Here is a 71,046-nt window from a genome sequence, read left to right as displayed (position 1 = left end):
AGATCTCTTGAAGAGCAGTGAAAAGAAAAGAAAGAAAGAATCTTTTCTTCTAACATCCACTATCAGAGAAGCATTTCACAAGTTGCAGGCAGTCTTCTTCAGAGAGTCTATCATTCAGCACTATAATTCAGAATATAGAATACATCTGGAGATAGATACTTCAGAACATACTGCAGGTACAATATTACTACAGCTGTTTAAAAATGGATGGCATCCAGTTGCCTACTGATTTTTCAAGTTTAACCAGATTCAACAAGCCTATGGCATACCAGATAAGAAGATGTTGGCCATTGTCTGAGTGTTTGTTTATTAGTGGCAGTACTTAGAAGAAACAAAGTACTCTGTAGAGATTATTACAGATTATGCAAATCTTCATTCATTTATGAAGTTCATAAACAAGATGGCACAACAACAACATATAAGATGGATAAAGATTTTCAGGATGTATGACTTTGAGATCCTCTACCACTCTGAAAAGTATAACCCAGCTAATATATTATCACAAAGACCAGATTATATCAAACTAGAAGAAGACATTAATCTGCTGATGTATACACTCAAATAATATTATGTGAATGATGTTCCAGAGTGGAACTCATTTGAAAGAACTTTCTTTGATAAAAAAGGTATTCAAGTATATACTGCTTGCACTATTCAAAGCAGTGGGGTAGAGATGGCACAGAGAAGACCTGGTGGCACCAAGACAGTTGAGTTAGTCTGGAGAGCACCAGCCAGAGATGCTGGGAAGACTTAATAAAGAAATTGCAGGAGATCTTGAATTCCCTGTGTGTGTGTGAACACAGTAACAAAAGATGAAAAGATTTATAATAAACCAACTGCAAGCATGTTGAACCTGCTGCTAGAAGTATAGAGAGATAATCTCTCTGTACAAGCAAGATTCACCAAAACAGAATCTTAGCAGTCAGAGTGGAAAATAGACAAACAAGATCTTTTAATAAAGAGCAGCAGGATCTACATCTCTAATAATTCAGCTCTAAGACAGGAACTACTATAAGTTTACTACAACAACTCATTCACAGATCACTTTGGCATGGCAAAGATGTTTGTCTTGCTTCAGTGAAAATACAATTAGTAATTAATAAGACAAGATATCCAGATGTACATACACAAATGTCAAACCTGCTAACAAGAGAAGACTTCAATGCACAAACCATATGGGTTGCTTGCATCATTGCCAACATTTAGTGGTCTCTGATGTTCAATATCCATGAACTTTATAACAGATCTCTCTCTGAGTGAAGAGAAGAGAAATTCATATAATGCAGTCCTGATTGTTGTAAATTAATTTATGAAGCTTGCACATTTTCTTGTGTGTAGAAAGAAGATTAATACACTAGAGATAGCAAATCTTCTATTCAGAAGAGCCTCTAAAGACTTCAGATTTTTAAATGATATTATTTTAGACTGGGGATCTGTTTTCACAAGTGAATACTGATCAGAGGTATGTTTTCACATGAAAGTTAGATAAAAACTTAGCATGGCATTCCACCCACAAACAGACAGCCAAACAGAAACACTGAACAAGATTTTGAAGAGATATCTTTGTGTCTATTGTAGCCATAGACAAGATAATTGGGAGAAGTAACTTGTGTATACAAAATTTGCATACAACAAATCAGAACACTCTGTAATGCACATGTTTCTGTTCAAAGTAATGTATAACTTTGAATCTAGAGGACCAGACAAGATCCAGAAGTTGGTTAACAATAATGATGATGCACAGACAGTATCTGATAGAAGACTGAGGATAATCTCTGTATTAAGAGATAGTCTGGTAGAATGTTTGATGAAAGCAAAAGAGAATCAAGCACAGTTCTATAACTAAAGATGTCAAGATAAAGTGTATGCATCTGGTGATAAAGTAATATTGTGATCAAGAAATCTACAAACAATATGTTCTTGCAAGAAGTTAGACAACAAGTACTATAGATCTTTCTCAGTAATAGAGGCTATAGAAAATAACATATATTAACTGAAGCTCTCTTCAAGCTATCAGATTCATAATGTTTTTCATGTCTCATTATTGGAACCATACCACACAAGAACAGGTAAGGCACTAATACATTCTCCTGCAGTACTGATAGATGATCATCATGAGTGGGAAGTAGATAAAATCTTGGACAACAAAGCACACTACCACAAGAGATGTTATCTAGTGAAGTGAAAAGAATTCTCTATTGAGAAATTAATGTGGAAATCTGAGAAAAATCTCAAAAATGCACAAGAAACCCTTAAGAACTATCTAAAGAAAAAATAAAATTACAAGAAGATGAATAAATCTATATACAGAAAGAAAGATAAACATGATACAAAACAAACATAAAGATCACAACACACCTATAAAATCAAGAATTTAACAGTGAGAAGATGTACCACAAGAGTGCCCAAGACACAGCTACAACAGTGGTGAACCAGCTATAGACAAGCAAGGTTCAGAAGTTACAGATACATTTGATATAATAATAAATGGGACCACAACAGAAGACACAGTTACAGAGAAAGATATTACAGATAAAAAAGTATGAAGAGAATAAAGCATTTCTACAATACTTTAAAAACCAGAAGAAACAACATCAGTTAGATAATCAATAAAAGACAAGAGATTGGCCTAAGCAGAAGTTAGTCTGAGAATAAGTAAGATAGTACAGAAGATCTACAAGATCAGTTTCTGTACTGTCTTGAAGAGCTTTGATTTCACTTATCAAACAAGTTGTAAGATAATTAAGCAAGACTCAGATGTTTGCAACTTCATTTTCAATCTGAGAGAGAATAGTATGAACTGGACTTGACAAACAAGAGAACTTAGATGAGCTATCTTTGGTAGATTCTGTCTCAGACACAAGATCCATGGTCTTAGCTACATGGCATAAGGCAGAATGACAATATTTCATAAAAGATTCTTTGACAGTAGAAGTAATCTGGCAGCAGCAATATTTAGTGACTCCTGAGTCAAGTTCACAAAATTCACACATGAGTATACTCATGCACTTGACATTGTACAGATAATACAGATTGGCTGTGTCAAAACTATAGTATTCTTCTTAAAGTTGCAAGAGCTGATGAACTAGTTCAATGGTGGATTCTGAAATATACAGATATATCAGAACAACAAGAAGAACAGACAAAGACACACTTATATTATAACAGATACAGATTTGATATTCTAAACAATGAACAAGATTTCTTCTTGATATTCTATAGACAAGACTTGTCTTTATCCAGATGGTCTGTAAACATCAAGTAAATACAGACAGAGTACAGAAAAGTATCTTTTTTATTATACACAATAAAGTCTTTCAACAACAATATTGTGACAAGTTATAAAATAAATAAGGAATGATGCCTGAGCTTAAACAAAGCAGAAGAAAAGAAGAAAGAAGAGGGTCAGAAACTCTCTATTTATATCTACACCACAAGATACTAAAGTTGCTAGTTCTATGACTTGTTGATAGACAATGTAACAATAGACAACAGATAATATAGCAACCAGACAAGCAAACAAACAAAGAAATGAGTACATGATGAAATGCTGGATGTTTATAATAAAATAATTACCATTTTACAATGAAGAATGTCTACTGTAACCAGCAGTGATACACATGCAAGATGTCTATATAGACAAGCAGTAGTAATGCAGAAGCTTGCACATCCAAGAATCTATAATGCTCTACCAATAATAGAGAAGCTATAATGATGTATGAAAAACCACTTCAGTGGCCCTATATCTCAGAGTTCAAGGCCTCTGGGGGGAGAAATAGTGTTATAAATGTAGATCTAGACCAACCAAGCATCAGATAACATCAGGGGTTCAGGAGTATTTACATAACCCCAACTGTAAATGTATAAGGATCACATGATTCACATGGATTGTGGGAACCTCAGCATTCAGTCTTCTAGTTAGAGGACCTCTATATTCTACACATGACTTTCTCCCATCAGTTGTGGGCATTGTACCAACTTAGCTCTTTCATACCCCTAGTTCTGGGAAAACCTATGTGACCTATGACTGGTTCTCCTAACAGCCACACAGATCTTCTCTTTTATTGAATATTGCTTTGGTCCCATCTTCATGATTGTATGTGATAAGTTGAATTGAAGGCACTGCATGATGGGATTATAAAGTGTATCAACTACTTGTATAAAATGGTTACTATACACATTGCTTACATTCTACAGACATGTTGCTATAGGCAAGCTCAACACATTGTTGCTATAATGGCTACAGAATAATAAAAATATGGAGTGCATTAATCAAGTACTTGTATAGAATAATTACTATATACATTGTTTACATTCTACAGATACATTACTATAGACAAGCTCAATATATTGTTGCTATACTGCTGCAGAATAATAATATAAGATCAGTCTATCTTCTCTTCTCTTTCTCTTTCTCTTCTTCTTCTTTCTCTTCAGGGCTAATATTGATAATTTTCTTTCTCTTCCCCTAGTCTCTCTTTTTATTTACTGCTCTTTGACATCTCTCTGTATAATAAACTGTACTGCAACAATGAGTCACATTAAGAGATGAGTGCTTGCAGAATTCTGCTCTGGTGCATATTGTTTACTGACAAGATATTAGTTTTTCCCATGTGCATTCATTTTGCACAGCTGGAAAGAAGCAGCACAAGACTGCATTGAAAGAATGAGCCCTGAAGAAGAGCAATTAGCACAAAGCTAATAAAGATATTGATCTGGCTAACTTTAATCAGGAGAATCTCTGCCTCTGCTCTCTGATTCATAATTGGAAGTCTGGTACTTGTATGTCAAAAAGTAACAATTTTTGATAATGATCTTGATGCTAATTGATGAAATAAATGCCATTAAAGAAATTCACTACTTCCAGAGCTCTACAGAGCTAATTCTCTCAGTGGCTCTGTTTTAGTGATTGGTTCAGGAAATTACTTTGTCCTGTCATCAAGAACATAAATATCACTGGCAATATACTGTTATTGAATTACTTCAGAAGACTGCTGAAGCAATCTTGTGCACTCTGTTTAAGTGTAAATTATTATTGGCAATGGCATCAATAATTATACTGAGTAATATAGGCTCTGTTATAGCAATAGTGCACTGTAAGCACATTACAGTTAATGCTGATGACATGAAGCTTGTTCTTGGCATCAGTGCTATGACCAGATCAAACTATTTTTACCTGATTAATGTATCTGATCATCCCATCTCTACTGTTCCTGCTTCTGCTGCCACCATCCACTGTCTGCATTCTGTCTCTGCCCTGCCAACTACTCCTGCCACTGCTTCACTACTACTGCTATCACTCACCACTATCTCTCTGTTTCCTACTGGTGCTGACAGGGTCTCTGCCTGTCAAATGGCAGATATTAGAGGCCCTGTCTGATTCACAAAGCTGGTTCTGGAGGAGCAGAAGAAGAAGAAAAAGAAGAAGAAGAAGAAGAAGAAGAGAGATAAGAAGAAGAAGAGAGAGAAGAAGAAAGAGAAAGAGAATAATGATAATGACAAGAATAACAATAATAGTAAGAATGATAATAATAATGAGAATGATAAACTTGTCATTTAGACAGTTTCTGGTTATTTGCTGGCTTTGATTATTACTTAGTTTTAATACTTTGTTTTTTTTCTTTAACAATAAAATTAATTTTTCTAAAAGTTCTATCTTTATCAAAAAAGTAATAAAATTTAGTAATAGTCCACACAAAATTTGACCAGTTTAACTCTTGACACAATAAGCCCAGAAAACCTGATCCTATCTCAGTCCCACTATAAATCTGGCTGGGATGGGAAATGGGAGCCTATCTTCTCTGCCAGGATGGGACATGGGACATAATTTTCTATTTGAGAATGGAACTGGGAAATAACTTATGAGATAGTGATGGGAATGGGACCTCAAGCTCTTGAGTAAGATGGGACATGGAACTGAGATTTCATGTTTGAGATCCTAGCTGTTTCTAAATTTGAGACCAGGACCAGCTTCAATGGGAAATGAGATCCTGTCCTGGTCCTGAATACCAGCTTAATTAAAAGAAATAATCTTTAAAAGAGATATGAATTCTGAAAACTTGAAACTGATGACCAGTTTAAATTCTGACTAAGCTAGAGCCAATTCTATATACAAATCCACCAGTGGCTACATTATTATCATAAATAAAGCTTTAATATTGTGAAGATCACAGTGCCAGATATCTATCTTAAAATTAATGACTGAAGCAGAGTATTTGGCAGCTAGCAAAGCTGCTTGTGAACTGGTTTGGATTAACAACTTGTTAATAGATGCTGAGGTAATTAGTGAAGGCTCAGTAAAGCTAAGAAACTTGAAACTAAGTATTAATAAGAAGAGAGCAGTTGACTTAGTCATAGCTGAAACTATAATATGAAGAGCATGCCATATTGAGATTTGGTATTATATATTAAGAGACTGGGTTCAAAAGAATAAAATCTCAATTAAGTATATTAGAACTGATGTGAATAAAGCTGACAGACTTATAAAGACTCTTGCAATAGATTTCTACACTCAATTTGTGAGTGTGATAGGGGTGACAGATTGATACAGAAAAATATGAAGATTTATCAGTAAAGCTAGCAAAAATATGATACTATGGTAAAACATAGCTAAGCCTAAAGAAAAAATAAATCTGGATTCTGTAATTAATTTTTATTGTGAATTTGAGAAATTTGGAAGCTTTGAATCTTTGTGGCTCTTGCTCACTGCTGGAGCTCATTGCATGGGGGTTGTTAGGTAATCAAACTAGCACCTCACTCACGTGACCCACATAGATTAGCTGAGATTCCCCTTAGGTAGCTTAGTGAATGACAAGCATATGAGTTTTCCATCATTTCTTGTAAATCAATCTTATACACTTGCTCTTCAGCACAAAGAGCTATAATCTGATGAAGAACTTATATACTTGTCATTCACTAAGCTACCTAAAGGGAAATCTCAGCTAATCTATGTGGGTCACATGAGTAAGGTGCTAGTTAGATTACCTAACATCCCCTATATGCAACAAGCTCTAGCAGCAAGCAAGAGCCACAAAAATTCAAAGCTTCCAAATTTCTCAAATCTGTGATAAAAAAATTAATTACAGAATCCAGATTTATTTCTTTTTTAGACTTAGCTCTGTTTGCTGTGATACTGTATTTTTGCTGGCTTTACTGATAAATCTCTATATTTTTCTATATCAACCCATCACCTCTATCATGCTTACAAATTGAGTGTAGAGATCTATTACAAGAGCATTTATAAGCTCATCAACTTTATTTACATCAGTTTCAACATGCTTAATTAAGATTTCATCTTTTTGAATCCAGTCTCTTAGCATATGGTGCCAAATCTCAATATAATGTGCTTTTTGTGTTATTGCTTCAGCTTTGGCTAAGTCAACTGCTCTCTTGTTGTCAACACTAAATTTTGAGCTTCTTAGCTTTGCTGAGCCTTCACTAATCACCCCAGTGTCTATCAACAGATTGTTGATTCAAACTAGTTTACAAGCAGCTTTGCTAGATGCCAAATACTCTGCTTTAGTTGTAGATTTCAAGACAGATATCTGGTGCTATGATCTTCATGATATTAGAGCTTCATTCATGGTAATAATGTAGCTGCTGATGGATTTGTATGCAGGGTTGGCTCCAGCCCAGTCAGAATCTGAACTGGCTGCTAGTTTCAAGTCTTCAGAGTTCATATCTCTTTTGACAACTATTTCTTTCAATTTTGTGCTCTTGAGATAGTATAGAATCTGCTTGAACACCATCCAGCTTTCTCTATTGAATCTGCTGTTGAATCTTGCTAGATAATTGACTGCAAATGCAATATCCAGTCTTGTACATGTAACTAGAAACTGTAGAGAGCTCAGATATTTTCTGTATTTTATACATGTAGCCTGCTTGTCAACTCCATCTTTAAAAGTCTGATCTGGTGTGAATTTGATGCTTATTTCTTTCTTTATTAGTGTTTTGGAAGATTTACAGTTTTTCATTCCATATTCAGTCAGTAGATTCTCAATATACTATTTCTGATTCACAGAAAGGTCTTCATTTGACTGCTTTTGAATCTGCATGCCTAGATAATAATCTTGTTTCATAATCTTCTTAATCTCAAAGTGTTCCTGAAGCTTCTTGATGAGCCATTTTATCTCAGCTTCATTGGGCCCTATTATACAGCAGTTATTAACATGTAGAGTTAGATAGATTTGCTTTCTCCTGTGGTACAGTAACCTAACATCATATGGAGAGATCTGGAATTCTAGAGATTTCAGATAGTCAGTAGCTGCTTGATATCAAAGTCTAGCAGCTTGCTTCAATTTATAGAGTTTCTGATATAAGAGCTCTACTAGGTTACCCCACCTGTGCTTGAATCCAGTAGGTAGTTGAATATATACACATTTATTCTCTGAAAGAGTTCCATTTAGAAAGACTGTCACAAAGTCAAAGACTTTGATCTTTCAGTTCTTGACTGTTGAGATAGTAAAGAAGACTCTTATTGTAGATTCACTAACAACTGCTGTATAGATCTTCTTGTAGTGAACATCTTCTTGCTGTTCAAATCCACATATAATTCAACAGACTTTGAATTATACTGTGCCACCTGTATTGTTGAGCTTTCTATCAAATACTCATTTGCCAGAGAGAATCTGTATTTGGGGTTTCTTCTCAACTAGAATTCAGATGTTTTTCTCTTGTAATTTAGAGACTTCAACATCTAGAGTCTTTTTTTAATAAAGCCACTCTTCAGAGTATTTGGCTTTGGTGATGAATTTTAGTATATCTGTACACATACTGAGCACTGAAAGCTGAGCTCTATTTATCTCTTCTTTCTCTATAGTATTCAAGAGAATTTCTTGCTCTTCACCCAGGTATGTGGGCTCTAAAGTCTCTAATTCACTATCCACAACCTTCTTTATGATTTCTGGCTTCTTCTTCACAAGATAAGCTAGTAGCTTGTGTTGCCAGTTATTCAATAAATCTATATAAACATACTTCTCCAGGAGTTCAACATATTCAGCTTCAGTTAGCAAATTCATATAGATTTAATCCAATTTCTTGTCAAATATAACATCTTGTGAGATTATTATACTGTTCATTTCTGGGTTCTAAAGTCTGTAGATATGCATGTCACAATATTCTACAAATTTAATCTTCTTGAACCTAGGTTGGAGCTTCAAGAGTTCATTCAAAATCTTTATATAGATATCACATCCCCATCTATACACTCATCTGCAATAGGGTTGGTGACTTATTCAAACTTCAAAAAGTGTCAACAGCTTTATATTCTTGCATTCATATAAAAGCACTGAGGTAGGCAATAGATTCACTATTATAAAGACTGTGGCAAGAGCTTCACTTTATAACTTATTAAATAGTTCTAAGTCTATAAGTACATTTCTTGTACACTCACAAAGAAGTCATATTTCTTATTCACTTATTCTATCTTCTTGAGATATATATGAGCATGTAATTTTCTGTTGTATACTCTTGCTTCTGTAAAATTCAGCTAGTTGTTGGCTCATTAATTCAGAAGCTCTATTAGACAATGTAGTGCCAATCTTTTGTTCAGTAGACACTTTAATTATGTTGATTCAGTTCTTCAGAGTTTCTGGGGCTTTTACTCACTTCTTCAGGAGGTAGATCCACCTGTATCATATAGCATTATCTATTATAAGTAGAAAATACTTCACTCTACTGTAGCTTGAAGAATCAGAGTCTGTAGATAAAGTACAGCTGCCACCTGTAATATCAATAAAAATTTTAGCTTCAGACTTTGTAGAGTGTGTTCTAGATTCAAATAGATTGCAAGCTTGCTTAGCTTTAGCACAGATTTTACAGAACTCTAGCTTCTTTACTTTCTTTATTCACATTGTCATTTTCAGATCTCTAGCTAAAATAGCTATATCATGAGTGTTGAGATGCCTCCAGCATTTGTGCTAATTAGCCATCATATTCTTCTTGATTTCTGGCATCTTTGCTAGATGATTTGGTGCCAAAACCACATCATCTTTATTCTCTAGAGTTGCTGTTATATAGCAGGGCTCTAGAAGTTTTATAGATACTGGAAACATATATGCCAGTAAATTACATATTCTAGGCAATTATAGAACTAGAATGTTATCTTTATTAAGCATGGCTTTGAAGCTCTGTGTTTTATCTGCTAATTCTAGTAGAAAGATGTTGTAAGAATTCACTGTAAACCCCTTACACAGATGAACAGCACCCACAAAAGCCAGAGGGCTTGGCTTGTGAGCTGCTAGAAGTTGCATGCGTTCTTACAAGGCACTAAGTCACATGCTCACAAGCACACATAAAAGGCTGTCACTGCGCGAACCCCTTGCTGGGAGTCAGTGGCAATCTTGTTTACAAGTTGTACATAGTTGCCAGAATAGAGACCTTTTATCTTGTGTACTCTTTTTCCATGTATATTCCTCCTAGAGATTCATTGTCACGCTGATCTACATGTACAATCCTCACAGATGTGTTTTCTGTCAACATAAAGCTGTTCCACTGTAAAGCCATCTCATATAAGCTTTCCAAAGCTTATAAGGTTAACCTGAAGATCAGGCATAATTCTAACCCCCTCAATACTCAATCTCTGTTGTTAGTTTGGATACTGGCCATGTCAAATTCTCTGATAACTGATTTTGAACTGTTTACTATAAGCAGTTGTATTGTATAGCTCTTTAGATCCATTTGAACTAGATCTGTGTGTGAGGTTGTGTAGAATCTGGCTCCAGAGTCAAGAATCTATTTGTCTGTGAATTTGCATATTTTTTTTATGGAAAAGACTGCTTCATGAACTGAATAAATCTTATTTATTGCAACTGTGGTTGCTTTCTTGATTTTGCCTTTAGAGTCTTTCTTAGACTTGTTAAACTTCAAATTTGTATTCTTGTTAGATTTGCAAAATTTAGATAAGTGGCCAGGTTTGCCACAGATATAGCAGTTTCAGTTTTACAGTAAGTTCTTCTCTGGATTAAATTTGAAGTTTGTATTCTTGTAAGACTTTTGGGAATTGAAGCTTATTGCATTTGTATTTAACTTTGTAGATTCATCTTTCTTCTGATCTTTCTTGAGAATTTAGTAAAGAATATTCTTCAGTAGATCTTTCAAATCTTTCCTCAGTAGATTTGTTCTACTTTGGCATGCTATATTAAATTAGTTCTGTATAAACTCTCTCTATCAGAATATAATATTCATCTTCAAGATATTATATAGAGTGTGGTCTGGTTATTTGAACTCTAATCTCTTAAATTCTCTACAGATTACTAGAAATCTCTTTATATAAATTTTTTCTGAGTCAGCAGACTGTAGTGTTATTCTTACTAACTCTGTAAGTAGGCTTTTCTGCTATATTTCAGATCTCTCTTGAAAGACTGTTCTTACAGCTTTTCAGAGTTTGTAAACACTAAGACTATCTAATTTTCTAAAGTGCTTTCTGGCTTGTGCAGATATTGTACTGTTAATTAGATTATATAGATAATTATTCTACACATTTCAGTATTATAAAATCTTTAAATACTCTGACTATAATAAAGTCTCTTGTCTTTCCAGAATAATCTTCTCAATCTCTACTTGACAGACTATCTTTAGAATAACTTTACTTTATACTAGATAGTTGCTAACTTTAGTCAGAGTTATAAACTTTTTCACTGTCTTTATAATTTTTATAAATTGGGTGATTGCTCTGCTGATTCATGTATTTATATTTATAAGATTGCTAATATATTCTTCTAGTTTCTTATTAAAGTTTATTTCTCAGTTCTCTTCTTCTTCTTGTTGAGCTTTGTGCTCTAGATTCTTCTGTATTATTGCAGGTGCATTTATAGTGCTTGCTTGATCTAATAGAAGATTCACTTGCTGTACCAGCTGTTATATTATCTTCTGTTATCTTTGCATTAACTTCTGTTGCTTTTATATTATCTTCTGTTGATTCAGCATCATTCTGTACAATATTTGAAGTTTACTTTTCTCTCTAGGTTTCTGCTTATTTGGTGGGTCACCTCTGAGCCTACTCAACCACCTAAGCTTGATTTAGGGTATAGAGAGGTTCATTAAAGTCTCTTACTCAGAAGTTTGATGCTCCAGTTTGTCTGTATGGTTCACTATAACTTTAGTGTTGCCAGATGCTTGATTTGCTTGCTAGGTGTATTTAACAGGTATTTTGCTTACTCTCTGATCAGATGTCAGAAAGCTACAGAATTTAACTCACTCTTCAGCTTAATGCTAGAAAGCTACAGAGATTGCATGTATAGAAGATATCTATCTTAATGTACACTCTTTCTTGTGCTTGTAAAATCTTATTATCTATAAGAATAACTGTTCAGGATGTTGATTATAAGCTTCAATATCTAATCAAGCTGTAAATCAATCTTATACACTTGCTCTTCAGTGCAAAGAGCTATAACCTGATGGAGGACTTGTATGCTTGTCATTTACTAAGCTACCTAAAGGGGAATCTCGGCTAATCTATGTGGGTCACGTGAGCGAGGTGCTAGTTGGATTACCTAACAAGAAATGCCCTTTGGCGCGACGGACACTGTTTTTCCGATCCACCCAGCTCAGGGTGCTTAAGTCCATTTCTTGCAGCCTCATTTCAAGTTTTTCTCTTTTAGGCAAACCTTTATCCCCTCTACAAGCCATTATGCTTCGCTGTGTCCCTCGCATGCTTCGACCATCTTCTAGCATAGGACTTGCTAGACCTACCGCTCGATATTTGCATCAAGTTACAGGAGACTTCCTCAACTATGATGCGAAAGGCATTCCAGTCTCCACCAAAGTGCCCGTGTTCATTGGCGACCCAGGAGAAACATTTGTTCTGATTACCACGGATATTGGACGCGCTTTGCATGCCGCAAGCCATGACCGGCTCAAACTAACGGCGCTTCCGAGCGGTAAAGCCGGAGAAGACAGCTGCCCAGTTACATTTTTCCATGACACGCAGCATTTTGGCTTCGGTATGTTGTGTTTTGGTAGTTGGTTCAGGAATTTTGCTAAGACAAGATATATACTTCTAGGACCGTCAAGTTACCCCCAGCTTCATATTCCTATAAACTTTCCACGCCAAACCGATTCAAACACCAGCCCGGCAACTCTACATCTGACTGGAAATATGCATGACATTGTTCTGGATGGGACTCCTGACGGTAAACCTGACCACACAGATCGCACACTGCTCAATGATGCGAAAGTGTTCTGACATTAATATTCTGACTGCAGCAAAATTCTTCGAGCTGGCCAACGCTAGTGGGCGGGAATTACAGGGCGCGCTCGATGAGTTAAAGGATAGGTGATCCTAGGAATGTTATTCAATATCCGGACTCCATCAATTGCTTAGTACCCATAACTCTTCGTGCCCATGGATGTTTTTACCAACTCGTCAGACACGCATTTCACGACTAAAAGTGGAACTTGTTTTGTCACGACAAATGTGCGTATTGCATATACTTCCCCGGCTGACAAACTGAGATGTAACATAAATCTGTTCTAAATATTTACTTACAATGCTCCCAACATAATTCGCGAGTCACTAGGGACGATATGATAGAGCTATGCAACAGTCAGCCCAGCGCTTGCGAGTGTGGCCCTTGATAATGGTGGGGGGATTGCTGTGTGTTGCAGCCCCTGCATTCATTCCACGTATTTTTTGCATGAGTGGCTCCTCAGCCCATCGAATTTGAGCTTTCTGTATCCTAGCGGTCGAGAACATATACCCCGACAAATGGTTGAACTAGGGGGCGCAGGCTTGACAGTGGGTGCCACAACGTCGGGCGGCAACACCAGTCCTGCTATTGGATGAGATTACTACCTCGATGGTGCCTGATGCATATTAAGGGTGTATTCTATCTTTAGGAATATGCCTTGTTGTTTCCATTGCCGCCCGTAGATGGATGGTGTCCTTCCCCCCCAGTCAACTCGAGGGAGTAGACATATAAGGCCCTTGCGACTTCCATATGATAACTGTTTTCATATCATCACTACTTGTTAATCCATTATTGTTGTTGCTCTCTTTATTCTTGCGCTGAGCGTTTAGGAGTCCCTTCTTCCTGTGTCGCTTGGTACTTTCAAGCTCTCATATCACTACAACCTCGAAGCCGCCAAGTACATCCCTCTCACCGAACCCATACCTTAAGAACCCTCGTTCCCACGAGATGGCTACTAGAACCATCCGCTTCTTGACACCGTCACAAGTTCAAACTCTTCATCTGAAATTCATCACTTCCGGCCGCGCCGCAACCCAACCAGCCATGCTCGAGTCCGCGATCCATTCGCCAATCAATCTAAAGCACTACGGGCAGCAAGAAGACCTGTTCCAGCTTGCTGCGAACCTCGCGGAAAAGATTATGAAAAATCATGCTTTCATGGACGGAAACAAGCGCACGGCCCTCGTGGCCGCGGATATGTTTCTGAAGATCAACGGGCATTATCTTCAAAAAGTGCCATTCGCCGAAGACGCGCACAACAAGGCCCTGGCAGATGCTCATGTCGCCGTTGTCACCAACCGGATGAATGCTGAAGAGTTGGGAAGATACTACAAATCCGTGGCAGCCCCGCTAATCGAACTCACTCCTGAAATAGTTCAGTACAGGGACCAATCAGCCGAATACTAGCTCTCTAATTTACCGGCTATTTATCTCGTGGGCTGTTGCGGTTTGGAAAACATTACCTGGGTCCTGCGATCATGGTCTCGATCCTTTCAATCTTTGCATATTTATGAAGAGGGAAAGCTCTAGGTGATTTCGGATATTTGTTCAACTATGTTGTGCGAGCTATTGTTATGATATTGAGTGTATTTTATATAAAGAAATTTGTCCTATTTCCTTTGAGAGGGAAGAGAGTGGACTTAACACAGGCCCAATCAAGAGAACAGATTGCTAGTTCTCCCCCCGTCTCACTCACAGAGGATACCTCCTTCCTACACTACGCCTTCGTCGGATCCTGATCCTCGTCCAGAGTCCCGCTCTTAACCAACTCCTTCGCCTTCGGGCGCCTCTGAATCTTCTGCTCCAGGCTATCCGCGCACATATTCCTCTTATGCAGTTGATATGATAGACTAGACTGGATGTTTCCCCATCGATCCACCCAATCCAAGTCTTACAGTACAGGGCGAGCACTGAATCAAGAATGATAATGAGTATTTAGCAATGAACCAGGAGCAGACAGTAGTAAAAACTACTCATGACAGGGGAATTAACATAGAGAAGAAAGATATAGAAGTCAGTGCACCCGCCCGCTATGTCTGAATGCACCCTGTTTTGCGCCTCCGCATTGAGCGCTTTACACGATGCTTTGATGGCTGGCGGCCATACAAGGAAGGACGCACAGAAACAGACAATGGTCGGCTAGGGTAATTGTCGTGGAACTTACGAACCAACAGCTCGCTCCCAGGAATCAAGTTACAAGAAGGCTCCCAAGAAGGCTCATCATAGCCTTTCCAGTCCACAAGATATCCTAACTGCACCCGTCCGCCCGCGTGCACAATCTCCAAATCTAAGATTTTATTGACTTGCCATTCCTTTCTCTTCACTCCATTCCTGAAAACCAATAGTGGCAGTGGTGGCAGCCAGCATTGCCTGAGGGTTGTATCTATATTGGCAGTGCTGGAAATATCTGCCTCATGGTTGCTGTTGTTGTCTAGGGCGAAAAGACTCTCTGACAACAAGCTTGCGGCAGAGAAGGACTGGCAATGATGGAGATGTTTAGCCTGCTGTTGGGGAGAGCTTTTCTGCTTCTGTTTCCAAACCAGTGGATCATGCCCCTCATCACTGTTGGTATGACCGGCACCAGTGACGCTGCGGCCAAAATCACTCTCATCAACAGTTAAACACCATCACTTGGGAGGCACATCAGTGTCAATGTTGGTGATGTCCCATTTTGTACCAACAGCAAGTGATCCAGAAGCTTCACATCAGGTGGATTTCGAACACCACCATTTGAAGTGATTCCCACCGTGTGTTGACCGAGCACCCCAGGAACAAATTGACGTTTAGCGCCAGCATCAATTTCATCCTCTGGATTGGTACGCCTTTGTAAGCATTTTATGGCCAATACTAGAATGCCAAAGTCAAGGGGAAAGTGAGTAGCAAATCTTTTAGTGATGTTGACGCTTTGTCAAGTGATCTTTCCAATTCTCCAGAGCTTTGATTGGTGATAGAATCCCTCTCAGTTGAACCAATCACTTCAGCTACCTCCAGTCACGCCAGCTCCTGGTCAAAATCATTTGGGGAAGTTCCATGCAGAGGCTGATGGTCTGATATTATTACAGAAGGACGCGGGGGCAGCAGGTGATGCTTTGGGGGATGTGAGTTGGTAAGATGTTTAGAAAAATTTCAAGGGTTTGATGATTATGGGAAATCTTGCTTTTTGGTAGCTGGATTGGGGAAATGGATAGGGGCAGTGAATTTGACAGGTTTCAAGGGCTTTTGGGGCCTCTGTGGCATTGATTTGGGATTGTAGAATTGTATTTCATCAAGGTTAATCATTGTGATAAGGATATCAGGTAGAAGGGAAGTTTCTGTATTCTGATGGATTGAATGTCACCTGTGGGATTTGTCAGTCTTGATTAATAGCCTGTTTATATAGAAAAAATCTACCACCGGATACAGAAGGACGGTGCAGACCACCACTAAAGTGGAACTTCAAAGATAATACTCAAAACTGCCTTGTTAGGCAAGCTGGCCCGAGCGGAGACTTCATTTTCCCTAATAGTCACAATACAACCTGCAATGCGACCGCATGAATGGTGGCAGTGTTTCACACATTAGCAGCTTGTGAGACTAGAATCTGCAGGTGTAAGCATTGAAAAACACGTAATCATTCAGGGATTAGCTGTTGGAATCAGCTGGAACATGAATGCCTTGCATGACGCAGTGGGTAGAGAGGCAAATCCAGTGAATAAAGGTGAAACTTGTCCTGCAGCTGCTGGGGCTTGCAGCTGGAGGCATGGTTAAAGCAGTGGAGCACCAAATCTAGTGGCACAATGCAAGCACTCAATCTCCCAGCCATGGGGACCCGCAGAATATCAGACAAGAATACAAGAGCAACCACTGGGCTAAACATGGTCCAGGCAAGATTTCAGGCCACAGCAGCTCAGTAAATCCCAGACAGGCACTGCTGTGCCCAGCATGTGATAGAGAATTAAGGGCATGGAACTGGTACATTTCCAGATTCCCTGCCAGTGGCATTTTTGCCATAGGCAGTACAAGAGAGCAGCAACAAAGCAACAACCAACACCCAGATGGACTACTGCCAGATTTCTGCTCCAAGAATCACAGGCAAACTGTGGGTCTCAGCAGGCACTCCAGATCATTCATTTCCAACATTGGTAGATCAGTAGCATGGTTCTGTATAAGTTCAACTTGTTCATCAACAACCAGTTGACTGCATGGCAAAGGTTTACCAGGAGTAGACTGGTAAGCCAGCTATTCAAACAACCTACATCATGTCAGAGAGATAGCAGGGTAGAGAAAGAGTTCTCTGTCAAAGAACAGGGAAGATTAGTTACCCTCCTGAGCAGGAAGTGTGAAGTTGGTGGTAAAGATTGACAAAAATGTAGGATCAAGGGACAGGGGGAAATGAGAACATTGAGAGGCATGGCATCAGGTGAATTCAAGTACAAAAAAAATCTGTCTTGAGCAAGACAAGACAGGGTTGGCAGTGGGTGATTGAAAATGAGTAGTAGATGATTAGTGGGTGACTGAGGGCGAGTGAGGGTGAGTCAAGGGTGAGGATATGGGGTGAGGGTTGCGCGAGAAAGGGGTGAGGTGGGTGACTGGTGGATTAGACCAGCAGATGTACCAGAGGTACCGAACTGAAGGGAAGAGAGAATTGAACATTAAAATGATGGGAGGTGAGCCGCCTTATATAGGTCCGGGGGCGGGGCTACAGGCGGTGAGACCGCGCCGAACCGCAAAAGGAGCAGCTGTTTCCCAAAGTGGCGGCTCTCAAAGGCGGATAACACAACAAATAGTAGAGATATAATAAAGAAAATTTGGTAATTTGTTTAAAGAGCACTATTGAAATTGTCTCTCAAAATTCAGATGAAAAGATCTTGTGATTGCTGAGTAATAGTGTGAAAAGTGTTTCTGACAGGTGTGAGGCTGTGTGAGAATCATACATGTAAGATAAGTAGTTCACGTGTTACAAATGTAGACCTAGACCAACCAAGCATCAGATAACATTGGATGTTCAGGGGTATTCATGTGACCCCAACTCTGAACATATAAGAATCACATAATTTGCATGGATTGTGGAAACCTCAGTATTCAGTCTTCTAGTTAAAAAATCTCTATATTCTATACATGACTTTCTTTCATCAGTTGCAGACATCATATTGACTTAGCTCTTTTGTATCTCTAATTCTGGAAAAATCTATATAATCTATAACAAGTTCTTCTAATATTCTGAATGCTCCAACATATAATTGTCTAAGTTAATATAATGCCATCAAAACCCATAAGATAAATCATAATAACACTCTATATTACAGATCTGACAGAGGCAGATATTAATATAGAGAAAACAAATATTGATAAAAATACTGGTAGCAATAAAGTCATCATCAGCAAAACACCAGCTAATAATACAGACAATAGAGATACATCTCTTAATATATTGAACAAAATCTGAGAGAAGAAAATCTTTAAAAAAAAGAAAACATGTCTGCAAAAGAATCTAGCAAATATATATAAATAAAACAAGATATACAGACTGCAGAAGCAGATAGAATATAAACAGAGAATAGTAAATAATAATTTCTCTTTAGAGTTTTTCTTACATATACAATCAATAGAGAAGTCAGACAATTTCAATAATGTGAAGCTCTTAAAAGCATCTTACTACTATAATAAATTACTTGACAAGTGCAAATTATAATTAGCTTTAATAAGACAGCAATTTTGCCTGAGGAAATTATTACAAAAGATATCAGATACAGTCAGAATTAATTAAGTGTCCAGCTATTTTCATAATAAACTCCAGATACATTGGCAGATGTTAGAAATAGAGAGAAAATAACTATCTATATTATAAAATAAATTTGAGATGTGGTGTAAGAACAATATTGAATCTGAGATAACTTATAGTCAAGATATAATGCAGCATTATCATAACACTATTTAACAAGAGAACTAATTTATACTTTTATTTTTTATGTATATTGCCAAACTCAAACAGAATCTGAATAATCTACCAGATAAATTCTTTCACATATTCTTTCTACAGATAAAGCTCAGATTAATTATCTGGACTAAACTGAATAAACTGCAACACTAACTAAAAATAGTTACAGAATTACAAGAACAAGCAACACTTATTAAGTTCATTGTAGAAAAGAAGAAGCAAAGTTAGTAAAATAAGAACTAAAATAAAAAGAAACAGAAAATCTCAATCTCTCAAGAAAAAGATATATTTTAACAAGATAATGAAGAAAATTATCTATAAACAAAGAAAACACCAGTAAAACTACTTTTAAAAGTATTAGAAGAGAAACATAAATAACAAATAAATAAAGAACTCTGTTTAAGATATAATTAATTAGACTATAGAGTTAAGTTCTGTACAAACAGCTTCAACAAGTTCCAGCAGACAGACAAAAAAAATAAGAACCAGATAAAGACTAAAGCTGCAAAGCTCATGCAAGACCTAGATCAAATACTAGAAAAACAGAGTATTAATTTAATAGAGAAGGCAAGCAGATGCAGTATGTATCTGTCAGCTACACTGATTATATCATCAGATGATCTTACAGAGCAAGCTGTACTGTTGAACTCAAGTACGACAGTGAACAGTATCTTCTACAAACTGGCATCCCAATTGAACTAGAATCAACCAGAGATACTTATAGAAGTTATTAAGATGTTGAACAGAGCTGAGACTGATTGATATAATATCTACAAGACCCAACTTACTATAACAAACTCCATGGGAATTACAAAAATGATAAGACATACATTCACAGTAATTAATATTGTTGATGTAAATATAGTTCTAGACATGTTATAGTTGGAAGATTTTAATCTGAATATAGACTGAAAGAACAAGATATAATATTATTAATCTTCAGAAAAAACAGTAGAACTTCTGAATACAGATAGATTTCTCTGAGTAATATACATCAAGAACAAACTCTCTTATATTATTTTTGTGCCAGATAATAATCAAGTTCTGACAGAAGTACCTGAGTGATTAAGAAACTATAAAGATATTTTCTCAGAAGATAAAGCAGCAGAGTTGTCAGAATTAACAAAGATTAGTTATTTAATTATTCTTAAAGATAGCTGCAAGCCTCTATACATACTAATCTATAAACTATCATTCAAGCAGACAGAGATTCTATAAGAGTACATCAAGAACAAGTTATGCAAGAGTTAAATATATTTATTATAAAGTTCAGCAGAGACTCCAGTATTGTTTGCACTCAAGACTGATAAAGAACTCAAACTCTGTATTAATTATCATGATCTTAATATAATCACAGTGAAGAACTTTTACTCTTTACTGTTGATAGACAAGATGTTAAGCTAGTTGGTGAGAGCACACTACTTTTTCAAGATAGACCTACATGATGTCTACCACTGAATTAGAATCAAAAAAGAAGATGAATGAAAGACCATATTTTATACAAAATTTAAGAGTTTTAAGTATCTTGTTATATTTTTCAGATTGTTAAACATATCAGTAATCTTTTAGTTCTATATTAATAGAGCACTGGCAGGCCTGGTTGATGTATGCTGTGTAGTTTATCTAGATAATATTCTTATTTTCTCTGTCTCAGAGAGAGAGTATGAAAAACATATTAGACTAGTTATAAAGTATCTAAGAGAATACTAGTTATTTGCAAAGCTTGCTAAGTATGCTTTTAAAAGACAAACAATCTCATACCTCAGATATATTATTGATAACAAAGGTATTAAGATGAACTTAAAGCAGGTACAGATAATCATGAAGTAGCTCTTGCCATAAAGTTTTTATAATATTCAGATATTTCTGGGTTTTGCAAACTTCTATTAGAGATTCATACAAAAATACTCAGTTATCATGACACTATTGATAGATCTCTTGAAAGATAGTGAAAATGAGCAGAAAAAAAGATTATTTCTTCTGATATTCACTGTCAGAAAAGTATTTTGTATGTTAAAAGTAGTCTTCTTTAGAAAATCTATCATCTGTCACTACAATCCAGAACATAAAATATATCTGAAAATGAATGCTTTGGAACATACTGCAGATATAATATTGCTACAGCTGTTTAACAACAGATGGTATTCAGTTATCTACTGGTCATTCAAGTTTGACCAGACTTAACAAGCCCTATAACATGCCAGATAAGAAGATGCTGGCCATCATCTAAGTATTTATTTATTAGTAGCAGTACTTAGAAGAAATAAAATACTCTGTAGAGATTATTACAGATTATGCAAATCTTTATTTATTTATAAAGTTTATGAACAAGATAGTACAACAACAACACATAAGATGGATAGAGATTCTCAGAACATATGACTTTGAGATTCTCTACTACTCTGGAAAGCATAATCCAGCTGATGTATTACTACAAAGATCAGATTATATCAAACTAGAAAAAGATATTGGCCTGCTAATGTATACACTCAAACAACATTATATAGATGATATTCCAGAGTGGAATCTATTCAAAGAAACTTTCTTTAATAAAGAAGGCATTCAAGTACATGCTGCTTGTGCTGTTTAAAGCAGTGGGGTAGAGGTGGTGCAGGGGAGACCTGGTAATATCAAGATAGTTAAGTCAGTCCAGAGAGCACCAGCCAGAGATGCTGAAGAGGCTTAACAAAGAAATTACAGAAGATTCTGAATTCTCTATATGCACATAAATATAGCAAACAAAAACAAAAAGATCTATAATAAATTAACTGTAAGTATGTTGAATTTGCTGCTAGAAGTACAGAGAGACAATCTCTCTGTACAAGCAAGATTTATCAAGACAGAATCTCAGCAGTCAGAGTGGAAAATAGACAAACAAGATCTTTTGACAAAAAGTAGCAGAATCTACATCTCTAACAATTTAGCTCTAAGACAGAAACTACTACAAATCCACCACAATAATTTATTCACAGATCATTTTAGTGTGGTAAAGACATTTGTCTTACTCTGGCAAAAATATAATTAGCAATTAATAAAACAAGATGTTTAGCTGTATGTACATGAATGCCAAACCTGTCAACAAGAGAAAACTCCAACACACAAATCATATAAGTTGCTTGTATTATTGCTGACATCCAGTGGTTTCTGACATTTAATATTCATAAACTTTATAACAAATCTCTCTTCAAGTAGAGAGAAGAAAAATCCATATAATATAGTTCTGATTGTTGTGAATAAATTTACAAAGCTTGCATGTTTTCTTGCATGTAGAAAGAAGATTGACATATCAGAGATGGTAAACCATCTATTAAGAAAGATGTTTAAAGACTTCAGATTTCCAAATAATATTGTTTTAGATCAAGAATCTGTTTTCACAAGTAAATACTGGTCAGAGCTATATTTTTATATGAAAGTTAGACAAAAACTTAGCACAGTATTTCATCCACAAACAGACAGCCAAACAGAGACACTGAACAAGATCTTGAAGAGATATCTCCATGCCTATTGTAGTTATAGACAAGATAATTAGAAGAAGTGGCTTGTGTATACAGAATTTGCATATAACAGATTAGAACACACTGCAACACACATGTTCTTATTCAAAGTAATGTACAGCTTTAAATCTAGAGAACCAGACAAGATTCAGATGTCAATCAACAACAACAATAACACAGAGATAATGTCTGATGGAAGACTGAAAATAATCTCCATATTAAGAGATAGTCGGATAAAACATTTGATAAAAGCAAAAGAGAATCAAGCACAGTTCTATAATCAAAAATATCAATACAAGATGTATGCATCTGTGTTACAAACATAGACCTAGACCAACCAAGCATCAGACAATATCAGATGTTCAGAGATATTCATGTGACCCCAACTCTGAATGTATAAGAATCACACAATTTGCATGAATTGTGGGAACTCCAGTGTTCAGTCTTCTAGTTAGAGAACCTCTATATTCTATGCATGACTCCCTTCTATCAGTTGTGGGCATTATATCTACTTAGCTCTTTTGTACCTCTAATTCTGGGAAAATCTACACAATCTATAACCAGTTCTCCTAACATTCTGAATGCTCTGACATATGATTGTCTAAGTTAGTATAATGTCACCAAGACCCACAAGACAAACCATGACAACATTCCATGTTGTGGACCTGACAGAGATAGACACCAATGTGAAGGAGATGAACATTAATGAAGATGCTGATAGCAGTGAAGCCACTGGAGCAGGGTATGATGGGATGCCTTGTCAAAGTAGGTGAGTTGGTTGATATGGTGAGAGCACAAGAAAGGTGAATAATCACCACATAGTAAGAGTATGGTCAAGTAGTAAGTGTAGAGATAGATATGTCCTAACAGATGCCTAAGCTTGCAAGAAGTAATAGTACTAAAGAGCTCTGTACTAACACAGGCAGCTCTAATGAGAAACAGTAGCAAGTTTCATAAACAAGAAATCTTCATATTCTCTAACTGATAACTGAACTGGTAGTAAGGAATGAGTGTGTAGAAAAGAGCAATGATGTGTGAAGATAATAAGCAAGATGCAGGGGCTACAGATGATTTATATAGCTCAAGAATAGTAGCTTTAAGGTGGTTTGTGCCTCAGACCAGAACAATCTTTGTTCAAATGAGATATTGGAATCCCTACTACATTTTCTTCTGGCCTTTAATGTTAGTGTCCCCTGACAACAAACAACATATAAAATAAAACAAAACTAATTTAGTAAAATAAGACAATAATAAATAGTAATGAGCAGTCTGGTAAGGAAAAACATAGAAAATAAGAATAAGAAGAGTGATAGCAGCAATCTCTAATAGTGATCATCATGATTCTCTTCTTCCATCAAGTTCTCAGGAGGAGAAGAAGGCCAAACTGACACTGGGTCAATATTATTGTGCATGTAATACCAATAGGATTTATTACCAAAAGCTTTCTTTTCAATTTAGTAAGTCTTGACAATGGCATCCAGAGCAATTTGTGTGGTCTTTAGATACCAGTTATTAATAAAGTTCTGAGTCCTTTTGTCATCAGGGCCAAAGAGAATATTGAGTTCCTCAATTACTATGAGATTGTCCTATCTAATTTGTCCTATCAGGGCATCTGATATAGCTCCTAAGCCTTGTAATTGAATAGCAGTAGGGAATCAATATGGAACTGATGTGTAATAATTTGAATGGCTGAATGGAGACAAAGACCCTGAAACTAGATCTCTATATGCAGCAGAGAGCTGGGACCATGTACCAGCTTTATTAACTTCTAGATGTTCATGGTTCTCTTGAATTACCACATAGCAGGGTAGCATAGTGCATTAGACCTTTTTGCATGGACCATGGGCTCCATGGGGTAGCAGAGAGCTTGTAATTCAGACATCACCAGGCTTGCAAATGACATCAGTCCATCTAATACCAAATTTTCTTTCATTATCTTTGGTATACATTGTATCTTTAATGCAGTGAATATAGCTATCAGTGGATAAGTCTTGTTCTTCAACTAGTTCCCACCAATTCTCTAGGTGGTTATGCATTTCTGGCAAGATTTCTGTACAGTTACCAGGCTCTTCTGCAGTTAAGATCAAGGATTTTTCTATCATGTTAATGCTCTTTCCAGTAGTAATAGCATCTGGAACATTGACATTGATATGGTGAAACCCAGTTTTATCCCCTGGCTTAGCATACTTGGTATAGTATGGATAGGAGATTAATTTTCAAGCATGGTCAGGTCTTGTCAGTACATACTATAGATAGTACACAGGGTTCTGGTGCATAAGTTGTTGACCAATACTGTGATACATTGTTCTCAACCATCTGTAATTGTTGTGACCACCTATTATTTGCTGATAATAGTAGTACATGTCATATTCACTGTTGACCTGGGTGAGTACTGTAGTGGTGGTGTCTTGTAATTTATTATTCCACCAGCACATTAGCTGGAGAATGACAACAGATCCAGTTGTTTCCCATTCCTTCTGAAGATTGCTGGTGGTGAACATGTTAACTTCAGTTATTCACACATATCAGTTAAAGTCAAAGATCTTCATCTTTATGACCAGAGAGATAATTAGCTGATGTTTGAATTTGTAAATGCCTAAAGCATTTTCAGCTCTAGCTGGTCTATTTGTCAAACAGAACCAGAGATAGGTGCTGTCATCAGTCTTGACTGAGTTAATGTTGTGACAATTTCTGTAGATGTAAGCCAAACAGTTGAGAAGCTCCTTTCTATTAAGTGTGTGAGTCTGTAACCCAAGTTTTGAAGCTATTAGTTTAGTATAGTCATAGCATAGGTAGATGTCAGCTTTCTTATTACTAAAGGTCTTTCCTAACTGCTTCAGAATGTGAATAAGCTTCAACTTCAAACATATTTTAGTACTCTTTATCTTTTGGAGAAGCTGCTGTTTAAAACTATGGCAACAGCAAGTACCAGAGCATACTGCTATGACAGATTCTTTTCATTCATGTCAGGATATTTTCTCATCATTTTCAGAAGAAATAATGGACTCATCTTCATCATCTAGATCTTGGAGGGTTTGGTGTGCTGACATGGCTGTGATTCTTTTACTGTGGCACTTCAGAGCTTCTGATTAACTGAGTGGATTGGCCAGTGTGGTGGTGAATCCAAATAGCAGCTGTGATTGGCCAGTTTCCAATCCACACAATCTAATTGACATTGTACTATGTATAGAGGCTCCCAATACATTGCAGCTATGCAGCATTGACATCCCACTCATTAGAACATCTCTTGATAATCTTGGTGACTGTGGTCCTTCTAGTAGATCTCAGGGGCTGCTTGCAGTGGGAGGGCTTCTAGCAATATTCTGAATTAAATATTGGGAGCTAGATAACTGTGGAAGAGCCAACAGCTGTAGAAGACCATAGTTTACAATAGTAAGTTCTTGTTGGTGTAGAGCATCTCTTGAAGAAAGTTTGCAAGCATAATCAACTTCTCTGTCAGCTGTAGTATAATTGCCTGGCAATATAGCTAAGCTTCAGCAATATCCAGCTTCTGTAGTATCTAGTCTTCAGAGCACTACACTGTTAATATTGTTAGTGAACTTATTCTTAATTCTTGTAGATATTTAGAATATGGTGAAGCTTTTGTGCAGTCCACAGGCTCTCTACTTTTGGCCATATGGCATTAATTCTGTCTATCCCCCATGTAGCAACAAGCCTATTCTTGATCTTTTGCATATCAATGCAATGTTATTTAACATTCAGGGTAATCTTTCAAGCATTATGGAAATTGACTTCAAAATTGGTGTGCATAACATGTTGCCAAGCTCTGGATCTTTCAACATATCAATAGAAATGGGTCATTAAGTCAGTAACCACATCAGTCACTCACATAAGTGTGTTCATCAGCTTGACTTGTAGACCATATAAATAGTGCAGAGCTTGGTTATTAATGTATTCCATAGCTGCTATTAGATTATTGAAGAAATGGCCATCCAAGTTGACTCTACTGTCTCTGGTAATGACCAGACCTTGGTTTTTGGTTGCTGGTGCTAAAGAAGGCAGGTTGCTTTGTCCAGCCATTTTTGAAGAATATCAGGGATCAAAAAAATTTGCAAATATCAGAATAACAGAATAGAAGAAAATGTTGAATCTGTAAAAAAAATCAAGCTTGAATATAAAAGAAAGTAAAAGCTTCAGTAAAGAAAAATTGATCTTTAAATATCTCCAGAAAAAGTGAATGCTAAGCAAATAACAAAGAAAGAGAAACTTTTCAAAAGAGCAAGCAAAAACTTCACTTTGCAGGCAAATAAAAAAAACTTCCTGAATAAGCAAGCAAAAAACTTCACTTTTGCAAACAAAACACAACAAATTAAACATCTTGTGGAGGTATAACAACAGCAAAGCTTCAGTCATCTGGTATAACAGTTGGAAATTGTGTTTGCTCCATTTCCTCTTAATCATTTTCATTTTCACTCTGATTCAAGAAGCTAATATTCAAGAAACTGCTAGAGGGAATGTTAGGTCAACTGCTGGTGGCATATCTTTGAGAGATATTCCCCATCTCTACATCAAAATTTGCTGGGCTATTATTGAATGGCTCTATTCTAGATTTTATAAGATACTTCTTCAATCTGTTTCCTGCAATAGATTTTTTGAGTTCAGTGCTGTCTAACTCTTCAAGATGATAGAAATCTAGTTCTTGATTGGCAGACTTAATTCTATAGAGTTCTAGTTATTAAAAGTGCAGAGTGTTATTCCTAGACATATTCTGTTCTCTCTTGGTATTGTGAAGCAAGATAAGGTCTTCAGGTAGAAGACACTCTTCTGTGCTCTGTCTGTATTTACTTGATGTTTACAGACTATCTGGATAAAGGCAAGTCTTGTCTATAGAATATCCAGAAGAAATCTTGTTCTTATTATTTAGAATATCAAACCTGTATCTGTTATAATGTAAGTGTGTCTTTATTCATTCTTCTTGTTGTTCTGACATGGCTGTAGATTTCAGAACCTGCCATCAAACTAGTTCATCAGCTCTTGCAACTTCAAGAAGAATATTATATTTTTGACACAGCCAATCTGTGTTGTGTATACAATGTCAAGTGCATGAGTATACTCATGCATGAATTTTATAAGCTTGACTCAGGAGCTGCTAAATGTTGCTGCTGCCAGACTACTTCTGCTGTTGAAGAATCTTTCATAAAACATCATTATTCTGTCTTATGCCATGTAGCTAAGATCATGAATCTTGTGTCTGAAATAGAATTTACTAAAGATAATCTGTCTGAGTTCTCTTGTTTATCAAGCCCAGTTTATATTGTTCTCTCTCAAGTTGAAAATAAAGTTGCAAATGTCTGAGTCTTGCTTGACTATCTTATAACTTGTTTAGTAAGTGGAATCAAAGCTCTTTAAGACAGTATAAAAACTAGTCTTGTAGATCTTCTGTACTATCTTACTTATTCTCAGACTAACTTCTGCTTAGGCCAATCTCATGTTTTTTATTGATTATCTAACTGATGTTGTTTCTTCTGGTTTTTGAAGTATTATAGAAATGCTTTGTTCTTTTTATACTTCTTTATCTGTAATGCTTTTCTCTGTAACTGTATCTTCTGTTATAATCTTGTCTGTTGTCATATTAAATGTACCTGTGACTTCTGAGTCTTGCTTGTCTATGGCCAGTTCACTATTATTATAGCTGTGTCTCAGGCATCCTTACAGTATATCTTCTCACTGTTAAATTCTTGGTTTTGTAGATATGTTATAATTTTTATGTTTGTTTTGTGTCATATTTATCTTTCTTTCTGTATGTAGGTTTGTTTATCTTCTTGTAATTTTGTCTTTTCTTTAGATAGTTCTTAAGAGTTTCTTGTGCATTTTCAAGATTTTCCTCAGGTTCCTATATTGATTTCTTAATAGAGAATTCTTTCCACTTTACTAAGTAATGTCTCTTGTGGTAGTGTGTTTTGTTGTCCAAGATTTCATCTACTTCCCACTCATGATGATTATCTATCAGTACCATGTGAGAATGTGTTGATGCCTCATCTATTCTTGTGTGGTATGATTCTAATAATAAGACATGAAAAACATCATGAATCTGATAGCTTGAAGAGAGCTTCAGTTGATATGCATTATTTTCTATAGCCTCTATCACTAAGAAAGATTTATAGTACTTGTTGTCTAACTTCTTGCAAGAATATATTGTTTGTAGATTTCTTGATGATAATATCACTTTATCACCAGATGCATACTTTTTATCTTGACATCTTTGGTTATAGAACTATGCTTGATTCTCTTTTGCTTTTGTCAAATGTTCTATCAGACTATCTCTTAATATAGAGATTATCCTCAGTCTTCTGTTGGGTGCTGTCTGTATGTTGTTGTTATTGTTGACTAACTTCTGGATCTTGTCTGGTTCTCTAGATTTGAAGCTGTACATTACTTTGAACAGATACATATGTATTGTGAAGTGTTCTGATCTGTTGTATGTAAATTCTGCATACACAAGCCACTTTTCTTAATTGTCTTACTTATAGCTACAATAGATATGAAGATATTTCTTCAAAATCTTGTTCAGTGTCTCTGTTTGGCTGTCTGTTTATGGGTGGAATGCTGTGCTAAGTTTTTATCTAACTTTTATGTGAAAATATAGCTCTGACCAGTATTCACTTGTGAAAACAGATTCCTAATCTGAAATAATATTGTTTAGAAATCTGAAGTTTTTAAATACTCTTCTAAACAGAAGATTTACCATCTCTGATGTATTAATCTTCTTTCTATATGTAAGAAAACATGCAAGCTTTATAAATTGATTCATAACAACTAGAACTGCATTATATGGGTTCCTCTCCTCTCCACTTGAAGAGAGGTGTGTTATAAAGTTCATAAATATTGAATATCAGAGACCACTAAGTGTTGGCAATAATGCAAGCAATCTATATAGTTTGTGTGTTGGAGTCTTCTCTTGTTGGCAGGTTTGGTATTTGTGTATGTATGTCTGAATATCTTGTCTCATTAATTACCAATTATATTTTTGCTGGAGCAAGACAAACATCTTCATCATACTAAAGTAATCTGTGAATGAGTTGTTGTGATGAACTTGTAATAGTTTCTGTCTTAGAGCTAGATTATTAGAGATATAGATCTTGCTGCTCTTTGTTAAAAGATCTTATTTGTCTATTTTCTACTCTGACTGCTGAGATTCTGCCTCAGTAAATCTTGCTTGTACAGAGAGATCATATTTCTGTGCTTCTAGCAGCAGGTCCAACACACTCACAGTTAGTTTATTATAGGTCTTTTTGTCTTTTGTTATCATGTTCATATGCATATGGGGAATCCAGAATCTCCTGCAATTTCTTTATTAAGCCTCCTCAGCATTTTTGACTGGTGCTCTCTGAACTGACTTAATTATCTTGATGTCACCAGATCTTCTCTGTGCCATCTCTATTCCACTGCTTTAGACAGTGTGAGCAGTATGTACTTGAATACCTTCTTTATCAAAAAAAGTTTCTTCAAATAAGTTCCACTCTGGAACATCAGCTGTGTAATGTTGTTTGAGCATATATGTTGGCAGACCAATGTCAATTTCTAGTTTGATATAATCTGGTCTTTGTGATAATATGTTGGCTGAGTTATGCTTTCCAGAGTGATAGAGGATCTCAAAGTCATACACTCTAAGAATCTCTATTCACCTTACATGTTGTTGTTGTGCTATCTTGTTTGTAGACTTCATAAATAAATGAAGATTTGCATAATCTGTAATAATCTCTACAGAATACTTTATTTCTTCTAAGTACTGCTGTTAATGAACAAATGCTTGAATAATGGCCAATATCTTCTTATCTGGTGTGCCATAGACTTGTTGGATCTGGTCAAACTTGAATAACCAGTAGACAACTAGATGCTACTTATTTTTGAACAGCTGTAGTAATATTATATCTGCAGCATGTTCTGAAGTATCTGTCTCCAGATATATTCTATATTCTGGATTATAGTGCTGGATAACAAACTCTCTGAAGAAAACTGCCTGCAACTTGTAAAATACTTCTCTGACAGAGAATATCAGAAGAAAACATTCTTTCTTTCTTCTTTTTTTACTGCTCTTTAAGAGATCTGTCAACAGTACCACAATAATTAAGTACTTTTGTATAAATCTCTGATAGAAGTTTGCAAAACTCAGAAATATCTGAATATTATAGAAACTTTATGGCAAGAGTCACTCTGTAATCATCTGTACCTGCTTTGGGTCCATCTTAATATCTTTGTTATCAATGATATATTCAAGATATAAGATTATTTGTCTTTTGAAAATGCACTTAGCAAGCTTTGCAAACAACTGGTATTCTCTTAGATGCTCCATAACTAGTCTAATGTGTTTCTCATGCTCTCCCTCTGAAACTGAGAAAATAAGAATATTATCTAGGTAAACTACACAGTATATGTCAATCAGGCCTGCCAGCACTCTATTGATATAGGACTGAAAGATTGCTGGTGTGTTTGACAATCTGAAAGACATAACAAGATACTCAAAACTCCCAAACTTTATATGAAATATAGTCTTTCATTTGTCTTCTTCTTTGATTCTAATCTGGTGATAGGCATTATGTAGATCTATCTTGAAAAAGTAGTGTGCTTCTGCCAACTGGCTTAACATCTTGTCTATCAATAGCAAGAGGTAATGGTCCTTCACTGTGATTGTGTTAAGACCATAATAATTGACACAGAGTCTGAGTTCTCTATTAGCTTTGGGTGCAAACAACACTGAAGTCTCTGCTGGACTTTATAATGAATGTACCTAACTCTTGCATAACTTGTTCTTGATGTACTCTTGTAGAATCTCTGTCTGCTTGAGTGATAGTTTATAGACTAGTATATATAGAGGCTTGTGGCTGTCTTTAAGAATAATTGGGTGATTGATCTTTGTTAATTCTGGCAACTCTGCTGCTTTTTCTTCTGAGAAAATATTTTTATAGTCTCTTAATTACTCAGACACTTCTGTCAGAACTTAGTTGTTGTCTGATGTAAAAATAATATAAGAAGATTTGTTCTTGATATACACTGCTTGAAGAAATCTATCTGTATTCAGAAGTTTTACTGTTTTCTTTAAGAGTTATTAATATTATGTCTTGTTCTTCCAGTCTATATCTGGGTTGAAATCTTCTAACCATGGCATGTCTAAAACTATGTTTATGTTGACCATGTTAATTACTGTAAATGTATGTTTTATCATCTTTATGATCTCTATAGAGTCTGTTATAATAAGTTGGGTCTTGTAGATGCTGTATTAATCAGTCTCAGCTCTGTTCAACATCTTAATAACTCTCATGAGTGTCTCTGGTTGATCCCAGTCCAATTAGGATGCTAGTTTATAGGAGATACTGTTCACTGTGATACCTGAGTTCAACAGTGCAGCTTGCTCTGTAAGATTATCTGATAGTGTAGTCAGTGTGGCTGACAGGTACATACTGTACCTGCTTGCCTTCTCTATTGAGTTAACACTCTGTCTTTCTAATATTTAATCTGAGTCTTGCATGAGCTTTGTAGCTCTAGTCTTTATCTGATTCTTGTTCTTTTTGTCTGTCTGCTGGAACTTGTTAGAGCTATTTGTACAGAACTTTACTCTATAATCTGATTGGCTATATTTTAGACAGAGCTCTTTATTCATTTGTTGTTTGTATTTCTCTTCTGACATTTTTGAAAGTGATTTCACTGGTGTCTTCTTTATTTGTAGATAATCTTCTTTATTATCTTGTTAAGATATATCTTTTTCTTGAGAGATTGAGATTTTCTGTTTCTTCTTATTTTGATTCTTATCTTACTGATTTTGCTTCTTCTTTTCTAGAATGAACTTAATAAGTGTTGCTTGTTCTTGTAATTCTGCAACTGTTTTTGATTAATATTACAGTTTATTCAGTTCAGTCTGAATAATTAATCTGAGCTTTATCTGTAGAAAGAGTATATAAAAGAATTTATCTGGTAAACTGTCCAGGTCCTGTTTGAGTTCAGTAATATATATGAAAAATGAGAGTATGGATTGGTTCTCTTGTTGGATGATGTCATGATAATGCTGTATTGTGTCTTAACTACAAGTTATCTCAGATTTAATGTCATTCTTATATCATATCTTGAATTTATTTCATGATATGGGTAGTTATTCTTTCTCCATTTCTAACATCTGCCAATGCATCTGGGGTTTGTCATAAAAATGGCTGGATGCCCAATCAATTCTGATCATATCTGGTGTCTTTTATAATAATTTCCTCAGGTGAAACTGCTGTCTTATTGAAGCTAACCATAATTTGCACTTGCCAAGTGATTTGCTATAATAGTAAGATGTTTTTGAAAGCTTTATATTATTAAAATCATCTGACTTCTCTATCAGTCTTGTGTGTAAGAGAAACTTTAAAGAGAAATTATTATTTACTATTCTCTGTTTGTATTCTATCTGCTTCTGCAGTCTGTGCATCTTGTTTTGTTTATGTATATCTGCTAGATTCTTTTACAGATGTGTCTTCTTTTCTTCAAAGATCTTCTCTCTTTGGATTTCATTTAATGTATTGAGAGATGTATCTCTGTTGTCTGTATTGTTTGCTGGTGTCTTGCTGGTAATAGCTCTACTGCTACCAGTATCTTTATTAATGTTCATCTTCTTTATGTTGGTGTTTATCTCTGTTGAGTCTGCAATATAGGGTGTTGTTGTGGTTTGTCTTGTGGATCTTGGTAATATTGTATCAACTTAGACAATTATATGTTGGAGTGTTCAGAATATTAGAAGAACTGGTTGTAGATTATATAGATTTTTCCAGAATTAAAGATATAAAAGAGCTAAGTAGATACAATGCCTGTAACTAATAAGAAGGAGTTGTGTGTAAAACATAGAGATTCTCTTACTTGAAGACTGAATGCTGGGGTTCCCATGATCCATGTGAATTGTGTGATTCTTATATGTTCAGAGTTGGGGTAATGTGAATACTCCTGAACATCTGATATTGTCTGATGCTTGGTTGGTCTAGGTCTATATTTGTAACACATGATTAATAATAGGACTGATAAGCTGACCAATTGCATTGAGCATGATAGAACTGATCAGAGGACATAGCAAGCATACTGTGATAGAATAAATAGAACAGCTTAGCAGAACTATCACCAGAGAGCATCATGTATATAAGAACAGTCATCACCAGAGATCTGATGAACTTGTCTATTGTAATTAATCTTCTTATCTATCTTACAGATACCTTTGAATCAGATACTTTCATATCTTGGTTACTTTCCATACTACAGAAGTCTTGTGATACTGTATAATTATACCTGATTCTGCTACTCTTGAGGAGGCATAATAACCTTGCCCTGACTCTAATATACCTGTATGGAAACCCTTTGTTATCAGTGCAAGACTGCCCACTTACTGGAGCACCATTGGATTATTGATCACTATCTTCAATCTGTTGTTGTCCTTTTTGAGTTCTTTGATACCATTAAGACCCCAAAGGACCCAGGGAGGTTCCCAGTCACCAAAAACTGAAAACACAATAATAGTAAAGATGTGGAAATATATGAAGGTATTAGGTAAGATGTAAGAGTTTAGACAGTTTATATAGCTCAAAAATAGTAGCTTCAGAGAAGAGAAGGGAGGGGAAAAAGGAAGAAGTAGCAAGAGAAGAGGGAGAAAAAAAGTAGCATCTAAACAACCTTGGTTCTAATATAGTACCAGAATCTCCACTACAATATTTTGAGATGTAAATGCAAGATAGGCTTTTTTAGTACTATCTCTTATAATTCTGTTTCTTCTTATTCTTCAGTTCATAAGCATCTATTTTATAAAGTGAAAGAAAAAAATAATATATAATATTATAGGCCAAGCTAAGGTTACTAGCTAAGATTCAATATATACAAATATATTACTTGAAGAAGAAAAAAGAAAGATGGTAGATAAGTGTTTGTACAATACATACACAATATTTATATGTGACAGTAAACCAAAAGAAAAAGTAAATGCTAGGCCAAAGAGAGAATAGTATAGAAATCTCTTACATGGCATGTTATTAGAGAGCTTGTCAAACTAGATATGATCTAGTAGAGAGACAATAAAATATATTCATATTGGTTTGACTCTTCTATCTAAGAATGATCTCTATGTCTAAGTAAATAACAATCTTTAGTCATATGACTAACAACTTTGTATGGGAAAAGCATACAAACTCAGGTAGCTGAGTTGCTGACTAATAACCCAAGTAAGAGATATATGGATCTCAATCTGGTAGTGGATACTGAGATTATCAAGGTTGAACTTTATAATCCAACAAGGCTTGACCTGAGATTCTTAGCACAGCATGGCATTGAGAACTTGGCCTGAGAAGAATAAAGATTCAACTTTACACTAATCAGTAATCTTCTATTACTGTAGTTGTCTTAGTTTATTGATTGATCAGATTGATGATGACAGAAACTTCCAAGAGATCTCTTGTGCAGCTGTCATACTATTATCTCTATGCCAGTGTGAATTACAACAGTAAAGAAGATCTGCAAATAGGTAATTCCACTAAACCATCTTCTGCTAGCAAGAGAATCTGCACTAGCAAGAGTCAAGAGAATCTGACACTGACAGACAAGAATGCTTGCAGAAAAGATATTAGTAGAATTTATATCTGAAAAAAGCTGCTTGAAACATATTGGTTTTACCCAGTCACACCAAGAGTTGTTTGAGTATATTTCAGGCCTTGCCTGGAGTTGGCATTCTCACTGGTCCAAAGAAAAGATAAGAGATGGGACAAGGCTTGACCTTGGTCAGAGGTGATGAGGTATTCTTGAAGCAGTATCCAGGGAGAAGCTGAGGCGCGATACAGGTTTACTGGTGTACAACTCTCAACAAGAAAGCAGGTTGATGCTTTTCAAAAACACTGGTTTTTTTAGTTATCTCCTGTCATGTATGAACTAATAACATGTGGCAAGCGGTCTTATTATCTTATCCACCAATGATTTAAATTACCACTTAATCCTTTGGCTTGCATGCTTCCAAACTCATCATCTGGTGCTTCGCACACCAGCTGTGTCATGCTGACAAGTGAGGTTTCATTTCTATTAGCAAAGCAGTGACCTACCTGCATGAGTTAATGTAGCACGCACCACCAGGGGGTTGATTTGGACAAGCCAGCGAGCATCAGGTTGATCTGATAGCAACTCCAGCAACTCGCATGCAGAATCAATGCAGATACCAGTAATTTGCTGTGGACTGAGCTGGGGGAATTCAGGGTTGTAGTTGTGCTTCAGCTTCACATGGGCTTGTAATTTGACTTCAAACAACTTGCCTTGCGAGATTATTCTAGTGACTGTATCTAGTGATAACATCTAATAGCCTCTTCCATGCGTGCAAGTTCAGTGTACCCTAGTATAGTCTTATAGTAAACTTGACCCTTCTTGTCTCTTGGTAATTGGACTGTTATCTCCACAGAGGGGTAATTTAGGAAACCTTGCCTTTCCTAGATATATGCCTGGGCGAGGGGTGATAAGGGTGTTTTCTTGGACTTGATATCTCTTGAAATTGCTGCACGTGCCTGTGGCTTGGGCGCTCGCCCAAGGGGCTGCTGATAGGATACTCCACTTCTATCATGTTGATTTCCAAGGAAATTGCCGCGAAATCAGCAGGCGGCCAAGGGTTGAGTCATTGTGGCTTGGCTCTCGGCGCAGAGGTCTGAAACTTGGGATGAAAATAGATTATTAAGAGTCAACAGGGCTTCGGGGAGTATATACATCCAAGATTTCTCACATGTTCACCACCAACAACCCGGGTCAGTCGCCTTGCGGTACCTGGATCCCTCAGCTGGCCTGCAAAGTTGGACTTCCGCCGAGGCCCCTGGGATATAGTAAAGGATTACGAACGGGCTACTGGAGTGTGAGAGGTCTATCAGAAACAGAGAGCAATGCCGCAATCACCGATTGGAATTCACTATTCCGGGACTTACCAACCGTCCCGGTAAGCTAAGCTTTTTGCGACCGAGAGCTAACTACCTTAAACTGACTGATTCCCTACTGCCCTAGGACGAGGCCATAGTAGCGTCTTGCATCTGGCATGACAATTTCCATGTCAACAATGTCTTTGAACTGGTGATAAGATATTTTGTTCCGGCCGCGTCGATCTCCTAGGAAATTGCCGCGCAAGCAACGGACGGTCAAGGATTGCCTTTGCGAAATTGAGACAAGTCTGCAGAAGATAGGATCGGCACGAGCTGAAGACAAGCTGAATTCAAAAACCTTCTCTGCTAGCATTCAGATGCAGTTGTCGATCCTGGACCTGCCCTCCACTTTTCGTTTCCCTTCTCACGAGTCCCAGCTCAAGGGAGAGTAGGAAGAATGACAGTTTGGCTGGCGGAGCCCACTGGGCGCAGACCATACCCGTTGGGCGCGCAGCCTGATTATTTGATGTAATCCTCCTCACAAAAGTCATCGAAAATCCAATTTTCTTCAATTCTAGCTCTCTCCTCCTTTGTTTCAGCAGCATCAAGAGCGTCCGCTTTTAATTTTCTCTCGCGTCCCTTTGCTTCGTCGTAGTATGCAACGGGCACCCATCCCTCATTTGCAACTCCAATTGCTTCTTGGCAAGCCTGAAATTGTTCATCAGCGTCGGATTGTTCACGTGCCAGTCGCAGACATTCGCTCGACTCGTCGCCTGAAAAGAAGATTGGGCAAGGTGTTCTCGCATCACGGTTTGCTCCTCCCCAATTTCTCGACAGTGTAACTAAATCCGCTTTCAAGGTCATATTATCACCCTCCCAAGGGTCACTGGCATGGTGAAAAATCCGCCGCCTTAAGGCGCTGAAATGATAGGTCAAGGCATCATAGTGCTCAGGGTTCTTATCCGCAGTCAATTTGACATAGAGATAGTGCAGTTGACGCTTGCGGAAAATTTCCGCATGTTGGAACCGTTGTATCTCCTCTAATTCATCGAAATTCCTTGGTAAAGTAGGGGTTTGTAGTGATTCCGAGATCTCGTCACCATAATTCTGGAGACTTTGTGGGATGCCGCATTGCAGAAATAATGGGAGAACCGTACTATGCTGCCAATCGATTAACCCTTTGATTTCTAGGTCACTGGAAACAAATATGTTGTTGGGTTGAAGATCAGGATGTCGTAAGACCGGACGATGAAGGGCAGGACAATCCCGCGGTATGAGGTGAGGCGCAATTTGAAGGTATTTCTCCAGATTCACAATATGTTCGAGGTGGGATTGGGCCTGGTAATTGTACATCTCTCTGCGAAGTCGCTGAAATGGCTGAAGAGGTCGTCCAAATCTTTTGAGATATGCAATCTCTTTTGTGGCCCCGGCGGTGAGAACTGCCAAAGAATCCCGGTCTTCCCAGAGTTAACCGCCAACGTCTTCTGCATTTGGATATTTCAATCCGAAGGATACTTACATGGCCCGCGCTCAACGGATAAGTTGAGTCTTTTCCCGAACCATAAACCAAGCGAAGTATCGGGGCCGATACAGAAGCGGCGGGTCGAGCTGGGGCTTGGAACAGTGACTGGGTAGTCATGGGCTGGCAGGTCATCGTAGTAATAGAGACTTCCACTTGCTGGAAACCGTAGACCAAATAGACGAGACTCTAGCTCCACGAGCTTTGTGACCAGCGTTATCCTCTCCTGTTCAGACAAAGTAAACCAGATATCACCTAGATTTTGTCCTTGGACAAGTTCCATGAAGATGTATTCTGTACCTGCAGAGTTATCTGCAACGGCAGAGTAACCAAAAATCTTAGGAACTGGAATGCCATGGGAACGGAGAAAATCTATCGTTGCGACTTCACTTGCGACCACTAGGAATTTTGGTTCGGTGACAGGGTAAGGGATTCGCGCAACAAATTGGAAGCCATTTCGCATGGTGATCTTAAAACTTCGGTTGAATCCTCCTTCGGCAAGCTTCTCGAAGCCAGTGACGTCGTCTTCCTTCTGCTGAACCGCTAGGGCAGCAAGGCGCTTCAATTCAGAGACGTTGAAAGCACGTCTCCTCTCGCGATGTCTCAACGCGTCATTATAGCTGAATTTGGACATCAGTTGAGCAGTTTAATAGGAAGGAGTCCCTAGCCCGCAACATACATCCATCGTCCGGTCGTGTACTCGAACAAGTCACAAGGTTCGGGCATCTTTTGGACTGCCGAAAGAGCACGTGTGGGTGCTAAGCTTGGTTCGTGGAGGGCTGGGCATAACTGAAAAATACTAGAGAATATTGTGCCACGTAAACGCTTAGCCATGGCTGGATGAAGCGAAGAGGCAGTGGGAGAGAGTGGGCAAGCAAGGCTTTTTATAAGCACCTATGGCTCTTGATGCTCAGGGAAGTGTCTTAGGTAGTTAATGACTGCGGACGTAAGTTACCGTAACTAACTAACCGCTTACGGTATGCCGTTGACCTGCTGTGATTATGACCTCCGCAAAGACAACCAAAAATAGTTTGTTGCATGTATTATCATTGTCCCTACAAGCCTGATGCCTAACCATAGTTTCAAATGAGGAACCCTTCAGTTCTGGAGTGAGGCTGCGGCTTCGTTTAACCCCTTCTCAACATCTTCCTTCGACCCATCCTTTTTAACCGGGGCATTAGCCATCACAGCGTGGGTTCCACCATGACTTTCTCTCCATCTTTTGATAGAAGACGGGACTTTCCAGCGTTCGGTTGCATCTGGAACTTATGGTAAACCTCATCTCCTTCTGTAACCTCCCCATCATAGTCCCATCTGACCCCGAGCCGTTCTTGCTCCGCTTGACCCTTCGGCAAGGCTGTTCCCCCCCCAGCGGTTGGGTTCGTGAATTTTCTCCAGGCTTGTCCTTCGACAGCCTTGCCGACAGCACTTTTAAGTGCTTTCTGCATCCTGGTATTGATTAACCAGGTACGAAGCACTTTTCTGCGGGAAGAACATACTTGTTCGCGTAATAGAAAGAGAGACGAGCTCAATAGCTATTCAGGTTCGCAGTATCAGCCTTTTTAAGGAGGAACTTTCAGAGAGGTAATAATTTTGTGATTGCAAGGCTTTGGGGATAGAAGCGGGTATAGAAGAACCTCAAGCAACTCTACATTGGACGGCAAAACCTACCTTATTTATAATGCTCGTGCTTTGAGCTCGGTGCTTCAGATGGGAAGCCCCCCGCATGAGCAAAGGAAAGCGCTAAACTTGCGGAATATCTTGTACTCTAGACGCCGAGAAAGGTAGGGTCCGGTCAGAGAAGAACAACCTACATCCCATCGGCATTCCCCAGTAATAGATCGCATAACGTCAGGAGCGCCCCGTAGCATGCAGGGCCTCACTCCGCCCTTGCCCATTGTATTTGCGATGCTGGTCGAACTCCGACATTTAGCCCAACCGAGCTCGTTGGTCAACATCCAGCGTTAACTTGAGTCTCCATGGCCACTTGAACCAATAATAATTTGCAAGCGAAGTTCGAAACTAGCGGATCTAAAATCAACTAAGGCAGGTGATTGACAGGCAGCTCTGTACATTCAGAGTGGCCAATCATGAATAGCCGGTCCCAGATCACAATGTCTTGAGCAACCGTTACCAGAGCGCCAGGCATATATTTCAGGAACTGGAACGACACCCTTGAGAAGATGACTGAGAGCAAACAGAGACTATCCATTTGCGATTCTGACTTTGGTGCCCCACTTTACAAACAGGTTTATGGTTTTGAATAGCGCCGGGTCTGATTATATGTGGATGTATTATTGGAAGGGCTGACTATATTGTCTACCTTTCAGAGATGGTCACGAAAATAGCTCACTCAGTCGCAAGGGACCAGAGAGATACGAGAGAATCACTGCTCTGGTTTGTGATCAAGCGCTCTGCTACCCACAAGCACCATTCATGAATCCCGGACTCCACATGTCAATAGAGCTTGTATGGCGCCGGGTTGTGGGGCCGGCTCTAAGTTAGGAGATCCTTTTTCGCCAAGTTACAACAACGTCCTCTGAAGGAGCAAAGAAGGACGGCTTATGCATGCACGAGGATGTATGGAGTATTGGAGATTTATATTTATATGCAGGCGGAGCTGCAATAACCCCTATGCTTCCATCGAACCGCCGACGTAAGACCGCGAGTACTTGAACAACTTCCATATCAATTGGGAGCCAATCAAGCGGCTGCCAGCTGTTTTTACTGCTTCACGCGAACCCTAATGCCTTTTGTGTCGAGCTTCGGGAACGGTAAAAAATAATCGTGCACTAATTCTACATCGCTCTTATCGGTTTTGTAGAGCTCGAAGTCGAAATATCGGAATATGGTGGCAAAGATCAGGTAGAGTTCGCACCACGCCAAACTCCAGGACACAATTAGCCCTAGCCAATGATTGCAAGTGTATATTACTCTTTAGGGGGTAAAAGTCGAGGTCCAAACTCACTTGCTGCCTAAACACGATCTTGTTCCTTTCCCAAATCCGACAAAATATCGATCCAGGTTTGATCCGTTGCTTGTTTTCGGCGAATTCAGCCACCTCTCAGGGTTGAAGGCGTGGGAGTCGGGAAATATCTCCTCGTCATGGTTCAGGAAGGGAATTGTCATGGAGACAGGTGTGCGTGCTGGGATCACCCAATCCTTGTATTTTAGGGAGTTGGGGGAGAGGCGGACGTTACGTGACGATGTGCCATAGGAGAGTCGAATAGATTCCTTTATCACAGCAGTCAAATAAGGCAACTTTTCTAGTTCAGCCCACTGAAGGAGTGTTTTAGAGTAATTGTCCTCCCTGATAGCCTCTCCCAGCTCGCGTCGCAACTTGGCAAGCGCTTCAGGATTGCTCAGAAGGAAAAAAGTGCCGACGCTAAGCGCCCATGAGGTCGTGACAAGGCCAGCGCCTATAATTAGCTGTGCTTCGTCTCGCACACGGCGATCTTCCTTTTCGCTTGCGGGGAGGTCGCCATGGATTAACTCAAAAAACACGGTCGCGCGGCCATCTTTGGCATCGACTTTATCTTCTTTCAAATTATGGATTTGCTGGCTCAAGTCCTGTCACTCGGCAGTGAGCTGAAGTCAACAGGTTCAGAGGACTGGACAGTATGAGTGACTGACATTTTGAAGCCGGAAAATGGGAACGTATAAGGGGTTGAGCTTAACGACCCAAGACTGAGGTAGGCATTCCATTATCTTGGGCACCAAGGGAAAGTGAAGGGCCGCATTCCCGCTCATGCTGATGGCCATTAAAGGATCGTGGAAGATAGGTTTCCAATTAGGAGTTTCAAGGTGATTGTAATCCCGAGCAAAGCAGTACTGCATGATAATATCTTCGACGAGAGCCATGTATCCTCTGCTGATAGTCATTGGAGCCCCTGATTCTTTGTATTCATTGATTTTGCCGACCAGAATCGCGATCTTTTCTCGAACAAGCTCTTGAAGATTAATAATCCGCTTTCTCGAGAAGAAAGGGTTCAGGGCTCCTCGCCTCAGCTTATGGAGGCTATCTGGGGCTGTTGTCAGGGTGGAAGTAGCATTGCCAAAGCGGTTTGATAACCATTCATATTTGTCCACTCTTCCAGCTTTGGTAAAGATAGTATCAAAGAAGTCCGAGTCGATAACGTGTAGCTCATCAGGTGCAATTCGAACAATCGGACCTATATTGTCAGTTTGTATCAGCCTGCCGACTAGTCTGGTACAAAATGTATCAACACACCATATTTCTTGTGTAAATCTTCAATATGGAATATAAATTTCCCTCCCAGGTAGACGTCGTAATATATTTCATGCCATCGGCTCAGGGCAGCGTACCTAGGCCCCGGGAATTTTGCGAGAGGATGAAAATACAGGCGATATATCACCAAGCCAGCGAGGTAAGCAGCCCAGATCAGGCCGCCGTATGTAAGAGTGTCGACCACGTAAGACATTTTGGGAGGAAAAAGGAAGGCAGACCATATGTTGCAAGGGAGGTTGTGAAAGACAGGGCTCTGATGCGACGGGTACGGGCCGGGGGTTCGAGTCTGTTAAATCAATCCCGTACCGACCTATGTTACCCCACCGGCGCCTCGTAGCGTGCGTTCTAGACGACGATAGACAGCAAGTTTCTTAACATCTATCCGGAGTCTGACTTGGCATGGCGGGCTGCATATAACTTATGGTCGTGCCGTTCCGCATGCGCTAGTATGCATAAGGTCGCATCCCGCTTGGACGGGAAGACAACGGTCATGTCGCCATTTCGGAAAGGATGCTGCCAGCAAACCTTTAGCCTTGCCGGTCCTGATAACCCATGCTTGTGGACGTTTTGATTGGTTCAAGGTTCAATGATCCGTTGAATTGAAAATGCTTTAAATCAGGACCTTGTCGTTGAGTTCCGAAACACCTCGCTATTCTCCATGCTCATTTTTCTGTTGTCTACACCGCAGAAAAGGCTCATTGGTATCAAAAGCTCCGCAAAGCAAAGGAACTGGGTGCTCGAGTTCTTTTCCCCGTTGTCGTTAAGCAACGCTTGTCATGGCAGCACATGAGAATGAGGGCCATATTGAGCCAGACCTTTCCGATTCCGACTCTGCATTGGGAGATGCTGGTTCTTCAGTGTATTCAGAGAGTCTGCGGTCCAGCTTCTATCAGAGTGTTATGGAAAACGGACGTGGGTATCACAAGTACAGAGACGGCAGTTACTTTATGCCGGAGGATGAAAGTGAACAGGAGAGGCTGGACATGCAGCACGAAATATTCCTCAAGACGATGAACCGCAAGCTCTTTCACTCGCCGGTACCACGTCAGGTCCACAGTGTATTGGACTTGGGAACCGGTACCGGGTTATGGGCCATCGATTTTGCAGATGAGTATCCCACCGCTAAAGTCCTAGGTACGGACCTCAGCGCCATTCAACCTTCGTTTGTCCCGCCTAACTGCAAGTTCGAAATCGACGATTTTGACCTTCCTTGGACATTTCCTCACAAGTTTGACTTTATTCACGGAAGAATGCTTGCTGGCTCCTCACCCTCCTTTCCCCAGCTCTTCCAGCAAGCGTATGACGCCCTTGAACCTGGTGGTTGGTTTGAGATGCAGGACTTCGCATTCCCAGTCAGGTCCGATGACGGTACCATGGAGAATACGCCTTATGAGCAGCTGAACAACTATCTTGTGAAAGCCCTAAAGAAACTGGGAAGAGACGGTGGGCTTGCCGCTGAATATAAAGACATGATGAAACGAACAGGTTTTGTGAACGTGGTTGAGATTCCATACAAGTGGCCACAGAATCGATGGCCAAAGGATCCGCACTACAAAGAGCTCGGGGAGTGGAACATGGTCAACACCTTGGATGGCTTGTATGCGGCTTCCGCCCGATTATGTGTCCAAGTACTGGGGATGTCGACGGCGGATTTGGAAGTGTTGCTTGCACAGTGTCGCAAAGACATTCAGAATCCTCGAATTCACGCGTACTGGCCAATGTATGTGGAGAAGCTTCCTTTTGACGTTTGTTGTTTTGCGTACTGATAGAGAATCAAAGATACGTTGTGTATGGACAAAAACCTGGAAAGCAAGATATGGCCTCGGATACAGTATCGAGGCAAAAGTGATTTAGCATCCTCAACACAGATATACAATCTGGCTGATGGATTACTTACGATGTTTTCTTAAATCCTGATTCAGTGCATATGTGTGTGCCGGTCTGTGAACTTGATGAGAGGAACGTTCTGATATCTTGTTAGCCTTACACTGCAATAACTACTGATAAGAACTATTCTCCAAAGCCTTGCTTGAGAACCGCTTTCACCAGCTCTTCTTTCTCTCTTCCATTCCCAAGTGGTCCTTCACGTAAATATTTACATGATAGTAAACGTAGACCATTCCGGCCGGTACGCGGAAATATCGGAACATCAATCAGTAACATGGTAAATTCGATAGTTGAAGGATAACTTGAAGCTATACGCCTCGGAAGCATATCAGAAATTTAAGCGGCAAAAATAAGATCTGCTCGGAATCCCGAGTCTTTTTCAATCTCTGACCTAGTTCCCAAGATAGTGCTAGCTAGCACATCAAGGATCTTCGCATTGAAATCTACCTCTGTGCCTGGCCAAGCGACTGGATACTTAACTCTAACCCAATCCAACGCCCCCCCCTCCCGTCTCTGTCCAATTCTGAATGATGTCCATTGGTGGTTTAAACGCTCAATGGTGTGCGCCTTCGACACTCCACCTTTAGTGGAGATATCCATAACTACCAAAGTGAGAATCACACCCTCTTCAGCTGGTTATCATGGGCTGTTGAAAGCCTGTGTGCTGAGGGTCCAAAAGGCAAAGCAGGACTAAGACAGAGCCCGTTGCAATCAAAGGATTTTTGAGCTCTCATCACAAAAAATGCACGATCATGATTATAGTAGCATGTTTACAGAATACAATGCTTAAGTAAGTAATGTAAGTACGCCTAGAATCCCAGTGAAGGAGGTCACTAATCCCACTCATGCCTGTTCTGCACTCCTAGATGTACACAAACTTGGTCATTTTCACTAAATGCCTGCTGTTGAGAAAAGGCGACATAGAGTTCGAAACCCCCATAGTTACTTTAACTAACTAGTTAGTAAAGTTAACTAAGCTTGGACGTGGGGCTGGAACTCGGTGGGATGAGGCAGTGAGAGACAGGACGTGCATCCCAGCTTAACTACTTGTTTAACATTTCTCTCCCACCTTGTTGCGAGCCCAAGGTTGAGCAGCTCACGATTCGTTGCTCGTTCTCGCCGCATTGTGCATGTTACAATCCCTGGCTCACATCAACTGCATCACCGGTCGCGACGTCACTTGGTGGTTTCCGGTTGTGGCCGCGCTCGCTGTAGATGATGGACGACTCGCTTTTTCTAGTTCAGTCAGCGCCGGATGGCTTCGAGTCGGCTACGCCACTTGTGCTCATCCACGATGGGGGAGGCACGACGGTGTCTTACTTCTACCTTGAATCTTTAGACCGTACGGTATATGCGATACAGAACCCGAGATTTTATTCTGGTGAACCATGGGAGGGTGGACTGCCTGAGATGGGCCGAATATATGCGGGCTTGATACGGTCCGTGCTACCATCGGGGCCTATTATTCTTGGAGGTGAACGGATCTGCTCTCTCTGCCTTCGTCCCCTGAATGCACTGACACCCCGCCCTTCCCAAATCCAGGCTGGTCGCTTGGCGGCATGATTTCGTTGGAGGTTGCCAGCATACTCGCAAGAACTTCCGATATCCAGGTTCTTGGAATTGTGATGATAGACAGCATAAACCCGCTGAATGCGGCTATCCAAAGTGCAAACGTTGCTCCTCATCAAGTTGAATATGACGAGCATACAAGGCCTGAAACCCGTGAGTTGGTCTCGAACTGCATGAAAATGGCGGTCGCGATGTCTTCCGACTGGATTCCCCCGGTCTGGAAAGGATGTGGTGACCAGGATCTCATCGGCCGCCGAAAAGCTATGGAAGCAACTCTGTCGTCCCGGATGCCTGCGCAATACGGGAATTCCTGCTCCGTAACGGAGATGGATGTGCCGTGGCGCGACATCTTGCCCACCGTACCCCCAACCGTTCTCCTACGGTGCAATGAGTATGTTCCTATCTCCAGTCCCGAGGGTTGTAATGCAGTCTCAAGGGTAGATGTGTGTCGAGAGATGCCCAGATTGGGATGGGAGGAGTACGGATATGATATGATATCTACAGTCATGGACATCCCCGGTCACCACTTTAATATATTTGCTAAAGACCATGTAAGTTGCAGTCCCCTGTTTCTCCTAAAATGCCACGGTAGTAACCTTCCGTCGCAGCTTGACGAAGTCTCATCGCAAGTGAAGCTTGCGTGTAGACTGATTGAGAGAGCCGGCCTCTGAGATTCAAGCATTGTGTGCTACCCATTCACGGCTGAATCCTACGAGTACAGTGAAATTTATAAATGTGATTGATTTTTTGGAATAAGCAATTACTTTTTATTTTATTTTATTTTTTTTTTCCTATTTTTCCTTGCCGTCGATGTAGACACCGGTAACCCTCACTAGTTCCCCCGCGCCCAGCGCTGAGAGAGCTCAAAATTGACCGCAAGAATGGACTTCGGCTCCGACCATGTGAACCATAAAATCACCCACAAGTATCCAATAGAGTGGAGCATAACACCCTCGGACTTAGTTTTGGGGAAACTGTCAAGATGCCTTGATCTCCATGTTTTCCAGATGATCTGCACGACGGCCTCAATCGTCAGTGCAACTGGCTGCAGGGCGTAGAAAATGATTACTGGCATCTTGTTGCAACCCGGCATCGTGTAGTTGTGCATGACCGCGTGGCAGAAGCCTGATATGAGAAATACAAGGAGCCCGTGAACAAGCCGCGAGAACAGTGACCGTCTGCGGATACGAAGGACGTGGTGAAGGACCAGGGTAGCATACGCACTTAGGCCTCGGTGCATTAGTAAATGCCAGAACCCTGACCAGTAACCGCGCACTGTGAACGCGTGCTGAATGCTACCGAAAAACGGCGGCCACTCATCAGGCACATCAAAACCTAGCCCAACAAATAACAGGGCGCAAATGTCATGAAACCCCTTCAGGATAACAATACTCTGGATATTGTTGTCAGCCACGATCCATATCCGCATCTTGATCTCATGGATGGTGACTGGGTGGAGGAAGTACGGATTTGGCGTTCCCAGTAATCTTGAAGATGTGTTCAACAGCAATCGTCGCAAAAGTATTTGCTTCTCAGGGAGATAGTCGGATTCTCGCGCAAGAACTAGGTAAGGCGAATAGTGGGACCAAATGAGCCATATGATAAGTTTTGTCAAAAGCGCTATCGAGCGACGGGAAACAAACTGCCAGCGCACTGTCAAAGGCAGGCACGGATTGATGTGGGAAGCTGGCGAGAGCGTCATCGATGATCGAGGAGACGGCAATGCGTGGACCTGCCATGCGGTGTTTATTCCTCGCCCATTGAATAGCATCTTGAGAGCACACGCTTTTCTTGCATTGAAAGTGAAGAAGATATCGCTTAGCACGCTGATTGCGCTTCGCCATAGCGCTCGTCTGGCTGAGGATTTTGCGAGGCTGGGCCACGAAGAAAGAGCATGCTTATGCTGGCTGCCAAATAATCGGTGGGACTCGCCATCGTATCCCTTGATGTACACAAGGAAGGGCATATACATCATCCACAGCATCATCAGCCTACCAAACAGTTCGTTCAGGAGACGATTGGAAGAGAATTCATTCTGGCGACGGAATGCGATAAAGGCGCCCAGAAGAACTGGAGGAAGAAGTCGCTTCGCATAGCTGGAAGGCAGAGTAAGAATCCCCCAACCGGAGAGGAAAGAGAGGATGGGCAACAAGATCACCGTCATAGACTGAATAGAGAATAAGAACTGATGCCATGAGTCTAGCATGGTAAAATTGCTATTGAACAGGGCCGGCTGCTCGCATCAACTAAACTTGCCACCTGCCTGATATCACGGCTGACGGAAAGTTCTAAACCGGACGAGTGGTTTGGGAAATATATAAGGGCAAAACATTGAAACAATAGCAGCTGATCCCAGCGGGGAGCTATGGAACAAAGGAGCAAACATGTTTCCACAGTACACAAAGCACTCTGACTGGAATGGTTAACTAGTTAACTAGTTCTTGGTGCAAAAGCCAGCTGCGGTATTTAACTAACTAGTTAGTTATGTCTGAGGCAACAATTTCCAATATGGCTGACCTTGACTAGCACCAGATTGTGGTGGTTCCTTGTTCATCACAAGATGATTCTCAAAAAAAAAAACTGCTCATTTAACTACTTCAGTAGGGTTGTCTAGTTAACTACTCTGTACCAGTTAGTTTGTTAATAATTAACTAGTCAACTAATTAACTTAAGTTTAGTTGGTTAGTTATCGCAGCAAGCAATTCTCAGGCAGGCCTAAAGTTGTTCCCTCACACAAGTTTACTACTGTTAATCTTCAGAAAGAATGGGAGACCTCTGGGCATCTTCAGCTCTAGCTGGTCAATTTGCCAAACGGAACCAAAGGTAAGTACTGTCATCAGTCTCGACTGAGCCAATATTTCGGCGATTCTTATAGATGTGAGCCAAACGATTGAGGAGCTCCTCTCTATTAAGAGTGCGTGTCTGTAATCAGAAGCTCCGAAACGCCGCAGTGAGAGAATTGCAGCCATGTCGGCACACCAAACCCTCCAAGGTCTAGGCGATGGTGACGAGTCTGTTATTCCTCCCGAAAGCGATGAAGAGATGCCTCGGCATGAGCGCGAAGAGTCTGTCATGGCAGTACGCTGTGGTACTTGCCGTTGCAATGGATTTGAACAGCAGCTCCTACAAAAGATTAAGAGTACTAAGATACGTTCGGAATTGGAGCTTATTCGCATCCTGGAGCAGTTAGGAAAGGCCTTTAGCGATAAGAAAGCCGATATCTACCTATGCTATGACCATGCAAAACTAATGGCTTCGAAGCTCGGATTACAGACACGCACTCTTAATAGGGAGGAGCTCCTCAATCGTTTCTCGAATACCAACCCGATCGTGCGATTAATTGTCAAGGCCTTTGACTCGCACCTGTACACCAGCTGTCTTTAAGTTTTTGGGTCGTGGAATGAATAAATCATATCGGATATCGATGTCGCGGCCTGTGTTGTGCAATTCAAGATTGAATTTCCGGAATATGTTTGTAACCGTGAGGTAGAGCTCTGCCAGGGCAAGACTAATCACCACAGCCATCATCCGTGAACACCTCTGCTCATCCTCAAGAGGGAGGGGGTCCCGGATCCTGCTTGGAGGGAAAAGAAAACTCACTTCATCCCGATGCACCTCTGTGGTCCCTTGCTAAACGTCACCAGATACTTCTCCAACCGTTTCCGTTCCTCCGTATTTAGCCAACGTTCTGGGACGTAGCCATAGGAATCTGGGAATATGGCTTCATCGTGATGTTGGAGGACCGAAGTCATCCCAACAGCAGTCTAGCTCGTGGCCACATTGTCAGTGCTGCAGCAAATTGCCTCAGTCTCCACATGACCAAATACATACCCCGGGAGAAATTCTATATGCTTTGTATACGATCTCTGTGTGGTCTGATTTGCGTTGGAGGCGGGTACTAATGCCGTAGGATAACCTGGGGAGGTAATCTCAGCACATCTTCTCCTCAGATGCTTCCCTCGCCGCGCTGCAGATACGCACCGCAACCCTTCAAGGATACACGATGACTACTCACAATTGTCAGCAGAGAAACCCTTCTTGGGATTCCCGCATCATGCACTACGTACCAGGTACGGCAGTTGCTCGAGCTCGCAAAGATTCGCCTCCCGTCCGGGACCCAACTTGAGCAGCTCATCCCTAAGCCTCTGAAGCTTTTGCGGGTTGGCGAGGAGGTGATACGTCATGCTGTTGGACGTTGTCTCCGTCCCCGCCCCAATTGCTGAGCGAATCTCCGCGGCAAGCCTCTCCATGGACTTTTCTTCTTGTGGCAATTTAGAGTCCAGCAGTTGATCTATCAGCGTCTTCCTTCTTCCGGGGCCACTCACCCCCCTCTCCTGCTCTCGTTCCTTCAGAACTTCCAAAATGCGCCGATGTGTCCGTTGGGTCAGGTCAAAGAAGAGGGCGAGCCCTGGATTCAGTGCTTTGGCCCACGACTGGGGAAAGCATTTGGGGATTGGCAGTGTCCACGCCACCTGTTTCGTTATCACTGAAAGCTTTGAGGCGTCTTTCAATGTCTGTCCCCAATGTGGATGCCAATCCGATGCCTCTAAATATCGATACGACCGGTTCACTACAAATGATGTGATCACGTCTGGTGAGGCATGTGAATCCAAGAGAGAGAGGGACAATTTCCTCGTCTCGCGCAAACTCTTCAACTCGACGACAAAACTTTTGAACCAAGTCCTGGACCAGTGATTCATGTTTCAACACAAATCCTCGTGAAAAAAAAGGGTTCATCGCACCTCGTCGGAGACGGTGCACTCGAGCGCTTTCAGTTCCGAACGACGATTTTGGGAGGTTGAATGGTTTAACATGATAATCACATTTATCCCGCGGACAACGGTGTGAATACAGCGTATGATAATATTCCGGGTCATCGATATGCACCTCGTACGGACTAATTTGAATTATAGGCCCTACACTGCTATCAGTCCGGACGTTGAAGCTCAACATGCCGTGTCCCCAATGAACGTGGTTCGAACCATGCTTTTGATGCAGCTCCTTTATTTTGAACGTATACTGGCCGCCTAAAATAACGTCATAATAGAACTCGTACCATAACGTTGCCGCAGCGAGCTTTGACCCAGGGATTTTCGACAATGGAGAAAAATATAAACGATAGACCAAGGTGCCGACGATATAGCCTATAATGGACATGCGTGCGACAGTGAACGTGTATGCCATGCTCGATGCTATCGTCTCTTAAAGATTACCGTTAGACATTGGTAGGACAAGAGTACAGTTGTTATAAGCGACAACTCTCTCAGTGTCATCGTATAACAGCAAGGCTGATATATTTGGGACCCTCCGTCCGACAGTCAAGAGTCCATCATTACCAACAAAGATGATCCAATCAGATACATTCCCGGCCTACAGCGGCATTCCGTCTTAAATTCCCCTTGTCTCCAATCAATCTGGCATAAGTGGATGCGACAGCCTCCCCTCCTGAGCTAACCTTGTCGAAATTACTTGGGTGCGAAGGACGAATTTTGAATCCTCCCTGTTCATCATGTTCGCGGGTCCCTAGGCACCTCATCACCAGATCCGTAACCATCCCTTTTATGAGAATTCACTCTCTACGAGCGACAGGATAGAGCTCACCCCAGTGCCTAGGCTCTAAATCACATGAGGCCTAGTGGTGGTATAATTCCAGAAGCCAACACCACATCTTCCTTGCCTTTTCCTCTGTCTTCAAAACCTATGTCAAAAAATCAAACTTTATCTCGGGTTTGACATTGACGTGAAGATACATATTGCTACCGCTAATTGTTAGCGTGAGGCAGATTGTCAAAATGCGAATGAGATTAAGGGAATGACTTCCGCCATCAGACCAACACTTCATTCTCCGATCCTTAGTTTAACCCTCCAAGTGTACTTATCGTCCAAGGTTTGGATGCGTCAAGTCTGCACTTCAAAGCTCGTGGTAGCGACCTGGGGATGGTTAACCAGCCCCCAAAAATCTGGGAACCGACTCTCCGGGACTCTTCGGCCATTAATCACATCCTCCCCCACCCCAAAAACGAATCCATGACCGGGTTGGGCAAGCAATAGGCTTTGTGGTTTGGAGTTCCCAGGAGTGGTCCGTTGCTCTTCCAATGATTGGAAGATGTGAAGCTTTTTCAGCAAGCTCGGTCGGCTGAATTCCTATGCCCGTATCATCTTTGAGCTCTAGCTGCTCGTTTATTTACTGAAGAGCCTTGAGTGCTGATTATAATTCAAGGGTACAAAGTCTTGTGCGCCTGCTACGATATGGCATATAGTTCATGGATGTATATATCATCCAATGTCCAAGAAAGCTTTTCCATTTTTTTTTTTTTGTGGGACACCTTCAACATGTCTGTGTGGTGCATGCATAGTTAAACATGCAAGAGATCTTAAGGGAAGTTATAGTTGAGAATGTGAGGTTTTGCAGTATTCTCTGTCCCATACAAACAAGGCGTTATCCAGCCATCTATGGACTGCAACCCTTCCATTATCATCCAGTTAATGCTGGATCTACTTCCTCACTCTCCCTAATATGTATACAAAGACAGTTTCATGTTGTTATGATCCCAGAGGCCACACACAACAGCCTACACTAATCTTACAGTTCTCACCAAAGACTCCAAAGGAAGCATCAACGCTATAATTGGCCGACTCAACGCGCGGGATAGCACCACATATCTGTATTAAGATGTGGAGGGAATCAAAGGGACTATCAGCAAAATGAAGTCTTGGGACCGCCACGCGTTTAATCCTGCAACATGTGAGTTGGAGAAAGAATCATTCTTAGATGTCAAAGCAGACAGCAGTGTGAAAAAGTAGCAAAGATTCTGTGGCTCTGACTTACAAGGGATGCTGATGAGTAAAATAATGAGTATGATTGGGGTGATCATCTTTCCCGTCCTCATCGATGCAGCCTCCTTACCCGGCTACGCAAAAGAGAGCTGAAGCTTGTTCTCAACAAAGGCGTTGTCCTCAGAGCCCAACGCGAGGGAAAGACTCTGTATAATGTACGAAATACGCAGCCTTTGGAAGTTCCAACAACTGAAACGCAACGATATCCCACACGGGTATGATCGAGTACCCGCAGGGAATCCGAGGGGCACTCCCCATGTTGATGTTTCCGAACAATCAACTAGGTACGGAGTAACAAGTTGTCGAAGAACGGAAAAAGCAAACACAGTTTGGATCGTATTCGCGCGCGTTGTACCACATACAGTGAAAAATGTGGTCGCACGGCTAGTTAATTTCTCTCCACTCGAGGTTGTCAAAAGAGCAGAGGGGCAAGAGGTGAGAAGAGACAATCGGCCAGGTCATCTTTCACAATGCTTTTCAGCGGAATTTCCAACCGAGAACATCAGCGGGCTGGAAGACAACTGATAATGATAGTTGCTGTGTCTTTCCTTCGCGAGCATGATACCTACTTCCGCAGACGATTTAATTCCCAGCGACAAAGATTCCACTTCCTTGATAATATAAAACCATGGCAGCTGAAAATGAGAACACGAGGCGGTTTCTTGCATGACAAGTAGGAGGTGGCCTAGCGACCGAGACCATCAACCTCAAGAAGAAGAGGGGGGGGGGTGTTAATATGGAGCGTGTTACAAGACTGAGAGATCGTCTGCGGAGTGCTATTGCATCAGTGAATGACACCGGAACCAATAACTAATGTGGCTCATGTCATTCCAACAGGACCTTTGAAATATACAGCGAATGTATCGCGGGGGCTATCTTTCCGACCGCTGCATCCTCATGAAATCTAACGCAATCACGCACGCCGGAGTTCATACTGAGCACATCTAAGACTGATTGTATAACCATGTGGAAAGATGGGAAGCATGTGGTTAGCAGGGAGTCGATCCGGCCCCGTCCCGTGGTCATATACATGGAGAGTCAGATGAGCGAGAGAGGATATCGTCCCAATAATGCCCAAAAATAGCGGTTTTGCGAGGGAATTGACATCGATCGCCTTTATCAATGTCTGTGGTGCTTCAGCCATTGGCCACAAGTCGGCGAGATATACTCAGTACTTGCATTCCCTATATTTTTGCTCATTGCTATGGACTCTCCCAGGCAGCTGACGTGCTTAGATATGTAGCATGTACAGTTCATACATACATATGCCCTATATCTTCCTTTTTGTTCATATATCATTGAATACATAACACCATTGTGCCTAGGAAAGCTCACCAGGGTTGTTGGTTAAATAACTAGTCGAGCTAAGGAGGCGTGAACAAAATGACTGCTATTTATTAAGTCTGTCAAGGCTCAGATCAGCCAAAGCGGCGTGCGAGGACCTTATAGCAAAAAAGAGAGGCATCAGCAGCCTGCATGCTGGCCGCGGTGATAAACCCATAGCTAAACCAACCAAGTAGACAGTCAACTTAGTCAAGGTGGCTCACCACTCAACAAGCCAAACCACTCAATGAGCCAAATTTTCACACCATCAAATTTCTTCAACACTCAACTTTAATATGCAATAGCATGGTCAACAACAAAGCAATTAAGCTTGCAATTAAAGATCTTGAATCACAAGAAACTCTAAATTACAGTGTGATTGCAAAAAAATATTCAGTTAGTCAAGAGACTCTGCACTAGTGATATCAAGATTTACAAGTTAATCATTATAAAGTAATCTCTAGATATAAAAAGAAGCTTACTAATATACAAAAGAATAAGCTTCTAGAATATATAAACAAGCTTTGTAATTACAGTCTTGCTTTTACATCTTAAATTTTTTAAAATATCATGCAAGGGATGACAGAAGAGAATATAGAAATTAACTAAGTAATATAGTTTTGTGAGCATCACAAGAACAAGATTAAATCTGTTTATCTCAAGTCACTTGACAAGAATAAATAGATAGCAGATAATTACTACTACTTTTAGTACTTCTATAGTCTTATACTTCAATGCTTTTTTTACTTTTTTGCAAGTATAGTTATTAAATTTAACTAACTTGTTAAGTGCTTGCACTGCTGTATTTAATTAAGCAAGAAAATCAGTCAGTATAATATTATACTGAAAAATATATATAATTTTAATAAAAAAGAATTTCTTCCAAACTTCTGTTATATCTTAAAGTATCTTATCTTTATTAAAGTTCTACAAGCTGATAAAAGTGTTGTAGCTCAGAATAAAAATCATAATTAGATAGAAAAGAATTCAAAAAAATGTCAACAGTAAATATCTTGACTAGAAAGTCTAATATCTTGCTATAAAGACTTGTAAAGCTCTTACTTTCTTTTTTAAAAAAATTGTATAGACTCTCTGTAATAAGATTTTTTAGTAGAGAAGTTCTTCTAATAGTATTTTAAACCTGATACTTAAAGCTCTGACTGCTAATATTTAGTAATATATTTAACTATCTGTTTTTTCTTTTCTGCTAGTTATAAAGTCTTCTTCTTCTTATAAGTAATATGTTGTATCTCTCTTTATCTAGCATGTTTAATTTTTTCAGTCTTTTATTACTTATAAGTTTTTTTATAAGTATTCTTCTGTTTAATCTGTCTTTCTTTAATATCTCTAGCAGTCTAATTTTTTTAAAGCTATTATTAAAGTTTTATCTCGCCCGGCGCGGGTGGCTCAATGGCAAGAGCAGCATCTGGCTCAGGCTACCCTTCTCCAGGAGTAGGGGTTTAAATCCCACCACAGGTGCCATTAATGCTTTTTTGCCCGCTAAAGAAGGCAATAAAATTCAGATAGTTTCAGCTCTATTCTCAACTAAAAGCCAGAGGCCCCTGGAGGCTATCTTTAACCGGGGAATAGCTTTAAAAACTACTCAACTCACTAGAACCCTCACTGCCCTACTGTGTGCAAGATGGAGGGGCATGCTTGGCCACTAGCTGCATGCTTGATTAGTGGCTAACAGGGGGAACTAGCTAGACAGAGCACTCTGGGCCTACCTTGACCCTCTAGAACTATATATGTAGGTTCTAGGCTCCTGCTTAGTGATAACTTAGGGCTAAGTCTTAGATATGGCATGGAGATAAGAGCTGTAGATTATAGAATAGGTGGTTAGTTCCAGAGGGTGACTGGGCCCCCAGAGGCAAGACTGCAACAGCCAATTAAAATGCTGGGATGCTGAGATTGGTAGCTGGAAGCCTGGGGCTTGGGAGATTTCAGATAGGCAGCAGCCCTTAGCTAGAAAAGCAGAACCTGCTAGGGGGCCTGACAGAACAGATGCAGCAGTCAGTTGTTATAGACATTGTATATAGCAGCTTAAGGTGCAAATCCCTTACTAGAAGGGGCAAGATCTCAATTCTGGCTTATATTATCTTCAATCTATAGGAAAAACTGCTAAGTATATAAAAAATCAGCAAATTAATATACATATTTATTGGGTTCCTGCACATGTAAATATATATAAAAATAAAGAAGCTGATCTAGCAGTAAAGAGAGCTACAGAATTAAATCAAGTTTGTTCAGAGAGATATATATCTCTTATTTATATTAAGAGACAAATCAAAGAATAAGCAATGATAAAGTGGTATGAAGATCTTTTTAATAGAGAAAAGTTTACAAACTACTACTCTCAATTTAAAGTAAATCCAGATGAAAAGCATCTACTCCTTCTATATCTAAGGAAATATGTTCAACTATTTGCTAATTGGAGCTTGGTTATGGATATTTCAGATCTTATTTAATAAGATTATCTGACTACTTTTTTAATCTATGCTCTTTCTGTAATTGTGTTGAAAATCCAAAGCATCTATTATTAAATTGCTCAGCTTATCAAACTGAAAGAAGAAAAATTCAACAAGAACTTGATATTTCTCAACTATCTTTAAATTTTATTTTTGAAACTAAATTAGGCCTAAAATAGCTAGGTTTTATTTCTAAAATATACTGGAATAGCTACTAGACAGTGGCTTTCTTAAATATGTTAACTTTGTTTTCTTAATTTGTATTACACTACTACAAGAACTTTTGTTTTTCTTTGAAATTAATTTTATATACTATCTGTTACTTGACTTTTGTGGAGAAAGAACATCTCATATTGCCTTGAAATACTTTGATTTTTCTCTTTTCTCAGGTTTTACAATGTACATTAATTAAATTCTAACAGATCAGCTGCTAGGTAGTCTTTATAGTCACTGACTGCATAAGATGATAATGAATAATAATAATAATAATATAATGAAGACTGAGAATGATCTCTATATTAAGAAATAGTTTGGTAGAATATTTAACAAAAGCAAAAGAAGATCAAGCACAGTTCTATAATCAAAAACACAAAGACAAGGTGTATGTATCTGATAATAAAGTAATGTTGTTATCAAGAAACCTACAAATATTATACTCTTGTAAGAAGTTAGACAACAAGTACTATAGATTTTTTTCAGTAGTAGAGGCTATAGAAAATAACACATATTAACTAAAGCTCTCTTCAAGCTATCAGATCTACAATGTTTTTTATATCTTATTGTTAGAACTATACCATGTAAGAAAGAATAAAACATTAAAGCATTCTTCTACAGTACTAGTAGATAACTATTATAACTATAAAGTAGACAAAATCTTGAACAACAAAGTACACTATTACAAGAGACATTATCTAGTAAAGTAGAAAGAATTCTCTATTAAGAAATCAACATGGGAATCTGAGAAAAATCTCAAAAACATACAAGAGATTCTCAAGAACTATTTAAAAGAAAGATAAAACTACCAGAAGGTAAACAAATTTATATATACAAGGAAAGATAAACATGACACAAAATAAACATAATAACCACAACACATCTACAAAATTAAGAATATAATGGAGCGTACGTAGTATCCCCGGCCTGGGCTTACTAGAGCATATGTATCCATTCAATATACAGTCATGGCTGACTCTTTCACAGCTACAAAGTGACAAAAGGCCTTTTGGACCGCTTTGGCGATAAGCGTGTGATTGACACCCCGATTACAGAGGCTGGCTTCGCTGCAAGAAGATATACTACAAGAGTGTCTAAGATACAGTCACAACAGTGGTGAACCAGCTACAGACAAGCAAAACTTGGGACTTATAGATATATTTAATAAGAAGTTGGCTAAGAAAGTTATCCAAGATAATTAAGATGATCAAGATACTTTAGAGATTATACAGAAAAAGATTGCAAGCCTGCTAAATCCACTACTTAATTCAGACAAGAAACAGAAAATACATCAGTAGTATTAATAGATAGACTCAAGTAGCTAATAGCTTGCAATATGATTTAATTATGCAAAAAGCATTACCAAATTTTGTTACTTTTCTAAAGTTAAATAAATTAATAAAATTATGTTAGAATCATTATCAAATTTTATTATCTTTTAACAATATAAATAGAATCAGAAATTCCAGTCCCATTCTATACTTTACCAGCCCCATCTCATATATAATATTGAAATCTCAGTCCTATCCTATTTTATTATACCAGGTCCCAGGCCTGTTCTACTAGCTAGATTTTGATCCCAGTCCCAATCCCATTCCAATCCCAGCTCTCATGGAACTGTTCCAATATAATGTTAAGCAACCCAGTTCCATACTATTGAGCTGAGCTTCAACCCAATCCTGTTCTCTGAATGGGAATTGGTATGAGAATCTGGGAGCAGGACAGGAAATCCCAGAACTGAATACCACTTTAAGTCACAGGTGCAGTTAAATAAGATATGTGATAGGTCTCTCTTTCTTTTCTTTAAAGTTCTTTGTCTGATACTTTTCTAGAAGCTTCTTCAGATGCAACTTATATTTGACACAGAGATTTAATACAAGACTTTGATTAATAAATATATATCTGTTTGCTCTGAAGTTAACTAGGGATTTTATAGTTATAGCATATTTGTTAAAGATTATTTTGTTACATACAACAAAGAGTCTTCCATCTATCAATCTGCTTAAGTCTAACTCATCTAGAAAGATCTTTAAGTCTGAGATAAAGACTTCTCTCAGGCTTTCTCTTTTCTCAACTTGATTGCAGATTCAAAGCTAATTTCTTGTACAGCTGTCTGTGTACTTAGTCTTCTGGAACAGTTTCTTAAAAGATGCTCTTTTTCTCTGCATTTATAACATACTATATTTTTAATTTAATTATTTTTTACAGAGGAATCTGCTGGCTTGAAGATAGTAGTACAGAATAAAAGAATACTAAACTTCAGATTATCAGATTTTGAGCTGACAAGCTTTAAGTAGAGAGATCTTGCTATGCTTGCTTTACAGATATATTACTGCTGTTCTCTTTGGCTACTGATTTTACTTAATAAATAAGTCACTCAGAAGCACATTTTCTGAATCTTTTGAAAAATAAATAGATTTGTACAGGATGTGGCAAACAGTGTAATTAATTTATCTGAAATCTTGTTCAGAAAGTTATCTCTATAGTTTTTCTTGTTCACTCTAGCTTCACCTATCAAGTAAAGAAATTTGGTCACAAAGTTTGTATAGTTATCTTCATTTCTTATGTAGAGATGCTGGTAGTCAGACTTGAGCTTTTGAATCTTGTTTGAATTCTTATATATACTTGTCAAGTATTTAAAAATCTTGTTTGCTATAGTGAATCTCTCTGAATAATTAATTTATATTCAGAAAGCTAGATGCCTTGCAGTATCTTCTGTTGTTCAGCTCCTAATATAGACAATCTTGCTATTCTCATTAGTAAAGTAGTTACTATTGATTCACAACTTGCTCTTCATTCAAGAAATCTAATACTCAAATGCAGGATCTTTTTTATCAGAAAAAGAGTCAGAATCAGTTATCTTGCTGCTTTTTCTTCTACTGATGCTCTCAATACTGCCAGTTCAGTTCTGCTTTGTCCAATCAATAACTGTCTGCTGAAGATCCTTCTTCTTTATTATCAAGATATTAATCTGCATATCTAATTTCTGAACATATTTGTTGTGTGTATGTTTTTGTGACTGGAAACCTCCCTGGGTCCTTTGGGGTTTTGAGGGTATCAAAGGGCTCAAAGAAAGCACAACAGATTGGAGGTAGTAATCAATAATTCAATGGTGCTTTGGTTGAGTGGGCAGTCTTGCTCTGATGACAAATAGTTTCCATGCAGATATATCAGAGTCAGGGCAAGGCTATTGTGCCTTCTCAAGAGTAGCAGAATCAGGTACAATTGTACAGTATTACAAGACTTCAATGGTATGGAAAGTAATCAAGATAAGAAAGTATCTGATTTAAAGATATCTGTAAGATAGGTAAGAAGATTAATCATAATGAACCAGTTCATCAGATCTCTAGTAATGAGTGTTCTTATATACATGATGCTCTCCTGGTGATAGTCCTGCCAAGCTGTTCTATTCATTCTATTGCAGTATGCTTGCTATGTTGTTCAATCAGTTCTATCATACTCAGTGCAATTAGTCAGCTTATCAGTTCTATCACTGATCATGTGACTTTCTGTTCTAAGGTTTCTCCACAATGGTCTGTAACTCTGCTTTGTCAGATTTCATTTAATTATTCTGTGTCTCTGGCTGCTGTGTCACAAGTTTCATAATATTATTCTCTTCTTTTATAGCATGTTGTCCCCAACCACTCTGCTTTCTTTTCTGGAGTATAAAAGAGTGTTCTCCCATTCTTTCTGAGCTTCTGGGTTTTTCTCTTGTTTCTTATTTTAGTGAGTGTCTTCATGGTTTCCTTTCACCATATTGTCTGCTTCTAACATTCACAAGAATAATCTTCTTTTTGCTATTGAGTGATCTGGATTTGTTATGCTTTCTCCCTGCTCTTGGTGTTTCTTGTTGGATAAGACTTGTCTAAAGTTGAGTTATTCTTCTTAATGTAGTGAGTGTGTTTATGCTGATCATCATTGTATTCATGATAATAGTTCTTCTGCTGCTGACTGGCAGAAATTGTTCAAGACTCAGAATAAGCTTGAGTATATTAAGTAAGAAACTTTCTCTTGTCTTCTCTGTCTTCAAAAGCAAAAAAAGTTGCTTTATGATCAGACTGGTAAATTTCTTGAGTCTGAATCAAAGTCTGTGAAAGACCTGGAATATCTTGAGAAGAAGAAGCAGAAAAAAGTAGCTGAGCAAATAGAAGTTCAAAATCTGCTTGCTTCATTAAATAATTTTTTTTTTTCAGATTCTCTTCTGGTTGTTTCTGATTTGTTTGTTAATGCTTTGCTGAGTGAGAGTGTTGTTAATAATACATCTTAACAATTATCTGGGTATTCTTGAGGTTTTCTGTTGGTTTCCAGATGTTTTCTGAGATATTGTACTCTTTTCATTTCATCAAGTAGTGAAGTTTTCTGCTGATCTTCTGATGATCTAGTATCTGTTCAACTTTGTATTCTTGTTCTTCATCAATCTCCATGGGCATTTCTTTGATGTGTAGTGGTGCTTTTTCCAATAATGAGACATGAAATACTGGGTATATTCTTATCTTCTTGAGTAGCTGGAGTTTGTAGTTGACTTTTCGGATCTGCTTTGTGATTTTGTATGGTTTTAATTTTTTGAAATTGAGTTTTTCACTTGGTTGTTTGATTTTGATATTCCATCAAATTAGAAATACTTTTTCCCTCTCTTTCAGAATTGATATCTTCTGACATCTTTTGTTGTAGTAATGCTTCATTCTCTTCTTCAGAAATTCAATGTTCAGTTTCATCTGGTTTTGCAGTTCTTGTAGTTATGTTACTGTAAGTTCTGCTTCTTGAGTCTTTTGTCATGCAATTCTTGGTTATTTCTGTATTTCTGGTTCTCTGCTGTAGTTCATGTAGAATGGTGTCATTCCTGTGGTGGCATTCTTTGCTCTATTATATGCCAATTGTGCCATGGGTAGTAGTGTAACCTAATTATTCTGCTGGTAGTTGACATATTCTTGCAGATATTACTTCAAGATTTGGTTTAGTCACTCTGTCTGTTCATTTGTCTGTGAGTGATAGGCTGTTGACATCTTCTGTTCAATCCCTAATTGTGCCATCAGTGTTATCCAGAATTTGCTTGTAAATCTGGTGTCTCAGTCTGTGATTATCTCTTCTGGCATTCCATAATTGTCTAGGTATTCTTGCAGTATGTTGTTGATGAGTGCTTGAAATGTTGCTGGTGTGTTTGTTAATTCAAATGGCATGATGTTGTATTCATATAATCTGTATTGTGTTCTGAATGCTGTTTTTCATTCATCACCTTCTTTAATTTGTATCTGGTGGTAGGTGTCTTTGATGTTGATTAGAGTAAATCATGTTACTCCTCTCAATCTGTCTTGCACTTCTTTAATCAGTAGTATTGAATAGCAGTTCTTGACTCTGATGCTGTTTAACTGTCTATAATCCACACATAGTTGTAAGATTCCATTCTTCTTTGGTACAAATAGTATTGGATATCCTGCTGGTGATGTCAACTCTCTGATGTAACCTTTCTTGAGATTATTCTCAATATATTTCTTCACTTCAGCTGATTCTTTCTTGTTTAACCTGTATATTGATAATTTTGCTGGTTGTTTTCTGTCTTGTAGTTTTATCTTGTGGTCTCAGAGTTTGTGCTTTGGTAAACTGTTGCTCTGATCTCTTTCTCTGAATATGTTAATGTATTTCCAGAATTCTTCTGGTAGAGTTTTCTTGATCTTTTCATTCTGGTCATTCTTTTGTACTTGCAGCTGCTTCAAGTTGTTGGAATTCTCTGTGGCTTGATCTGCTTTATTATTATGGGTTGGATTTCCATAAATTTCTTCTGTGTTGATTAATTGTTCTCTATGCAGTATCTTTCTGTTAACCTGACTTATTACAGCCAGTGCCTTATCTAAGTTTTTTCTGAGTGTGGGTCTCTGATTATGACATACTGGTTTGAGAGAGCATCTACAGTTTGTCAGTCTAATCTTTTCTTCTTGCCAGTCAATTTCTGAATTGTGTTGTTTCAATCAAGAGTATCTCAAGACTATATTATAGTTCTCTAAGTTTGTCACTTTGAAATGCACTTTCTTGTGGTGTTGTTCTGTTCTTACCCTGATAGGATATATCTCTTCTTCAACTCTATCAAGAGTTCCTCCTTCCAGTTCTGATAACTGGTAGGGATATTTCTTTATTCACTTCACAATGCTAGCTTGTTTGGTGAATCTTCTGTTGATAAATAGTCTGATCACTTCTGAGTTCACTAGAACTGTTACATACTTTGATTCAAGTAAGATTGCTGTAACTCTGAGATGACAGATTTATCTGTTGGTGGCTAACAGTTTTGCTTGCCTATTCATGCTGCTTACAGACTTGAATACTCTTGTAGTACATCTTCTTATTATTGAATTCTTTGTTTTATTGGCACATTATAATCTTCATGTTTGTTTTATGTCATGTTTATCTTTCTTGATATATATAGGTTTGTTCATCTTCTTGTAGTTATATTTTTTTCTTAGGTAATTCTTAAGGGTCTCTTGTGTATTTTTAAGATTTTCCTGAGATTCTTATGTTGATTTCTCAATAGAGAATTCTTTCCACTTTACTAGATAATGTCTCTTGCAGTAGCATACTTTGTTGTTCAAGATTTTGTCTACTTTCTACTTATAATGGTTGTCTACCAGTACTGCAGGAGAATGTGTTGGTGCCTCAGTCATTCTTGTGTAGTACAGTTCCAATAATAAGATATGAAAAATGTTGTAAATCTGATAGCTCAGAGAGAGCTTCAGTTGATATATGTTATTTTCTATAGCTTTTATTACCGAGAAAGATCTATAGTACTTGTCATCTAACTTCTTGCAAGAATATATTGTTTGTAGATTTCTTGAAGACAACATCACTTCATCACCAGATTGTTAGGAGAACTGGTTGTAGATCATGTAGCTTTTCCCAGAATTAGGGGTATGAAAGAGCTAAGTAGGTATGATGCCTGCAACTGATTGGAGAAAGTCATGTGTAGAACATAGAGGTTCTCTAACTAGGAGACTGAATGCTGGGGTTTCCACAATCCATGTGAATTGTGTGATTCTTATACATTCAGAGTTGGGATCATATGAATACTTCTGAATATCTAATGTCATCCAATACTTGGTTGGTCTAGATCTATGTTTGTAACACTATCCCCCCCTCAGAGGTCTCAGACTTCAAGACATAGAGCTACTGAAGTGACTTTTTGTATGTTGTTGTAGCTTCTCTATTATTAATGAAGCATTGTAGATTCTTGAATGTGCAAGCTTCTGCATTACTACTGCTTGTCTATATAAATATCCTGCATGCATATTGCTGCTGATTGCAGTAGATATTCTTTATTATAGAATAGTAATTATTTTATTATAAATGTCTAGCATTTCATCACATACTTGTTTCTTTGTTTGTTTACTTGTCTGGTTGTTATATTATTTGATGTCTGTTGTCATGTTATCTATTAACAAGTCATGGAACTAGCAACTTTAGTATGTTGGGATGTAGATATAAATAGAGAGTTTCTGACTCTCTTCTTTCTTCTTTTTCTTCTACTTTGTTTGAGCTCAGGTATTGTTCCTCATTTATTTTATAACTCATCATAATATTATCATCAAAGACTCTGTTGTGCATGATAAAGAAGATACTCTTTCATGCTTCATCTGCATTTACTTGATGTTCATGAACCACCTGAATGAAAGTGAGCCTTGTCTATAGAATATCAAGAAGAAATCTTGTTCTTATTATTTAGAATATCAAATCTGTATCTGTTGTAATATAAGTGCATCTTCATTCATTCTTCTTGTTGTTCTGATATAGCTGTAGGTTCCAGAATCTGCTATTAAACTAGTTCATCAGCTCTTGCAACTTCAAGAAGAATACTATAGTTTTGATGCAGCCAATCTGCATTGTCTCTACAATATCAAGTGCATGAGTATACTCATGCATGAATTTTGTGGGCTTAACTCAGAAGTTGCTAAACATCACTGCTGCCACACTACTTCTGCTGTTAAAGAATCTTTTAGAAAATGTTGTTATTCTGCCTCATATTATATAGCTAAGATTATGGATCTCATATCTGAAATGGAATCTATCAAAGATAGTCTGTCTGAGTTCTCTTATTTGTCAAGCTCAGTTTGTACTGTTCTCTAACAGGTTGAAAATGAAGTTGCAAATATTCAAGTCTTGCTTGACTATCTTACAACTTGTTTGACAAGTGAAACCAAAGCTCTTCAAGATAGCACAGAAACCAGTCTTATAGATCTTCTGTACCATCTTACTTGTTCTCAGACTAACTTCTGCTTAGGCTAACATCACATCTTTTGTTAATTATCTAACTAACATTGTATCTTCTGGTTTTTAGAGCATTATAGAAACACTTTATTCTCTTTATAGTTCTTTGTCTGTAATGTGTTTCTCTGTGACTGCATCTTCTGTTATGATCCCAGTTATTATTATATCAAATATATCTGCAACTTCTGAGCCTCACTTGTTTATAGCCAGTTCACCACCATCACAGCTGTGTCTCAGATGCTCTTGTGATACATCTTCTCACTGTTAAATTCTTGATTTTATAGATGTGTTGTGATCTTTATATTTGTTTTGTATCATGTTTATCTTTCTTTCTGTATATAGATTTGTTTGTCTTGTTGTAATTACATCTTTTCTTTAGGTAATTCTTAAGAATCTCTTGTACATTTTCAAGATTTTTCTCAGATTCCCATGTTAATTTCTCAATAGGGAATTCTTTCCACTTCACTAGATAACATCTCTTGCAGTAGTCTGCTTTATTATCCAAGATTTTGTCTACTTCCTACTCATGATGGTTGTCTACCAGTACTGTGAAGGAATACATTGGTGCATCACCTGTTCTTGTACAGTATGATTCCAACAATGAGATATGGAAAACATTATGGATCTGATAGCTTGAAGGGAGCTTTAGTTGATATGTGTTATTTTCTATAATCTCTATCACTGAGAAAGATCTATAGTACTTTTTATCTAACTTCTTGCAAGAATATATTGTTTATAGGTTTCTTGATGACAACATCACTTTGTCATCAGATGTATACATTTTATCTTGATGTCTTTAGTTATAGAACTGTGCTTGGTTCTCTTTTGCTTTTGTCAAACATTCTACCAGACTATTTCTTAACATAAAGATCATTCTCAGTCTTCTGTTGAGTATCATTTGTGCATTGTTGTTGTTGTTGATTGACTTCTGAATCTTGTCTGGTCTCTTAGATTTGAAGCTGTATATTGCTTTGAACAGAAACATATCCATTACAGAGTGTTCTGATCTGTTGTATGCAAATTCTGCATATATAAGTCACTCCTCCCAATTGTCTTGTCTATGGCCACAATAGATATGAAGATATCTCTTCAAAATCTTGTTCAGTATCTCTGTTTGACCATCTGTTTGTGAGTGGAATGCTGTACTAAGTTTTTGTCTAACTTTCATGTGAAAACATAGCTCTGACCAGTATTTACTCATGAAAACAGATCCCCAGTTCAAAACAATATTATTTGGAAATTCAAAGTCTTTAAACACTCTTCTGAACAGAAGATTTGCCATTTCTGACACATCAATCTTCTTTCTATACACAAGAAAATATGCAAGCTTTGTAAATCAATCCACAACAACCAGGACTGCATTATATAAATTTCTCTCCTCTTCACTTGAAGAGAAATCCATTATAAAATCTATAGATATTGAATGCTAGAGACCACTGGATGTCAGCAATAATGTGAGCAATCTATATAGTTTGTGCATTGGAGTCTTCTCTTATTGGCAGGTTTGGCATTCACATATGTACATCTGGATATCTTGTCTTATTGATTGCTAATTGTATTTTTGCTAGAGCAAGACAAACATCTTCATCATACTAAAGTAATCTGTGAATGAGTTGTTGTGATGGACTTATAGTAGTTTCTGTCTTAGAGCTGGATTATTAGAGATGTAGATTCTGCTGCTCTTTATTAAAAGATCTTGTTTATCTATTTTCCACTCTGACTGCTGAGATTCTGTCTCAGCAAATCTTACTTTTAGAGGAATTGTCTCCCTGTACTTCTAGCAGCAGGTCCAACATGCTCACAGTTGATTTATTATAGGCCTTTTCATCTTTCATTACTGTGTTTGTGTGCATATAGTGAATCCAGAATCTCCTGCAATTTCTATATTGAGTCTCTCCAGCATCTCTGGCTGGTGCTTCTTGAACTAACTCAACTGTTGTCTTGGTGTCACCGGGTCTCCCCTGCATCATATCTACCCTGCTGCTTTGGACAGCACAAGTAGTATGTTCTTGGATACCTTCTTCATCAAAGAAAGTTTCTTCAAATGGGCCCTACTCTGGAATATCATCTGTGTTATGTTGTCTTTGAATATCTTCTTTGTTAAAGAAAGTTCCTTCAAATGAGTTCCACTCTGGAACACCACCTATATCATGTTGTTTGAGCATATACATCAGCAGACCAATGTTCTCTTCTAGTTTGATATAATCTGGTATTTGTGATAATGCATCAGCTGGATTATGCTTCCCAGAGCAGTAGAAGATGTCAAAGTCATATGCTCTGAGAATTTCTATTCATCTTATGTGTTTTTGTTATGCTATCTTGTTCATAAACTTCATAAATGAACAAAGATTTGCATGGTCTGTAATAATCTTCACAGAATACTTTGTCTCTTCTAAGTACTGCTGCTAATGAACAAATGCTTGGACAATGGCTAACATCTTCTTATCCAGCATGCCATAGGCTTGTTGGGCCTGATCAAACTTGAATGATCAGTAGACAACTAAATGCCATCCATTTTCAAACAGCTGTAGTAATATCATACCTGCAGTATGTTTTAAACCATCTGTCTTCAGACATATTCTATATTCTGGATTATAGTACCAGATAACAGACTCTCTAAAGAAGACTGTCTGCAACTTGTAAAATGCCTCTCTGGTAGTGGGCATCAGAAGAAAAAATTCTTTCTTTCTTTTATTTTCACTGCTCTTCAAGAGATCTGTCAACAGTGCCACAATAACCAAGTACTTACATATGAATCTTCTATAGAAGTTTGTGAAGCCCAGGAATACCTGGATATTATAGAAGCTTCATGGCAAAGGCCACTTCATGATCATCTGTACCTGCTTTGGGTTCATCTTAATATCTTCAGTATCAAATGATACATCTGAGGTATTAGATTGTTCATCTTTTGAAAGTGCATTTAGCAAGCTTTGCAAACAACTGGTATTCTCTTAGATGCTTTATAACTAATCTAACATGCTTCTCATGCTCCTCCTCTGAGACTGAGAAGATAAAAATGTCATCTAGATAAACTACACAGCATACATCAACCAGGCCTGCCAGCACTCTATTGATATAGAACTGGAAGGTTGCTGGTGCATTTGACAATCCAAAAGATATAACAAGGTACTCAAAACTTCCCAACTTTATGCAAAACATGGTCTTCCATTCATCCTCTTTTTTGATTCTAATCTGGTGGTAGGCATTATATAGATTTATCTTGGAAAAGTAACATGCTTCTGCCAACCAGCTTAACATCTCATCTATCAACAGCAGAGAGTAACAGTTCTTCACCATAACTGTATTAAGACCACAATAATTAATACAGAGTCTGAGTTCTCTATCAGTCTTGGGTGCAAACAACACTGGAGCCTCTATCAGACTTTATAACAGATGTATCTAATTCTTGTAGAGCTTGTTCTCAATATACTCTTATAGAATCTCTGTCTGCTTGGGTAATAGTCTATAGATTGGCATGTGTGGAGGTTCACAGCTGTCTTTAAGAATAATCAGGTAACTGACCTTTATTAATTCCAGTAATTCTGCTACTTTTTCTTCTGAGAAAATATTTTTATAGTTTCTTAATCACTCAGGCACTTCTGTCAGGACTTGATTATCATCTGACACAAAAATGGTATAAGAGAGTTTATTCTTGATGCACATTACTCAGAGATATTTACCTGCATTCAGAAGTTCCATTATTTTCTCTAAGAGTCAGTAACACCATATCTTGTTCTTCCAGTCTATATTCAGGTTGAAATTTTCTAACCACAGTATGTCTAAAACTATATTCACATCAATCATATTAATCACTGCAAACATATGTCTTACCATCTTTGTGGTCCCCATGGAGTTTATTATAGTAAGTTAGATCTTGTAGATACTATACCAATCAGCCTCAGCTCTATTCAGCATCTCAATAACTCCCATGGGCATCTCTGATTAATCCTAGTCCAATTAGGACACCAGTTTATAGAAGATACTATCCACTTGTGAGGATCATACATGTGGATCAGCATGACAATGAATCTCTAGGAGGAATATACATGGAAAAAGAGTATGTGAGGTAAAAGGTCTGTATTCTGGCGACTATGTACAACTTGTAGACAAGATTACCACTGGCTCCCAGCAAGGGGTTTGTGCAGTGACAGTCTTTTATATGTGCTCGCGAGCACGTGACTTAGTGCCTTGTGAGGACACATGCAACTCCCAGCAGCTTGTGAGCTGAGTCCTCTGGCCCTCGCGGGTGCTGTTTGTCTGTGTAAGGGGTTCGCGGTGAATCCTTACACCACTGTGATACTTGAGTTCAACAGTGCAGCTTGCTCCATAAGACCACCTGACAGTGTAGTTAGTATGGCTGACAGGCATATACTGCACCTGCTTGCCTTTTCTATTAAGTTAACACCCTGTCTTTCTAATGTTTGGCCTGGGTCTTGCATGGGCTTTGCAGTTCTAGTCTTTATCTGATTCTTATTCTTTTCATTTGTCTGCTGGAACTTGTTGGAGCCATTCATACAGAGCTTTGCTCTATAGTCTGGTTGGCCATATTTTAGACAGAGCTCTTCATTCATTCATCATTTATATTTCTCTTCCAATATTTTTGGAAGTGATTTTACTGGTGTCTTCTTTATTCATAAATAATCTTCTTCATTGTCTTGTTGGGATGCATCTTTTTTTTGAGAGATTGAGATTTTTCATTTCTTCTTATTTTGATTCTTGTCCCACTGACTTTGCTTCTTCTTTTCTAGAATGAACTCAATAAGTATCACTTATTCTTGTAATTTCACAACCATTTTTGATTGATGTTGCAGTTTATCTAGTTCAGCTCAGATGATTGATCTGAGCTTTATCTATAGAAAAAGTATGTAAAAGAATTCATCTGGTAGACTGTCTAAATCCTGTTCAAGTTTAGCAATATACTGTAGTGGGGATTCCGGTACCTCATTAGAACAAAGGTTGTTCCGGTCCGAGGCGCAAACCACCCCAAAGCTACTATTCTTGAGCTATATAAACCACCTGTAGCCCCTGCATCTTGCTTATTACCTTCACGCACCATTGCTCTTTTCTACACACTCATTCCTTACTACCAGTTCAGCTATTAGTTAGAGAATATGAAGATTTCTTGTTCATGAAATGTGCTACTGTTCCTCATTAGAGCTGCCTGTGTTAGTACAGGGCTCTTTAGTACTATTACTCCTTGCAAGCTTAGGCATCTGTTAGAACATATCTATCTCTACACTTACTACTCAACCATACCCTTACTATATGGTGATTTTTCACCTTTCTTGTGCTCTCACCATATCAACCAACTCTCCTACTTTGATGAGGCATCCCATTGTACCCTGCTCCATTTGGTCACCAAGCTGAGACCTGAAGATGATGATGTAGTGATTTGGTGACTGCCAAGGAAGAGAAAAACAAATTCTGAGACACATGAAGTGATACACTATTTCAAGGTAAGATCTTATGAACTAGGAACACAGTACTAATCAGTTTTTTTAGGAATAAGATTAGGGAGCTTAGATTTGAATGCCTCTTATCTAGAGCTTGCCCGATAAACAGGTTTTTGGAAGATATTGACTAATAGACAGAACATACTGTGTGACATGACCAAAGATCAAGAAACCAAGAAATTGGAATCAGAATCAACTATGGCTGAAGGTACTACAGAATCATATGCAACTATGTCTCTGGGTAAGGACAAGAGAATTGTGGTTCATTCCCACATTCCTATGCCTTCCCCTGGCACGGCAAATGCACCTTGGTTTGACAGCAGAGATGCTACCCTGTTTATTGAAAGATTTTATCAGATGTGCAAGGATCATGGGGTAATTGACCCTAAAAACATTATTGAACAGTTGGCTAGGTACTGTGTTACATGGATTGGAGAATGGATGAAGACCTTGGAAGGCTACAAAGAAGGTAATTGGGAAGTATTCTCCAAAGAGATTATTCATGAATTTCATGATCAAGACATTACTTACAAGATTCACCATCAGGATTACCTCCAGGCAATTACAAAGAAACCGCGTGCTTGGGATGGCAACATTCGCGCCTATGTTCAAGAATACACTACTATCACCAGTACAGTTCAAGCAAATGGAAGGCTTGATGAATTCACTAAGGTGTCTTGGTTCCTTCAGGGGCTACCTGAGAAGCTCCAGAATAAGATTATTGACAAGGCCAAGCTCAATCTTTCAGACAATATGTCGCCTATTGATTTTAGGAAAGTTGTTCAGGTGACCATGGATTTGATTGACCAGTATGAAGGGAATAAGAAGGTCTTTGA

At 38.7% G+C, this 71,046-nt stretch overlaps 10 protein-coding genes across 11 annotated transcripts; 5 read left to right on the top strand and 5 right to left on the bottom strand.

Moving 5' to 3' along the window:
• Nucleotides 1-12,618: 12,618 nt before the first annotated feature.
• Nucleotides 12,619-13,183, top strand: D8B26_007026 (uncharacterized protein; the record flags this gene model as incomplete). Its single annotated transcript, XM_066125383.1, has 2 exons — nt 12,619-12,941; nt 13,002-13,183. Exons 1-2 carry the CDS (start codon nt 12,629-12,631, stop codon nt 13,181-13,183), a joined length of 495 nt encoding a protein of 164 aa, XP_065981465.1. The 5' UTR covers nt 12,619-12,628.
• A 952-nt stretch (nt 13,184-14,135) lies between these two features.
• On the top strand, nt 14,136-14,594 carry D8B26_007025 (uncharacterized protein; the record flags this gene model as incomplete). Its single annotated transcript, XM_066125382.1, has 1 exon — nt 14,136-14,594. One exon carries the CDS (start codon nt 14,136-14,138, stop codon nt 14,592-14,594), a length of 459 nt encoding a protein of 152 aa, XP_065981464.1.
• A 21,657-nt stretch (nt 14,595-36,251) lies between these two features.
• AIM9_7 (Phosphotransferase enzyme) lies at nt 36,252-38,793 on the bottom strand. Of its 2 annotated transcripts, XM_066125380.1 has the most exons (3): nt 38,644-38,793; nt 37,965-38,584; nt 36,252-37,902 (listed from the first exon to the last, which is right to left on the bottom strand). In XM_066125380.1, exons 1-3 carry the CDS (start codon nt 38,688-38,690, stop codon nt 36,965-36,967), a joined length of 1,605 nt encoding a protein of 534 aa, XP_065981462.1. In that variant the 5' UTR covers nt 38,691-38,793; the 3' UTR covers nt 36,252-36,964. The 2 variants fall into 2 exon arrangements, with proteins under 2 accessions (XP_065981462.1, XP_065981463.1); XM_066125381.1 differs by having other exon boundaries at nt 36,257-37,902; nt 37,965-38,793.
• A 205-nt stretch (nt 38,794-38,998) lies between these two features.
• On the bottom strand, nt 38,999-39,412 carry D8B26_007023 (uncharacterized protein; the record flags this gene model as incomplete). Its single annotated transcript, XM_066125379.1, has 1 exon — nt 38,999-39,412. The coding sequence occupies one exon, from the start codon at nt 39,410-39,412 to the stop codon at nt 39,149-39,151; it is 264 nt and encodes an 87-aa protein (XP_065981461.1). The 3' UTR covers nt 38,999-39,148.
• Nucleotides 39,413-40,555: 1,143 nt separating this feature from the next.
• On the bottom strand, nt 40,556-42,540 carry D8B26_007022 (uncharacterized protein). The gene is made up of 4 exons (XM_003071894.2): nt 42,196-42,540; nt 41,598-42,136; nt 40,933-41,534; nt 40,556-40,851 (listed from the first exon to the last, which is right to left on the bottom strand). The coding sequence occupies exons 1-4, from the start codon at nt 42,404-42,406 to the stop codon at nt 40,689-40,691; spliced, it is 1,515 nt and encodes a 504-aa protein (XP_003071940.2). The 5' UTR covers nt 42,407-42,540; the 3' UTR covers nt 40,556-40,688.
• A 310-nt stretch (nt 42,541-42,850) lies between these two features.
• On the top strand, nt 42,851-44,062 carry D8B26_007021 (uncharacterized protein; the record flags this gene model as incomplete). Its single annotated transcript, XM_003071895.2, has 2 exons — nt 42,851-43,933; nt 43,993-44,062. The coding sequence occupies exons 1-2, from the start codon at nt 42,990-42,992 to the stop codon at nt 44,060-44,062; spliced, it is 1,014 nt and encodes a 337-aa protein (XP_003071941.1). The 5' UTR covers nt 42,851-42,989.
• Nucleotides 44,063-44,997: 935 nt separating this feature from the next.
• On the top strand, nt 44,998-46,340 carry D8B26_007020 (uncharacterized protein; the record flags this gene model as incomplete). Its single annotated transcript, XM_003071896.2, has 3 exons — nt 44,998-45,574; nt 45,643-46,220; nt 46,278-46,340. The coding sequence occupies exons 1-3, from the start codon at nt 45,316-45,318 to the stop codon at nt 46,338-46,340; spliced, it is 900 nt and encodes a 299-aa protein (XP_003071942.2). The 5' UTR covers nt 44,998-45,315.
• Nucleotides 46,341-46,501: 161 nt separating this feature from the next.
• Nucleotides 46,502-47,875, bottom strand: D8B26_007019 (uncharacterized protein; the record flags this gene model as incomplete). Its single annotated transcript, XM_066125378.1, has 1 exon — nt 46,502-47,875. The coding sequence occupies one exon, from the start codon at nt 47,873-47,875 to the stop codon at nt 46,502-46,504; it is 1,374 nt and encodes a 457-aa protein (XP_065981460.1).
• A 761-nt stretch (nt 47,876-48,636) lies between these two features.
• Nucleotides 48,637-49,053, top strand: D8B26_007018 (uncharacterized protein; the record flags this gene model as incomplete). The annotated part of the gene is made up of 1 exon (XM_003071897.2): nt 48,637-49,053. The coding sequence occupies one exon, from the start codon at nt 48,637-48,639 to the stop codon at nt 49,051-49,053; it is 417 nt and encodes a 138-aa protein (XP_003071943.2).
• Nucleotides 49,054-49,265: 212 nt separating this feature from the next.
• On the bottom strand, nt 49,266-50,853 carry D8B26_007017 (uncharacterized protein; the record flags this gene model as incomplete). Its single annotated transcript, XM_066125377.1, has 5 exons — nt 49,266-49,433; nt 49,501-49,585; nt 49,651-49,676; nt 49,737-50,260; nt 50,412-50,853. 5 exons carry the CDS (start codon nt 50,851-50,853, stop codon nt 49,266-49,268), a joined length of 1,245 nt encoding a protein of 414 aa, XP_065981459.1.
• Nucleotides 50,854-71,046: the final 20,193 nt, after the last annotated feature.

The sequence above is a fragment of the Coccidioides posadasii genome, chromosome 4, assembly GCF_018416015.2.
Source record: "Coccidioides posadasii str. Silveira chromosome 4, complete sequence".
Taxonomy (NCBI): domain Eukaryota; kingdom Fungi; phylum Ascomycota; class Eurotiomycetes; order Onygenales; family Onygenaceae; genus Coccidioides; species Coccidioides posadasii.
This window is presented reverse-complemented; position numbering and strand designations above follow the sequence as displayed.

What these genes read in the sequence shown, in the direction of transcription:
- AIM9_7 (XM_066125380.1), bottom strand. Translation starts at nt 38,690, where the DNA reads ATGCCCGAACCTTGTGACTTGTTCGAGTACACGACCGGACGATGGAT. An exon ending in TACACGACCGGACGATGGAT is followed by an intron (nt 38,585 to 38,643) that starts GTATGTTGCGGG and finishes GTCCAAATTCAG; the next exon opens with CTATAATGACGCGTTGAGAC. An exon ending in ATCCGTTGAGCGCGGGCCAT is followed by an intron (nt 37,903 to 37,964) that starts GTAAGTATCCTT and finishes AACTCTGGGAAG; the next exon opens with ACCGGGATTCTTTGGCAGTT.
- D8B26_007022 (XM_003071894.2), bottom strand. Translation starts at nt 42,406, where the DNA reads ATGTCTTACGTGGTCGACACTCTTACATACGGCGGCCTGATCTGGGCT. An exon ending in AGATTTACACAAGAAATATG is followed by an intron (nt 42,137 to 42,195) that starts GTGTGTTGATAC and finishes CTGACAATATAG; the next exon opens with GTCCGATTGTTCGAATTGCA. An exon ending in CCATTTTCCGGCTTCAAAAT is followed by an intron (nt 41,535 to 41,597) that starts GTCAGTCACTCA and finishes GCCGAGTGACAG; the next exon opens with GACTTGAGCCAGCAAATCCA.